Source organism: Fringilla coelebs (genome assembly GCF_963513975.1).
Source record: "Fringilla coelebs genome assembly, chromosome: 1".
NCBI classification, from domain to species: Eukaryota; Metazoa; Chordata; class Aves; order Passeriformes; family Fringillidae; genus Fringilla; species Fringilla coelebs.
In genome coordinates, this window is record NC_140028.1 from 124231308 (window position 1) to 124303396 (window position 72089).

The following is a 72089-nucleotide window of genomic DNA, read 5'->3' on the forward strand; positions in this document are numbered from 1 at the left end:
AATGATAAAGCTGGTTGTGTGATGTAAGTCTTAGAGAAATTGATGAGCCTCTAGAACCAAAAGCTGTGTCCAGCTGGGCATTTATCCTTCCAGATGAATTCATCAGACAGAAACAAAGGAATGCAAACAAAGTCTGGACTTGCCTGTTCAAGTATTTTAAATAAAATATTCAGGATTTTCCTAGATTGTAAAGTGTTTTTATGAATTTTGCCTCTTTACTCAGGAGCAGTTCATCCTTGAGAAGTTATTGCTACAATGGCTAGACATCATCTTTCAGTTTCCAGGCTCAATTAATTTCTGATCAGTGCCTGCTGTCTTATTATTGTGCTAGTCCTGTCTGTTGGTTTATATAATTATTCTGCTTTTCTGATATTTACTTGACAGCCCCAAATGAGTTTTATAAAGCTGCTCCAGTGGTAGATTATTAAGTCCTCTGGCTATCCTAGTAAGTTATTTCATATCTGTGCTAGTGATAAATTCATTTTCCGTGAAGAAAAGCTTTATGTAGTTTTGCAGATGAGGCCTCCTAAACCTTGCACAATTAGACACCAAGAATTTGCTACTTTTCCTCTAGTGTCATCTTAAAAAACATTGCTCTTGTAGACCCCTGCAGTTTTCTGGTGATTCCAGAGCAACATTACTGAATCTTTTCCAAATGAAAATTTTAGTTCTTAGCCTTCAATGCAAGTCTTGATATTTTCACTGCTGTGTGTGTCATTTAAATTCACAAATATTCAGTTCTTTCAGTGGGTTTTCTTGTCCTCTTGTGTGTTTATGTATGCCTCTTTGGGTTGCCATCAGTACACTCCCATATTCTGGACCCAGTGCAAAAATCAAAATAGTAAACAAAATCAACCCCTTGTGAAATTGTTCATAGTGCTAATTCCCTCCTGGCCCTTTGTTTCAGTTTTGCAAGCTACATTCTCCTTTTTTACCTTAACTCCATTTTTCTGCATTTTTCTGCATTCATGCTAACATATGCTTTATCTAGACATTGCACTGTTTGCTAGACCCCACAACAGAATCAGGATAAGCATCTTTCTCCCTAGCAGAAATCTAGCAAAATAATTGAAAAATCCACTAGCATACATCTTATGTTCTTAATTATGCCTAGCTTAACTAGTGCCTCAGTTTTCCTATTAGTTGCAGCAGCAGAGGTGAGGTCAGCATTCATGGCTGGGGTAGTTGTGGTTTTGGAATGGGAATTTCATTGGTTTGCCCATAAATAATTTGGGGTTTGTGTTTTTAAAGTGTCTGGTTTATTTAGCAGTGAGAAAACATTCAAAACACATCTTCTAATTAAAAATTACACTGAGGCTCTCAACAATATACAGATGTTCCATATTTTGGTCACATATCATCCCGGATTTTGATGGATAGCATAACACTTGACTAAACTGCAAGACTGAGACTATCTTGTCCTATACTGTCTGAGTAGCCAAGTCCAGGGTAAATTGGGTTTTCCTTAACCTGAATAGAATTTTTTGTTGCTGTTTGTTGACCGTTGAGAGTTCTTTCAAGGCAGGAGTGCATCACTGAATGACAGCTTAATAGAAAACCTCCAGAATTTGGGATATTGGCTCAGTCCCACCCGTAATGAGTCTGCTTTGTTTTATGGTCATGTCTTTCAGAGTGTACAAACAGCTAGTTGGCTACAGCTTTAGGTCTCTTACCCAAAATCACACATGGAAAAGCACCAAAATTAGGTCTAGCATCTGAAAACAAAAAATTCTTATTACATCATTCTTCACCTCTGGAATCCAGCACAGTGTCTATTTGCTTTCTTTATTAATACCTCAGGCATCCCAAGTAATACAAACAGCACTATTCTTGGTCTCATCTAAAAATGGTCATAATATCAGGGAGAGCTTCACAGTAGAATCCTGTCTGCAAGGAAGATATACCTCGTTTTGGCCAATGTTCTTAATCCTTCAATCACATAAACCAGCCAGCAGCTCCTCTCACTGGCACAAAGAGCATTTCCCACCAGGGCAATGAGTCTTTCAGACTCTGAGTTTTCCTGCTTACAGTTCAGCATTAGCATTTGGATTGAGGCAGCTGGATCTGAGCAGGTTCCAGGGCCCATTAAACTTCATCATTTTGAAGTTCACTGGCATCACTGTTATTTAAAAAAATGAAGCACACATTCCACATGTGCTAAGTATAACTTTCATCACTACAAGTATTTCCATATTAAAAAAATGTGAATTTATATTTGATTTGTGCTTTATGAAAGAAACTACTATACGAAGTTTCCATTTTGGCTGAGTAAGTGCTGTTTAATTTGTAACTTCTCAGAGGATTAATTGCAGAAAGAGAAACAATAATGACAAATGGAAGGATTTGTTTATCCAGATTGATTTAAAAATAAACAGGATAATAGGGTTTGCCATTAATCTGAACTGGTACTAAAGGACACAAACCCCTTTTTCTGGGTGGATAGGTGGGTCGGGTTAAAGCTAGCATGTCAAAGAAACTGTATGTAAGATCAATAAATAAACTCGAAGAATTAAAGAATTCATTTATGTTTTAGAGTATCTGTGACTTGTATACAAGACCCAGATACTCTAAAGGTGAAGGTGAAGGTGACTCATTGTGTACACAAAATTTGGAGCTCTTCAAAGATATTCTGCCCTTGCACAACCACTTTGGTATTTAAAAACAAGATAAGACCATGTTGCTATCCACGAAAGGTGTGGTTTTGAATGAAAATAGGATTTATGTTGGATGTTACTAGCTGAATCCCTAAAGGACTTTTTGGAGTGACATTTCCATGGATTAAGTGGCAGAAAGCTTAGGTCAGCTTTATTTATATTGGTAATGATAATGAAACACAATAATGTTTTTATTCGCATCTTTACATTCTACACCATCACCCACCCCAACTTTCCCATCCCCAACCTGGCAAACTGGTTTCAGTTCTGGTCACCTTCCTCTTAACCCTTCCCCTGAAAACTAATTATTAATTCTGACTCTGTTTTTGATTTCTTAGCCTGTTCTAATTCATGGCAGTATTTTACCTCTCACTCCAATTCAGTTGCTGTAAGGTTTTTTATGCAGTAAAGCAAATGCAACTTGTGAATTCTGAACTGGAATTGTGAAAGATTCCTAAAGGGAACTTAACAAATACTTTTTTTTTTTTTTTTTTTAGAAAAGAAGTAGTATAAAAACATATTTGCAGTATAAATTTAGAAAATAATGATACAATGAAAATGCTAAAATTTCTGTGCTGTACTGGAAAGGTATCCATAATAGCTCTGAAGTAGCACATGAAACCCTGAAGGTGAAATAGAAAATGAGACCGACTAACTCTGGGAGCCCAGCCAACCCCTGATTGCAGGGAGTTTTTATCTAAAGGGGAGTTAGCTGCTGAGTAGACATACTAAACACAGTGATTAGAAAAGGAAAGAATTAATAATTACAGAATGTTCATAAAATGAATCTCTAAGGCGATGGGTAGTGCAAAAAGGAAAGTTCTTGGGCCATCAGAATTCTTAGTCATTTACACAATCCAGTAAGTGAAAAGGTATCATATGGAAAAATGTATCATGACTTCTAAAGCATCATAGATATTTGCAATATTCACAATATCCCTACTTATAAATGAAGAGGATGAAAGACACGTATTGAATGCAGTTTGACATGTGACCAAAGATATGGCACATAAAGATTGTGCACATCAACTGATATTCTTGGATGCAAAAAAAGGAATTTTGAATTGGACTTCCTGTGGCACAGGAACTTGGAACAACATGAAAGTAAAAGTTTTGGAGCAGCAGTCAATCTAGAGATAGAAAGTGACATCAGTGAACATGAAGTGGCACACATAAAGGAAAAGGAAAGGTAGGAGGGAGCCATTTTGTGTTCTTACTCCCAACAGGTACAACTGACAAGATGAAGGAGAATGAGACAAAGCAGAGACTGGCTGAAGTTGCCAGCACAAGTATTGACAATGAGCCAAATTGTGAAGGTGACTCATTATGAAGACGTAAACAATCCTGGTCGGTGACTCAGTGGTGAGGAAGCTTGGCTAAGACATCTGTAGCCCATATAAAGAAAACAGGATGATGAGATTTCTCTAGGGTATGGTAAGATAAACTATGGGACAATAATACTGCACGTGCCTATGATAGCCTGAAGAAAGTTGGGACATACTTACCCTTTATAGCTCATGAAGGAATGCACATATCACCAACAAAGGAAGCTTTGATTGGCATTTGCCTGGGGAATCTGAGAGCAGTGCTGGAAATGGATATAGTGTGAATCTTCTGAGAGTCTGTGGAGGAAGGAAGAGGGTGGGTGATGAATATCATCATGTAGGGAATGAGCTCTGCAATGCAGAGAATATTACACAGTTTGATCTGTTAATTTCTTATGGCTTGGAAACCAGCATCTGTCAAGAAGGTCTATCTCCTTTCCAATTTTAAATATTACAGTGTGTGCCTGGGTCAGTCTCAACACAGCAAAAAGAACACACATTTTCTAGGAGTTATGCTCCATAGATGATGGGGACGATTTTCAGTGAAAGGTGAATATTATGCATCTGTATACCACTTAAAGAAGCACTCTGAACAAGACAAAAACACTATCACTGATAAAAAATTGTGTGGTGTCTAAAGCAAAAAACTTTACAGAATATTAGAAAAACTAGAAAGCAAACACATTGCACATTGTTTCAGTCTGCATGAGAAGAGAAAGCTGTAAGTAAATATTTACTTACAGTCTTTATGAATTATATGGATGTGAAACCCTTCTGTTTGTGGTGTGCTAATGAAAAACTAGGAATCAGTGACCACAGGCAAAGCTATAGATTGGTTCTTGCCATTATTTTTAGACCCAGGTTTGAAGCAAGACTCCATATTGATAGATGCTGTGGAAATACTACTTTTTTAGTAGTTTGAGAATTATCAGGCAGCATTCTTTGATTCTGAAGGCTTTTACTTATTTTCTTTGCCTAGACATCTCTTAGAGAAATATTGCTTCACCTTCCACTACTCCCATTTTTCAAAATGGCTCCTCACACTGTTGCCATTCTTTCAAAAAACTAATTGGCTTCATGTCAAAGACATTGCTTCTGCAGGAGTGGATTTAGCTGTTGTGTCTGAATTCTGTGGCCACTGTTGAGGGAAGTGTGTGCGTGGCTCATTCCCACACCTGTTTCCTCTCTGTGTTTCATTGCCAGGGAGGTTCACCGAGGTCTATGGAGGAGCCTGGGTCAAATGATTCTTCTGTAAAATGTTTCTCTTTATGTCTATCTTCCTCTTTATACACGAGAGAAAAAGAAAGAAAATACTGTTAGGAAGACTTTAATGAAGGAAAACAGAATTACAAGAGGAATTTCTCTGCTGAGAGGAGAGCTAGTGTTCAGTTATCCCCTTGTCATAACTCTATTTTTTTTCTGTTCATTTAAATTGGAATATTTTACAGTTTCTAGGGTACTATTAGGTAAAAAGCTAAAGCTACAAATGATGCCAAGAATTCCTCTCAAGAGATCAGGAAATGTTACCTTCTTGGCTACTGCAATGAAACCCGAAACTTTTGTTTTGGAGTTGCATTTTACAGAGTCCAATCCTGTTTGATATTTGATAAATGTATCAATTTGTCAACTAAGCACTGGCCTTGTGCAGCATTTTCTCCCCATGAATTCGCATTAAAACTAATGCAGGGTGGGTAAGTTTCTGCCCATCATGAATAAGTGTATCAGAGTTTGGTCCTAAATGAGCTGATAGCTATGCATTTGCAATCCTTCCCAGCTGCTGACAGAGACCTGACTGAGCTGGCTAAGCCAGCAAAGAAGCAAAAAACTTAAATTCTCAAGAGCTTGAATCATGTAACATAATTTTAAAGGAAAACATTCATTGGGGGTTTTGAAGGAACTGGGGAGATTTTGATCACTGTTTCTTAACAAACATGCCATTGTCTGTACTCTTTCTGCTTTTATAGAACATATGGATTTCTAAACTATTTTTAAAAATACCTATATAAAGAGCTACTTTTGGAATTGTAATGCATGCTGCAGAATACTGATATAATTCTCTCTACCTTGACTCAGATATGGATTTCAGAGGTAGGGTTATTTTTTTGTCAGTTAAACATTTGGAACAAAATTAATTGACAAATTTGGCACAGCCTTAAGTTCTCAGCATCTGAGAATAAAATTATTTGGGTAATTTGAGCACAGCCCTAAGTTCTGGAAGACCATCCTGCACTGTCTATTTAGTCAAAAGCATCACCTGGAATGTTATTGCTCTAAGCTACATGGAACCAAAAAAGCAAAACATCTGGCAGGATACCTTAGGAAGACTTTCTACTTGCATTCATCCAGCTGGCAGTCAATGCAGTACCACCTGTAAGACAGAAAAAAAAAACAACAATGAATGCCCTCATTCATTTTTCCCAAAATAAGATTCCAACAATCTGAGAAGATATATTCAGAACAAACTAGGATCATTGGCATTTTCTCTCAAATAAAGTGGTAACTGAAAAGAGATGCTGGAATAGCACTGAAAAAAAAAAGGTGTCTCAATAAAAATAAGAAGAAACTACCTTAATTCTAGATGTACCCTTTGTGGTTTTAACTGGTCCCAAACACTGTTTTGGTTGCTTTCTTAATCATGGGAAGAAAACAATTGTTCATCTGCTGAACAGATTCACACTTATAATTAAGAGCAATTATATTTTGAAATTCAGGCCCAGGATCTCCAAAGCATCTCAATGACTTTACTTTTTGATAGGCTCCCCAGTATGTTAATAACAAATGAGAGAAAATGTCCAAATCCCTTAATCCCTCCTGAAAACCCCACATCCAATGCACATCTGCTTATCTGTAGAGCAAGAGATGTTCTATTCCCATACACAGTAGCATCATGATGGCAACCACACCGGATATGGGGCTGTCATGAGTCACCATGACTGCTTCTCAGGGGGCCCAGACCATGAATAACCCTCAATAAGCTAAATTAGGTAGCAGGACCCTTTAACCCAGTCTGTTGCTATGTTTCAAACAACCCAGTGTGTTTCTATGCTTCATGCACATACTCATTGTTAATGTGCTGGGCCAGCTACATATTTCACAGTTAGCATCACAGAGGAAGCACGTTTACTAATCAGATGTTACTCTCTCTGTCTCTCTTGGGTAGCTGGAAAAAAAGAAAGAAAAAATTATATTGTTAACCCCTCAAAAATTTGAATGCCTGCTTTTAGCAGAGCTTTAGTGGCAATGCACTAAAACTACTAAAAACTATAAAATCATTAACAAATTATGATAAATGAGACATCCTGGGATTTCAGCTATGGTCCTTTTGTCTGCAGTGTGTTGAAAGGCAGGATCTTGTATGTAGTTAACTTGTAATTTGTTTTTAGTATCAGTTCTGTAATGCCTCCAATATTTCTGTCACTCACTATGTTTTCATTTGGACTAACTGGAGAACTCTATCCAGTTTTCAGGATTGTACCAGAGATCTATCAGTTTAAAGACTTTTGCATATCTACAGCACTTATGACCAGGAAAATTAATATTTTGAGAGCAGATCTTTCCCAGATCATGCAATCTCTATCAGTGTTTAGCTGATCATCCATTTTGCATTGTTTTCATCAATCGTCAACATTTACAAGGCTGTATTTTAAAACATTAGTATCTGTTTCTCTCTTTCCTGGCCCTGAATGCTTGGTTTCTTAACCTCAGTTTTGTTCCAACCTATTTTTGAATCCCTTTGCATATTTCAATGATATATTACTTATGAGATAATATGAACATGTAGAGTTTTAAAAATATCCCCTCTGACTTGTGGGTCACAAGGGGCTTTTTTTGTCTTTTTCAAGGGAAGTTTGGGTTGTGTGTTCCATTAACAGCAATTGCCTGAATTGCTGTGCTTGTGCCACATATTGGACTTCACATCTCGAGGCTGACACCTGTTATTTTTTGCAATAGCCACTTCTCACGTTCTTTGAAGTTGTGACAGGTGTTGCAAAACATAGAGGGTTTTTATATCATGTTGGCTTAGTTCTTATTAAAACCAGAAAATATCTTTTTTCAATTACTTTTTGTGCTTGAAAAGGCCTCCTCTTCCCATGGTACAAAGGAAATGGATATTTGTTTCAGGGTTCATATGTTAAAATTAAGAAGAAGCCAGGTCTAATACAAACAGAGGAGTAATGACCCCTACCTTTCTTGTGGTTTATTCCATAAATGAGTTTTTATCACACTGAAACGTGAGAGGGGAGACATTGTGTCTTGGTTGAGAGTACTAGTGGACAACAGTCTTTGGGTTAGTAAATACTTTCCATTTCTTTTGCCCTGTACAGTTCTGTCACATCTGTCACAGCTCTTGAAAATTCTCCTTGATTAGTTCTGAGCCAATGAGATTCAGCTCAGAAGCCTTTCAGTGTTTTTTTCCCTTCGCTTATCTCATTTTCTTTCAAAATCAGATTGGCAAACAAAGGGGAATGAAGATGTTTTGACTCTATTTCTTCCTCCTCATGATTAATAAAGACTGTTTTTCGCTCTCTTTTTTTAAAATCATTATTTTCTTTGCTATACATTTGATAGAAAGAACAGAGTACTAGTTTATGAAGAGGATTGTTATCTGTGGTGTGGAAGAGTTAATAAGGAAAAGTTTCTTACAGATCTGAAGCAAAAGTAACCTAGATGTTCACATCCTTGGCTGTAAATTCATAAGCAGATCCTTGGGGACTGAAAGACATATGACTTTTTTCTTTGTGATTTCCTCAGAGTTCTACCCTTAAATCCAGCCTTCTCAGAAGCATGGCCTAATGCTCCCTGGGTGCATTCCCTGGTGCATTTCCCTTGCTTGTAAGTTTTTGAAAAATCATGCCAGATCATGTTGCTATAACATTTTAACCTTGCTCCACTTGGGAATCAATAGCTTGCTCCAAACACCAGTTGACAGATATTGGTCTTCCTGTTGACTTTCTATTATGAGTTACTCAAATTATTCTAAAAGAATAATTTCAGAATAATTTGTAGAAAAATTGCATACCTTGCAACTGCAATTTATGTGAACACTTATGTTCCCATTTAGCACAGGACTTAAGCATATGCTTTAATTTAAGATTTTGCTTTATTCAACAAATTCAGAAAATGTTTAAATGCATGTTTAGGTACTTTACTGAACTAGGGTCACTGGGTGCTATATCAACTGGTAAATTCCCAGTATATATTAGAAAAAGGGCAGGATAGTATGTTTAGGTAGTACAAAAACTGTCAGTAAAGCTGTTAAATGTTCTCTGCTTTATTTACTTCTTCCACTTTATTTTATGGCACATATTACAAATGAGGAAGGATATTAGAATTTAAAAAATACTGATCACTTGACCTAATTTCTTTTACAAATTCATATTTTTAGAACTCTAGCATAATGCTCAATGAACAGTTTTGCTCTTTCCTCCCCCATGGTCAGGGACAGGACCCAAGAGAGTGGCATGAAGCCGTGTCAGGGAAGTTTTACACTAGATATGAGGAAAATGTTTATTACCCAGACAGTGGTTGGGCTCCCAGGAGCTGGTCACAGCACCAAGCCTGACAGAGTTCGGGAAGGGTTTAGACAATGCTCTCAGGCACATGGTGTGATTCTTGGGTTGTCCTGTGCAGGGCCAGGAGTTGGACTTCCATGACCCTTGTGGATTACCTATGATTCTGCAATATATTTTTAAGGCCATTTGTATTCCTATACTTGTTTTTATGTTTGCTTTTTTAATGTTTGAAGCAATTAAGAAATATGTCATTACTTTCTTCAATTTTATTTCTAAGCGTTCTGCATAGTTAACAGCTTTTACTAAAATCCCCCTTCAGGAGCTATTTGCTAGATTCTCAGCCAGCCTCTTTGAAGGCTGACAGTGCCCAAGCCAATAACTGTTCCTCTCAGAGAACGTGCTTGTGTAGCTTTTGGGCTGGAGCTGGGCTGCAGCATCTGGGACCAGGGACACAGAGGAATTGAGGGAACTGCTTGCACCTGTCTGCACAGGCATATCTGTAGTTTCACTAGGTATAATTCACCTCACAAGGCTGGAAAAAAGCCCACACATTTTTAAATTCTCACCGGAGCCTTACTTTGAGGACTTAAGTGATAAAGAGGTCTCCTGAGACCCATATATTCAGTGATAAATTTTACTCATTTATGAATGCATATACTGTGCCTGCAAGTTTTTCTGAGGTGCTACACGTAGGTACTGCATTTCCCTGATAGCTAAAGCTATTGAACTCTTAACCAACTGAAAAACCCTAGATGCCATTTAAACAGATGTCGTACCTTTCATCAATAATGCCTACTGTGCTTTCAATCCACTGAAACTTAAGGTGTTTCCTGCAACAGGTGATATAAAGCAATCACAGATGAAGCTTTTATAAACGTGTGCAGGAAAAAAAAAATCAACATTTTGACATTAAATATCTTAAATTCTGTGACTATTTACAGAAAGAAAACTTCTCCAGATATGGGTTAGCAGCTTTGGGAGCAAAAATTAGGAAAACCATCTTCTTTCAAAATAATCATGTTGGCTGTGAGAACTTTAAAGAAGCAAGGTTATTAAGGCAAAGTTGTATGTAGCTGTTTGGGGTTATTTGAGGGGTTTTGCGTTTTTATTGTAAAATGGTGTAACACTGATGCTGCTTTAGCAGTTTTGTTTCTGCTTTGGGAAACTGGTTTACGTCTGCAGCCTCATCAGAGGAAAACAATGTTTTATAATTTAAAGATAGAAACAAATTCTTGTATTTTTCTTGAGAGTGTACATACCTCATGGTCTAAATTGGTTGTGTTAAAAGTAGACAAATATTTTTAAAGTTGATTTTTGTGTGTTTGGATCCCAAAGTTTCTTTAGAAAGATTAGTAATTGTGAAGGAAAAACTGTGTTTCAAGTTCCCCTTGAACTTAATCCTGTGAGGTGTTGAGCATTTGTAATACCTATTAAAATAAGGAGGATTTTCAGGGTTAGGCTGCCATTCATTATGTCAGCTTTCACATTGCACTAAGGTTTTAGTCAGATATCATTTGTAACTGGAGTTTCTCATGAGTGAATTTCTCCTGCGCTGCAACCTGTCATTGCAGCCAGGCTGGGATATTCAGCCAGGAGCTGGAGCAATTTCACCTGTGCCTGGAGGCACTTTCATGCATCCAGACAGAAAACCTACTCAGAAAAGTACCTTTAGCTTTGCATGGAAACCAAAATTATTCCAGTGCAGGAGTCCTTTACTGACACAGGGCATGTATGCTGAGAACCATCTTCTGTTTAGGTGTGTAGTGATCTCCTCTGGCTTTTGCTGTCACAAGCAATGGCCCAGCAATTACAGGCACCTGTTTTTAACCACCACCCATCTACTTCTCATTACTGGCAGGAGCAACAGTCTTTGCTCACATGTAGCCTCTACACGGGGAAAACTGCTAAAATAATTATGTGCCACTGAAAGCAGAAGCCTCCTTTTGGAGAGTCGAAAGAAGAAAGGCAGGAACTATTTCAACAGTCTTATCTGTTGTTTCCTTAAAAAAAACCTAAAAATTAAAAAAAGCAGAAATCTCTATATCCCAAAACATTAGCTAGAAATGAGCAGCTTCTACTACACCCATCCCGTAATGTTTGTGAAACAAAGCTAGACCTTGAATTTTGCAAAGTGTTAGAAGTATAAGCTACCCTTTCATTTAAAACCCAAAATTTTCTAGGGCAATACTTGTTAAGAACAGAAAAGGAGAGGGTCTGCAGGGACAGGGAAGTATTTTCATGCTGTTTTCATTTTCTAATACAATGCACTAGGAAAAAAAAGGCAGAGGATGACATAATAAATTTGGAATTCCAAGGTCACAAACAGGAATTCAGACAACAAATGGGAGGGTTTAGGAATGTACATTGTAAAATAAATCTATCAAATTTAAAAAGTTAGTATTGAAATGTGGTATTTCCAGGCAGATATTTTTATGGTAAATTCAGCTCTTTCCCAAAAGAATTATTTGATATATTTTCTGATTTATTTTGTTATATTCAAAGTTGTGAATGCAAATATTAAGAGGTTTTATAGCTGATTTTTTTTTCCTCAAAAAATGACCACTGGTCTCTTAATCTTGCTATTTATCTCTCTGCAGGAATTCTTCATTCAGTTTTCAAGTTACATATGATACAGTAGAATTTTCTGCATCTGGGTAGGTAGCAGCCAGGGACATATATGTAGTAGTGATAAAACTTTATAGAAAACTACATAACAGGAAACTTTTGAGATGAAATTTTGAAAGTCTTTTCTGGAAGGGATATTAGTAGTTTTGGTTTTTTTTTTATCTCCCTTTGTACCTGGAGTTTTGGCATTAGGATGACCTAAACAAGAGCTGGAACTGCTGCTTCTTTAATGAAATTTTTCAACCTTATTTTTTGTATTAGCTTGCCCAGACTAAAATCATAAAAATCTACTGTACTGTAAAAACTATTTACTGTTGTTAAAAAGTGGACTTTTGCTTTGTAGGCTACCGTACCTATTTGTTCCTGTTTCCTTAATATTGTTTTCTCCAGATGTTGGAAGTTAAAACACCCTTGTTATTTTTTCCAGTGTCACTCTTTGTTACTTTCCATAGGCAATGTTCACCAAAGCCAGGCAGTAGAGGAAATAACAGATGTGTTACCCTCAAATTATGGGCATAAAAATAACCTTAATAAAATAGGTATTAAGTGACAGCACTTTGCAAAAATCCAGGTCTAATTTACTCTAGCCTAGAAAGCAATAACTTAAGAGACCTCAGACATGCATCCATGGACTTCAGATAGTTTGTAGCAGAGCGACAGTAGCTGGGATGATGACAATCCCAGCTTGCTGTTGATGGCACATTCCAGGAGAGGCTGACAGGGTGTGTTTGTGCTAGACACTTTTCTGCCTGTAACCCTATTGTTTGCCTGTAATTAATATTCCATTATAGGCCTTCTAATTCTGCCAGAGAAACCCTCCCTTCTCCTTAATAATAATAGTAGTAACAACATGACTAATAATAAAAAAATCAGCCACATTCTGACTTTGACTGCAGACAAAATTGTCACCCTGGGTTTACTCTCCTTTTACCAGGCCTTTGGTTCCTGCTGTTCACAGAAAGCTGCAGATGGCTGCCTCAGCAGGAAGCCCTTCCCCCTTCCTTAATGGAACTCGTGGGAATGCGGGGATCCTGGAACCAAACCCCTCCTTCCCTTCCAAACCTCCTCTCCAAACCCCTACTGAGTAAAAGGAAAAAAATCCCCACATCCCTGGAAACATTTTTGCCAGCCTGTTTTTCAGTAAAAACTTAAATTAACCACTTCACTCCTGATTATAATAAAGATTTGTTATTGAAACAGCTTCTCTTTAATGTACTGAATCATTTCCACCCGCTTATTGAAGTCATCCATTTGGGTTGAATTACAGCGTCCCACTTCCATTATGTAATAATTTCAAATAAATGAAAACAGGTTTGAATTCTCCAACAATTAGCAAAGTTTTAGCACATTCCCCCTCCCCCCACTCCTTCCCAGACACCCCTCCAAAAGTGAGATTAAAAACCTCAAAATTCTGGTGAAGTCACATCTTAAGTTTTCTTCTCTTGTTAAAATCTTCTCTCAGATTTCCTCAAAGACATCATATGGGTTAAGTTACGACTTCCCTTAATATTTATTTTCAAGTGAAAAATAAAAACAGCTTAAGCATCGTGATTTGATATTAGAAATGAAAGAGTTAAATGCCTGAACAAAGCACTACATTTATAATTTTTGTTAGGAGTTCCACACTGAGCATTAGAGCGAGGTGTGTCTTATAAAGAGGGTGTTTATATTGGATTTGATATAGTTAAGAGATTCAGCTTACATATAATAGTCTCCTCTAAGAAGAAGCATAAACCAGAATGAGTTCAGTGGGATTTGCTGAAGTATAAAACATAGTATAAAAGTCTAATCTTATAGACTAGTATCAAGCACCAAGGAATTCATCCACTACAGAAAGGGAATGAAAAAAATGGGGCGAAATCTGTAGCTTTTATATTTTGGAGGTCTTAAAGCCTCCAGCAAGGTCCACACTCGCTCTTTTGACTACAAGTTACAGGAGTGACTCAAGGCTGTTGAAAGGGGTCCACAGTTCAAAGGATTTGAGATACGTTTCTTATTTAAAAAAAAAAAAAATTAAAAATCACCCATCACATATGCGGTACTCTCACTAATTCAAATGGTTGGCTCAGGCCTGAAGAAAATGTAGAAAAATTACAATGCAGAATGAGAAATAATAGAAATTTCACACAAATTAATCTGCTGTAAAGAAGGTTGCTAGTGTCTATTGCAGAGCCTTAATAACCTTCAATTCAGTATTTGGAACTTTATAGTAGCTGTGTTGTCTAATTAAACAATCACTGGAATACAAGAAGGGTTTTGGATTAGAATGATGAGCAGCCCAACCTAGAAATGTCAGACAAGCCTGTTAATGAGTGCCGTCCTGCACAGCTCCACTAATTGAGAAGTTGCTGGGCAAATGGGGGAGGATGGAGGAAGAACTGTTCAGCATCTGACTTAGGCAGTTTGGCTTCAGTTCCACCTTCAGCGTGATACTGGACGTTTTAGTTTCCCGACGTCCATAGAAAAAGCAAAACCTCTTAAACTGGGATGTTATAAATACTGCAGAAGTAAGGAAATAAAAAGCACACAAAAAAGAATTCTTAAATAGTAAGGACCATATGATGTACCCTGAAGGCCAGCGGGGATTAAAGCAATGGTTTCATTAGCTTTGCAGTAAGAAAAGTTCAGGGAGGACTGTCGAGTGGAAAAATAAATATACATCTGCACTTGAATGCTAGTCTAAAAAGAGGAACATATGGTAACCTCTGGGTGCCAGCTTATCTTAATGAAGGTTGCAAAGCCTGTTACATTTGATATAAAGTCTGAATGAAGACATATAAATATTGCACAGCTTCCTAGAGCTGATGGTATCACACTCCAGGGTTGTTACTTTTGAGTTCATTTGCTGCCAATAGGGCTGTGATTCAAAATACCGTCAAAGGTTGAAAGTTTCCAAAACTGCATCTGTGTATGTAATTGTTAAGGAATCTTTAGAAGTACATATTAGGAATGAGAGGGCTTAACAGGAGGAATGGACAACTTTTGAAAGCAGTTGACACTGCATGTGTCAGCTTGGAAAAAACAAAACCGACATTCCTGCAAAGCTAGTGAGTTCTGTTTGATGACATATATTAGGGCAATGCCAGTAGGAAAACAGGAGTGAATAGAAACATCATTAAAAATAGAAGCACTGAAAGGGCAAACAGCAGATTATTTTTTTTATTTGCCAAATAGGAACGCTATTATCTACCCAATAATAAGAACTGAGTGTCAAGTGATCTTGTCATACTGTATTCTTGTCAAATGGTCAGCATTTGGGCTTCGTGGTTTTCAGAGACAGATTTATTGCCCAAGATGAGGGGAAAGTTCTAGAAAATCCACTCCATAAAAAATGCTTTTGTGCATGATCTCATTCATTATGACTTTCACTATACAGCAGAATGAGAAGTGATCATAGTAGAGATACTTGAAAAGTGAAATGTGACCAAATGTTCCTTAAATATAATAGATAAAACATGAACTGCATTTCAGGAAAGAAAAGTAGTTATCCTGGAAATACTTTAAATGTTTGCATGTGTAATGGTTCTCCAAGACCCAGCACACTAATGATGGGCCATTGCTCTGAGCTGAAAAGGAAATCCATTCCCGTACACTGCCCCTATCCAAGTCCATTAAGAAATAATGGTTAAAAGATGAAAGTCGTGTTAGGGTTTCAGAGAAAATGTTTGGCACACCAGGATGAAAAGTCAACAATCTGCTTTTAACGAGAGACACTGGAAAATCTTTGGTTAACATACCACTGAAAATATTAATTCTCCTTAATGGCAGGATGCAACATAGCTTTTTATAGTTTTTGATCCATGTCATAAATTTGGCCATGACAAAGGGATACTCCAGCTTTAGCTCACTGGCAGAAACATTTGCTGTTTCCCAACACTAAAAGGTTAGTCCTTTGGATTCTCTCTAAAGTGCCAAAGGGCCAAATTCTTTGCATGGAAATAAAATAGGAAATAAAATGATTGGCCAAAGAATGAGAGTAAAAAGAATCATAGTCAGTGTGTAAGCTGTAGCAGATTTAATTCTGGACTTTCTTTTTGCATCCACTGCCTTACTAAGGTGTGTAAATAAGATACAAATAGGAACATGTATTTTAAGATGAAATGTAGAGGGATGGTGACAGTATAAATGTAGATGTTCCAGCAGTTTCCCAACTATTTCTGGTCAATAATCTAGTGGAAATATCTAGGTCTGTGTGCTTTTTCCCTGTGTAATTGGTTATTATCATGTAGTAAAAGGGGAAGTGTTTCCTTTATCAGTTCTGTGCAATGAAGTTTGGAATCCTTTCTGAATCAGAATTTCTCCTCTGAAACAATGTTTCATTTGTTCAGCTTATGGATTTAGAGATGCTTGTTTAGTAAAGCTGATGTAAAAACCTGATAATTTATTACTTCAATAGCAAAGACACCTACAAGCTAATACCACCTTTGGTCCTGGTACAACAGGATCTATTTCCTTTACAATAAATAGGAGAGAACAATAGAAATTACACTCCACAGAAAAAGTTCTTGTTCTGCCACCTTACAAACACAGCATTGTTCCATAAACAGTAAATTTCAAATAGAAAAACCTCAAAGTTTGGCAAAGTGTGACTGATTTATGCAGAGACTAAATTTCCTGTCTAATGGCTTTCTCTATAACAGGAGTAAGTCTTTATGCTGAATATTACTTTAAAATCTCAAAACACTTTACAGAAATACTCTGTTATGTGATCTAGTTTTTAGATCAGGAAGCTTAGGCAATCAAAACAGTTGTTTGGCAGATAAGTGGCTAGAATCAAATGGGGGTTCCCTGAATCCCAGCATTATGCCACAGTAACTTCTCTTTCCTAGTTTTAAGTGTCTGCTAAAATGCCCTTTTCTATATTCTTCCTAAATCACCATCTTGTTTCTTGTCTTGTTTTTTACCCATAGAATTTTATATACTCCAATTATTTCCAATCAGTGAACTAAATTATCAGCTTTGTTGGTGCCAATCTTCCCTGCAATCTGCTGAAAAGTAAAATACATATTTCAGAAATTAAACTAGAAAGTGACTTGGTAGTAGTCAATGGATTCTGTCCGCCACAGGTCTCCAGCAGGAGCATTGTTTGAGACTCCTGAGAATGTGGTTGTTGCTGGAAACCACAAGGATAATCCATGGAAAATCTTACATAATCCTAGAATTTTAATATCTGTGGGTAACTGTCGTGATAGCAAAAGACATGAATACTACTGTCATTGATTAAATCATTCTTTAATTTTTTTCTTTTTCTGCCCTGGGGCTTGGTAGCACCATGTAAGTCAGCCATTTGTGAAGAGACTGTCGTCTCCACGCATTAGAACTCTGGGAATAAAGCAAGTTATCATTTAATGTTTGGTCCTGCAGTCTAATCTTGATTGTACCCACTGTTTTTTGGAAAAGGCTAACACTGGGAGGCTTTGTGGTTCTGTACTTAGTATAGAACCCCTCTGTTATTTCTCAAAGTATTGGTTCTTAACAATAAAAAAAATCCCTGTATTGTACAGAAGTGTGAAAGGTAATATCTTGGGTCACTGGTCTTATCTGTCACTGTGAAACTTCTCCTCCATATTTCAACTTAGACACAAAATTATTAGAAATTTTCTGCCCATATTAATTTTCCCCCATTATTTTCATTATGAAGTAGCACAACATCGAAATCTTGAGTATGGATAAAAGAAATTAAGATTTCCCTATTAAATAAAGGGAAAAGGAATAACTTTACTTAATTTCTATGAAACATTGAGTTTTGTACCTTTTTCTTTTCAAATCTTCCCTTGTGAGTCTATGAAATTGATTTTACAAAGCAACAATCTTGGTTTGAGTGGCATTCTCCAAAATTTTCCCTGTGCTTTAAAAAAAACAAAGGGAGTGCAAAAGGAAGGGAAGGAAAGAGGAAGGAAAAACTTGAAAGATTGAGATGAACGTAGGATCATTAAACTATTCCATAGTCATAATGTTTATTAATGAAAATGCTATCCTGTGCTTTGAACAGAGCAGGGAATTGACATGTCTTGTGACCTCCTTGCTGGCTCTCAGCTGACATTTTCTGGAAGCTATGCTGATGATGCTTGTAAGAGTGAGGGAAGTGCTCCAAGGAGTGAGAATATTATGCAGTAATTAATAAAAGAAGTTGAAAGGTAAGTTGGAGCCTAAGGAGATATCTCCTGTCATGTGCTGTTATTTATATGTATCTTTACAGTTATCAGCATTTCCAATCTTCCTGTGACTCCCTGTGATTGCTTTCAAAAAGTTATCAGTTATGAGTCCCTCTCACACTTCAGCTGTGACCTTTTTTTCTTTGTCTTCTTAGACTATTAAAGAAACAAAGAAAATTAGATGAAGAAAAAAACTAAAGTAAAATAACTTCAGTGTTTCCACTGCGAAATCTGTCACATTTCACCAAGTAAATTGCTTTATATGGTACAGTATTTGACTTTTCAAAGAGATTATGAACTTGAATGATGCCTAACAGTAATCTGGAAAAACTTTTCAATGAAAGGAGTTAAATCTAGTTTATTTTATTAGTTGTTACTTCCTCATGTATGTTTTATTTTGACAAATCCCTTTAACAAAGATAGCTAAGGAAGCATAAGCACTGTTGTTCTCTCAGAGTACTGCCAGGCTCATTGGTCTGTATCCTTGGGCTGGAAAGAGAGGGACACTACTGAGACTTCAGGTCCTCTTTGAAATATCAAAACAGGTCCTGGAAAACTGCAGATGTCTGAGGGGTTTGGAAATTTTCCTCAGTGGATGGGGCCTGTGTGGGATTTCCATTGGCAGCTTCAACTCCCTGAGGCCAAAGGTAAAGCTGAGATTTCAAAGAGAGGAAGATTTTTTAAAATGTATTTATTTATCTATTTATTTATTTTTAAAATTAATTTCTTTTTAGTTTAAACAGCGAAATCGGCCCCTGGAGTCAACGATCAGCAGGCATGCTTTGGACCTGCCTGGGCATTTTAAACTAGGACAGAGTTTGCCAAAGAAATGATGAACCATCACTGGTTTCACAATCAAATAATTTACACCTTACTGTTTCAACATCCTTTCAATAACTGTTGAATTATTGCCTCCTGTTCACAAACACAAGACTGGCTGACTCAAGTGAGATTTGCCATGTCCAGGTTCTCTGGTTTAGAGGAAGCAAAGTGAGGCCTAAACCTGCATGATTTCAGAGCTGAGAGAGAAGATGTGTGCTCAGAAGTTTTGTTGTTAATGGTACAGGGACTCTGGCAGAGTGTGTTTCACAGCAAGTAGGTTGCATCACCCAAAAAATGGAGGAAAGAAAACAACTATTTTTGACAGCCAGGATCTGTTCTTTAGAGGGGCTTAGTATCCTGTTTCTTTACTTGGGTCTCCATAAACATCTGGCAGGGATGCCTATGTTTTCACTCACTAAATTTCTTATTTCTTTACTTGGTTTGAATACAGTTGCATTGCAAAGTTTGCCTGATGAGTTCTGCAATCAAGCAAGTCAGTCACTAATCACTGCTACTCTGCAACAGCTACAAATGGACACTCAGCTTTATAAAATGGCAGAATCACCTTGGATTCAACCTATGCTAAAAATACCCATGGAGGAATGGCTACCAGCCCTACTGCACTTCACCCGTTTAGGTGGACATGCTCTGACTAATCCAGTGAGAAAAATTCTGTGTTTAGCTCAATTATGTCATTGCTCAAAATGTATCTTGCATTGTGTGGGACATAAAATATGTGTGTAAAGAGACAGGGAGTAGAGCAGGGTAAGGAATTCTTTGACCTTGCCCTGCCAGTGCTGTCATCGACCTCACACCAGTGGCACAACATGTTTTGAGTCTCAGGAGCAAAGCTGCGTGAAAGAGGAACTGAAAAAACAGCAAATCATAGAATCATGGAACAGTTTGGGCTGGAAAAGACTTCAAAAATCATCTAGTTCCAAACTGGTGTGGGCTGGAACATCTTCCACAGATTGCTCAGAGACCCATCCAGCCCTTGAACACTTCCAGGGCTGGAGCATTTGTAGCTCCTCTGGTCAACCCATTCCAGTGCCTCACCACCCTCACAGTAAAGAATTACTTCCTAATAGCTAACCTAAACCTACTGTCATTCAGCATGAAGCCATTATTATCCATTGCCTTGTCACTGTATGTTCCTGCAATGAGTCTGTCTCCAGCTCTCTTGTAGGCTTTCTTAGGTGCAGTAGGGCTGCTGAGTGCCCTGAAATGATATAGAATTGATTGGATTGAAACAGCTGGATGGTTTGGATTGAGCAGCCACCTGCCACATAAGGGTCCATGTTGGAGTGCCACAGGATGCTCCTGCTGGACCCTGTGTTGGGGCCCTGAGGGCACTGCCAGGCTAATCAGGAGTCCCTGATTAGCCACCCCCAGAGCTCACCCACCCTGCCCATCCCTGCTGTCTTAGCCCCGAGCTACCAGTCTATCCCTGCTGTGTAGGAGAAAGTTGACAACTTGGACAAATTAGCAGCGTAATATAAAATATGCTATGCAAAGCAGAAATTAGAGAAATCTTCCTGTATTTAATGTGAAGGGTTGAAACCTCTGAGCATGGAGGTGCAACATCTACACCTGTACCCAAGGTGAGGGGATGTAAGAGATGAAGGTCCTACCAATGCAGGTCAAACAGATGCAGTTTGGACATCTAAAAGAACTGCAGCTTCCATTTGGCTTAATTTCCTCTCACTACCTCTTCATCTGTATGAGCATCAACTTGTGGAATATGCCAAAGAAACATCAACATCAACCTGTGGAATAACATGCCAAAGAAATTTTCCTTAAAGCTCAATGAGAACAAAAATTTTATTAGAAAGAGTTGCTTCAGCCTTGGAAATTCAATACCATAGTCCCTGCCTTTCTCTATGTTTAATCATCTTCTTAAACTAATTGCCATGTTTAAGAACTGAATTTTGCTGTTAGTGTTGGAAAACTGAGTCCTGCAAAGTTCCTGCCAAAAGGGCTGAAAGGATTCTTATTTTCCAGAATTTCTCCCTGTGTGTGCCTTTAATCTGTGCTCGAGCTTATCTGATAAGCAGCTCTCCTTAAGCCTTGATTGAGAAGACTTGTTTTCCAGGCCCTGTATCATTTCTGTGACCCTCCTTTGAACTCCAGGATTTGATATCCTCCCCAAAGTACAGACACAAGGATGGCCAAGTTCCCGCCTTAGGAGTGTTGAGAATAACAGCAGCTGGATTACTCCCTTCTCATTGCTTAATAGTCTCAGGTTTGCACATCCAAAGAGTTGGGTTTTTTTTTTGTCATTGCATAGCACTGACATTAAGCTTTTCAGAATATCTTTTGTGGTAACAAAAATTCCTAATGATCTCATTAAGGCACAGGCTTTATCCTCAGTATTTATATGTTAGCAAGTCTGCAGTTTTCCAGGTTTACAGTCCCACTTTCACCTGGGGAATGTTGGAGCTTCTGTTACTTTGAACAGACAATCTCATTAACTATATTTTGAAATCTCTTCAAAATGGATTGAATTGAGAAGTTCCAGAATACCTCTCCCAAATCTTCCAAAGGTGCACTCTACTCATAGAAGTACCCTATTTTTCAGTCATTGCCCCACGGCTGGAAGAAAATGGGGTCCTTCATATGCAGGGCTTCAGCAAAATGATAACACATCTGGTGATGTAAACCAGAAAGGTAACTTGATATGTTTGGAGTTTCCCTGCTTTTTTTTTTTTCTTTATTAATTTCTTGCTTTCTTTTCTCCCACTCCAAGAAGAGAGGCCTGAAACCCAGTAGATGCAAGAAAAACATAAAACTGAGAGCTAGAAAAATAATCAATATCATGACTCAATTGAGATAATTTGGATGAGCTGCCAGGTCAACCACTGTTATGCTTATGTACAAAGGGAGAAAACAGAAATGGGACTTGATTCCACCTTTGCCAAAACTCTGTTTTATGAGCCTGAGGAAATAGCTGATATATGTCTTAGATTCTCTGTGTGTGAGTGGCAGCTGATAAATTGTTTACTAAATACCAGAAGAATCACTGACAGAACACGCATCAAAATTTTCTTTACACTATTTTGCCACAGCATAAAAGTATTTCTTTATTTTCAATATATCCTTCCAATTTGTTGCAAAAAAGAACATGATTGCAATCTGAACCTCAAGCAAGTCCTAAGTCCCACCAGCAGTTTTGTACTTCTTTGCAGCACGGCTTTCTTTTGGCACCTGTTTTTCCTTTGCTGTCTTTTTTTTTATTCTCCCCTGTGTACAATATGGTTAGTATGGTGGGACTGAAAAGAGCATTTTCAATCAGTGTGCTGTAATGCATAAGCAAGGAATAATTTTATCTATTCATGTAGAAATAGGTGGGTCTGCAGCTTCAGAGCTCCAAATGTCCAGGGGTCAATACAAATTCTCAGGAAGGCTGCAAATTCGCTGCATTATTTCATGTTTAGCTTTGAAATCATGCAAATGTCTGTACTAACATGTTGGTCTTTTGAGAAAGAGGTCTGAATCTGCACTTGCCACTGTTGTAGAATTTTCTCCAAGCTGAGAATCATTTCCCTTCATTTGAACACGTTGCTACTTTACAAGACAAACTATGCTATATATAATATACATTTTGCAAAATATGCTGCAGTTAGAGTTCCCAGATCTTCCAATATGGGGCAGCAGTTGCCAAATCCTGGCACAAGAGAGTCACTTATTTCCATCTGTGAAAATATCGTCCTCTTTCTCTATGTAGGCAGAGAGAAGTTACTAAAATAAGCCACTGGAAATTGGAGGAGATGGAGTTTGTTTTATTATTTTTTCTCTTTAGTTTAATTTGCTGGCAGAGCAGAAGTAATGTGGTCCAGGAATGTTTCCATTTCTTACATTCTTTATTATGGTGAAACCTACACAGTAATCTTTCATGTGATGTAGTTTCTGGTCAGAACTCTGAATCATCCTTTAATTGCTGGAGGTGTTTTTAACTTATCTGAGTTGTTTTTCTAGCTAATTCAGTGCTCAAGACCACATTTGAATTTCTTCCCAATTGAAACTGATGCTTTGCTCACTAGATGCCACTGCGATATTTTAAAAGACTTCTGGAGTGTATAATTTCTCCTCTCTCTTTGTGGAACTTTGCTCCACCCTTGGATCATATTTATCCCACACTTGGAGGTATAACAGATATATATGAGGGTTCTGTATCTGAAAATATTTTTCTTCAGTACAGCAGTTTAGCAAATTTGCTCATACTTATTGACAAAGAAAACCTAATAAAACAAACAAAATTGATGATGATTTTGGCTGAATCTTTCATGGTTTTGACTAGATTGGGTCACTAAGCAAATAGATTGTTGGCTTCAAATTTCTCCTTTTTCCTCCCATCCTCTAACAGTCTTTTCATGTATTCCCTTATATTTAATTTGCTTTGTTTTCCATGTTCAGTTCTATTTCCCTACCTATCCTCATTCTTAACTACTCAGTTCTTCCCAAACCTGAAATGCTGTGTACCCCCAGTGCTGCATTCTGGGCTCTCTCTTCTGCTTTGATTACAGTAAAAATCCTGTCTGATGCTTAATATTCATACATTGCCTATCAGAGTAAAATACAATAATAATAATAATAATAATAATAATAATAATAATAATAATAATAATAATAATAATAATAATAATAATAATAATAATAATATTGCTGACAGAGTGCCTGCTTTTGAACAAAGCACTGTTTTGTCTTTTTTTTTTTCCTTTTTAAGTCTGCAAAACACATTGCCACATTTTCCACAGGCTCATCTTCTGCACCTATCAAACTTCAGCTGTTATACAACCAGTGTCCATTTGGTCAGCCAACAGTAGAAATGTTTTTGCTGAGACCTACGCTGAACTCAGCATAATAGCAAACAGGTGGTCAAATTAGAAGACAAACAAGTTGTTTTTAAAAAAAATCAGTGAGTAAAGCAAAGAAATGTTCAGGATCTTAAGTGTTGATCAAAGAGTAATTAAAAATTAGCATGTATGGATATGTGATCAAGGAAAGAGCCATCAAAACAGTCCATGTCTTGTGGGAAGGGACACTGATGATGTTGAGGGGGAAACTCAGCAGATAATTCAGATGAATATTATTTGGTCATTTCCTGATTTCAGTTTATCGATGGAAATGTCGTGAACTTTGGTAAATGTATGTAAATGTATTCAGCTGATAAAATAAAATACAAGCTGCAGTGTGCTGTTGGAATTTGGAAACTCCTGCTGCATGGTAGTGTTGCTTCTTGTTGAGTGGCAGAAGAATAGCATGAGCTTACATCTATCTTCTACCTGGGTGGGAGTTGGTGCTGAGACAGGATATAATCATGAACAGACTCACTTTTACAAACCTTTTACAAAACACTTTTGCAATACACATTTCATCTGACTGAGCAAGCTTTAAACTTTCTTTTTAATTTCTATGAGTGCTGAATGGAAATTAAATTAGAAAGGAAAACAAATACTGCAAAAATAGTATTATTATAAATATCATATATATATATATCCCAAATAAGTACATTGCAGAAGGATAATAAATGTCCCTATAGCATGTCCAAGATCAAGAAGCAAATCACTTAAAACTGAAAAGAAAATTACAACATTCAGTAATTTCTAATTGCAACTAATAATAAAATATATCCTTTTTACAGTGGAAATAATTATAATTTTGACATACATGTAAGATTATTCAATAATTGTATATGTTTTTACAAAATGAAAAATCATCCCAAAGGGAGGACCTGAGAAAAATCCTCATTTACTCTAGTATGGAACCATATTAAGAAGCTGCCATAAAATTGAACCTTCACAAGGCTTTAGTGATGTTTGTTTACACAAGAAACATGATGAAAAGTGCTTAAACCCAGTGCTTTGGCTGCAGCAAATGGACCTACCCTATGTTCAGGCTGAAAAACTTATTTATAAAGAGCAGTGATAAATGCAGTTAACTATTTATTTAAATGTTAACATTAGAGTGTTTAACAAAAGGAGAGGAATCAGGAAGCTCAGTTAAAGTTGCAGATCTGTTCTAAGTCTCAGCATTGTTCCTTTTATTTTTCTCAGCAGCATGGGTTCAGGATGGAGTTGTTAGGTTTAAGTTAGAATTTCCTGGCTTTTCTTTTGGTTTGTGTTAAACCACAGTATTTTTAAACATACTTTCACAAGGGATTCCACTGGTCAATTCTTCTCTCTTTTTCCTTTTCCCCCAAGGTTTTTTTATGCATATGTAATCATTTTACAGATGGCATACAACAATTCGAAAGAAACTCTTTCCAAGCTATCCATTCCAAACTGAAATAACTAAATTTAAATATTATTGTCTGTATTACTGTTCCAGTGATCTTTCTGTACTCAAATCATATTGAATATTTTGAGCAAAAATAAAAGAAAGAATGAAAAATAAGTGATTTTTTTTTTCTTGTTCTCTAGGAGATCCAGCTCCAGGCTCATTTCTGCAGCTAAGAAACAGTATCTGGCTTCCCCTCTCTTCTGCTATCTGCCTGCTACTGCTCTAGTATTCCTCACCTTCAGTGGCAGCATAGAGCTGCTGCTTCTCTTTCCTCTGAGATCCACCATTGTGAAAGGTGCTAGCTGAAAATATACAAATTATATTACCACATGAGTTTTTAATTCTATTTTCATTTCAACAGAAAATTTATTCTTAATTGTAAGAAAGTAAATATGAGGAGTCAATACCAAAATGTTACTGTTGAACTTGACTCAAAGTTTTTCTTCCTTTTGTAAGAAGAGGATAACTAATTTGAATATTTTTTCTTTATTAATGGGACTTGTTTGTTTGATTTTCTTATCTGTTTAGTTTTTCTTTCTCCAGCTAGCCAGGACAAGCTATAATGATGAGCTGGAGTTCCCTCACTTTCCTTTTGCCAGCCCATACCATCCTCCTGTGATATGTTGGGTTCTTGTGGCTGAGCGATCTTAAAGGAGTCTTGCAGTAGTTTATGAAATCAAAAGCTGAAGTATGGGAGGGTGACTCTGAAATGAGCCAGTTAAAAACTTCATTTTTCTTGAATAATGTTTCTTTTTTCACTCTGTTTCAGAAATCTTGTCAAAATAACGGAATTTGGCTTTTCTGCATACTCTCACTACAACAGAATAAGCTGTCATTACACATGTATTTCACAGACCCCACTTTGAATTACATGCATGAAGTGTCCAACAGGTGTTGCTTCCTCCATGCTGGTGGAATACTTCTTGATGCTCCCTGGTGCTGTAAGGATAGTTGTCTTCCAAACATCACTGTTCAGGAGAGGGCATCTCTGTTTCCCATTCTGGTTCCAGCATTTGTTCCATTTGTTCTCATCCCCTTTTCAACCGGCTCTACTAAACTGTAAGAATGAGAGAGATCAGTTGTAGTTTCGTGGAAAATCCTGAATATTTTGGACACTACTGGAAAAATAAGATTTTAAAGTGTCAAAATTCTTATGGCATGGGACATTCACACTGCACATTTAGAGTTACTGTGGGAACATTATTTTCAGTGGTGAATTTGGGGATAAACTCCCTTCTTGTCTGGTACAAGTATGAAGCCACCTCCTAGATGTGGTTTTGAAAAAGTTAATTTTCTTTTCATAGACAATAGTAAAAATGAAAATAGACCTATTTTTAATGGCTTCTTGAGGCATAACTTATTCTATTATTCCTGTTTTACTAGTATATTAACCATGAACTCTAAAGCCATGCATTATTTAATGTGCCAGTACTGTGTAACTTTTTCTCAAGAGAAATTTAATGGCATATATTTTTTAGAATTAGAAGTGAGTTCACCATTTTGTTCCAGCAGCAGTTTTCACTTGAGAAGTGTAAACATATTCTGTGGTTACAGTTTCTTGATAAAATAATATAAATATAAAGCATTCCTTTGTGGAGCCCGTTTGTGGAACTTCCTTGCTTTCTATCATTCTGGGGTGTGTTTGCACCATGGGGATCTGTGCTTTGCAAATAGAAATTACCCATCAGCTAGATGGATAAGATTTTCCCCAATTCCTGTTAAAGGGAGCTAAGCATGCAGATCCTTTGGATGTTTTCTGATATTTCAGCCAAAGTGGGTATGTGGTCTAACTTTATTACTGTGGGAAAGCCACAGGCAGCATTCTTAGTTGTGTAAACTGATCTGCAAATTCAGCTTTGCTGATTTATGTTAACTGATGATCTGACCCAATGTTTAAAGGATATTAAACATATCAGACCTACAATAAAAAAATAATTGTTGATGGACTGTTTCTTACAGAATACAAACATAGAGAATGGGCATTTCAGATTTTTGGAGTCATTCAATATTTTAAATGATGGTTGAACGCAATGGAGCTATTCTAATCTGCGCCGGCTCAGCATCTGAGAAGGAGTTCTGAATGCTGCTAAGATCATTTGGCTGTTTCTGGTTACTGCAGTTTAACACAAGAGCAGTGGGACAGTTGGCAAACTTAAACGGCAACAAGATTACTATAAAAAAAAAAACAAACAAAACAAAAAACATTTTCAGAGCACATAATAATTATTGGAGATTATCCTTCCCCCCAGTATTTTCAGGCAAGTAGGATTAGAAAACTGCTTTGTCCAGGATAAAAATAAAAAGCAGTCCTGAATTCTTCTGTTCCACTTCCTGAGCTGACCGCAAGTTTCTGCGTGCTAGGTACATGCTTTTTGTTAGGCATAGTGTCGCTTTGTTTTCATTATGGATGAGCACAATGGTGGTCAGAGGAAGAAGATTCTGTTTTTCTTTGAAACATTTGACACTTTTCCCTGTCAGAGGAAATGATCTTGGCTCAAAGGACTCATCAGTCCGACCAGAATTAGCAATTTCCAAACTATTAGGTCAATGAAGGGATTTGCTGGATATCAGTTCCTTAGCCTTTTAGGCGGTTCAAAAAGAACTCTTTTCTGGCATTTCTCCAAATTTTGTATTGTGCCTGGAATTTCAGCCTCCAGCCTTTCACTCCAGTTCACTGGAGTTTACCCAGTGATCATTTGATGTTGATGTTTTGCTTTGACACGGTGCTAACATGATGTGCTGAGGATGGAGAAAATATCAAAGAGCACAAAAAACTCTTTTGCTGTTTAAAAATATTTGAAACCAAATCTAAACTTTGCTGATAGCTGAATCCTTTCTTTTTGTGATTTTTGGAACAGATAGGCTTTTTATCCAAACTATTTATCCTAATCAGCAGTTGGAGGAGAGGAATGTTAAATAAACTATTTTATTCTGATTCTTTCTCTGGATGTTTACCAGGCTGTTGACAAAGGCCAGGGAATGTTTAATGACTTGGTGGGGAGACTTGAAACAGAAGTGGGTATCACACTGGATGCTCCTTATTTGCTTTCTTTCACAGAGCAACGAAAGGGAAATGATGACAGACCACCTCTTGATACCCAGTTTGATTAAGAAAATTTATCATGTTCCTTGTCATGAGTTCAAGTCTCCCACATTGAATAATATAAACATTCTCAAACAGAGCCAGAAATAGGCAGATAAGACTCAGATGTCTCTACCAGAGAATCATATTCGGTCTGGAAACGTGAACATGACCTCAAAATAACTCTCATGTAGAACTAGGGAGTATTTAAAAATACTTGAAAGCCTTCTCCCTGTGCAATCAACACAGGACTCCCAGTTTGGTGAAAGGAAAAGTGGTCTCTTCCATTTCTGAAGTCTGTACATTCCTTGAGCTGACAGTAATCAGACACATAATCGGGAACTCATTATTTCCTGGAACTCTGAATTTATTTTCATTCTGTCAGTTCTCATATAGGAAATTATCCCCCAAATTAGAACAGCATTCTGGCAGTCACGTTAGAGAATGTTACAAAGGAGATAAAAGTGGCACAGAACAAAAATATATTTCAAGACTGTGTCATCAGATTTATCTCACAAAAGCAAGAAGATTGTTTTTTTACATGAAGAGCTACATATAAACAAAAAATGTACACATTTATTATTTACAGAATTTACTCTCTTTGTGATTTTGCACACTTCTGAGCTTGCACTGCAGGACATAACCAGAAAAAGATTTCTTTAGTGGCATACTCACAGAAGTCATGCGTTTTAGTAGCACATTCTGAATGCATTTACGATAAGCAATAAACACCTTTAAGGAAAAAATGCTCAAAATTTTTACTCATACATGTATTTATACAGAGTATTGAACTCCAAGTTTGTATGAATTTTCCATGGAAAGAATGAAGAGGAAATCTGACATCAGGGTAGTGTTGATTTTGTGTCATCTGAACTTGGGTTGCTGTAGTAACACTGCAGAATAAGGACATCCACTGTTTCAAGTCATGACAATAGCCACAAGTTTGACATAAGGTTGATTTTTTTCAGATGAAGCCAAAAGTTTTTAGACCTTTGGTATAGCCCAACTTTGTGTTGAATTTTGGATAACCAAAAAACAGAGAATGGATAAAATTCAGTGAACAATGTGGAGAGGCAAATGGTTTTTCCAGTCCTAGAATTAAAGCTTAGTGTCTTAGCCCTTCATCTCCTGAGACCTGATTCTCATTCCAGGGTAGGCAATAAATAATGTGCTTGTTTGGTCAAGTGGTTATCTTCATTTGGCAACTTTGAGGATTCTTATTGTGTATTGTAGACTGGCTTTTCACAGGTTGATTATATTATGTTTAGAGTAAATTCCCAAGAAGAATTTCCAGCACATTTTGATAGCAGGATAATCTTTATAGGTGGGTGGTAGAAAAATAACCTTTATTTCTATACAATACATGTGGTAGACATGTGGCAGAAAACAAAAAATGACAGGGGATTTAAAACACTATCAGAACAAATCAAAGGCATAAATTCAAATGAAGCAGATGGACCTATGGTGCTAGTGAGAGTTGGTATGAATCTTTAGATAAAAATGACATCATAATTTTGCTTACTACATGTCTTCTATTTTATATGTAGGGTTTTTACAATAAAAGGTATATCTGGTTCCTGAAAATTTCAGGTGCAGTAAAAAAAGTCACACAATGCTTCTTTAGATGAAGAAAGCTCTGAAGGATGGGTCGTAGCTGAAATCTAGGGCATATGATTTGCTCAGTAAAATGACTGATAGTCCATTCATACAAAAGTGTGTAAGAGTATTTGAAAAGGTTTTTTTACACATAATATAGAATTGTTTGGTTTGGAAACTTTTTAAATCTGTAACTGTTCAGAACTTTGACCTAAAGGTGAGAGGTCAAACAATAAATATGGTTAAATGGTGGGCTTTTCTGGTCTATGGATATTTCACCTTGAGCTGCTTTTCTCGTATGAGTGCCTCTGTATGTGTATCCTTTCAGATGTAGTTCTTATATTCCTTAATTTAGTATCTCAGCACCCTCCATAAAACCATGAGCGATAGCATGAGGTACTTTTTTTTCAGATCTCATTCCCATAGGGAAAACTGTGTTTAGATTAGTTTTAGCAGAGCTTCTTTTGGTTTGCTCTTTTGTGTTTATAGATACAGTTATGGTTTTACAAGTCCATCTGAAAGAAATGTTCTTTGACCTTGGAGCAAAAGGTGGTGGGATTTCTAAAGTTTATTACTTGGTGAGTGGGCCCATTTCACAGTTTTGAAAGGTCTGTGAGAAAATCATGTCTTTTGCCTAGATAAACACTTTTGTTACTGTAGAGTGCTGCACTGTTCCAGACAGCTTTTAAATACAGTCTTCACTCCAGACTCGAAGCAGTTTTATAAATGCCCTGAGACATGGACATTGGAACAGCAAGTCTGTGATTGATGTAATGATTTGAGATAACGAGTTTCCCCATGGTGACTTCATATTCTGTGCCTGAAATTTACCTTAAGCTGATGCTCTGACTGAGGCAGGATTTTTATTGCATATTTAGATTTAAACTGAACTGTATCATCTTTGAGACACTGTATTGACATTTGAGAAAATGAAAGAATTTTTGTCTTTCTTTTGAGCCTGCTCCAATCATCTATATTCCATTTTTTTAGTCAAAGTGATTTAGATTTTTAAAGTGTTTCCAAATATCAATGATATAGCCGTAGTGAAAAATCTCATTCCCGAAGAAAAAGGTTGTTTTCTGCTAACAAGTATTTCATGACTTCAGCATTTCTTTTTTTTCCTGGAAAGGACAGGAGGTAAAAGTTTGGAGTCTGGATTCTTATTTATAATCTTAGAATTTATTGACAGCTCTTGGTATTTCAAAAATGTAATGTAGGGGAAAGAGTGCAGTATCATCATGAGTTCAGCAGGAAGAATCCATCTCTCTTATTTTACATCATAAAAAGTCAAGGCCTACTTGGTATTATACATTGTGTTGGTCCAAAAAATGGGTTAAGGTCAAACCAGTGTTTTTGCAAGAAATGGAAACACAGGGGCATAATGGAAGAAAATTCCTGCTTGTCAAAGAAAATTCACATTGGACTGAAGATAGATTGAGGTCCTTAGGCATACAGAAATATTGGTGCTTGTGACAAAAAGAATTTAGGAAGGTTACATTTAAAAAAATCAGATAAACTTTGGAATAATAGCATTACTGAAAGTGTTGAACAGATTGTTATCTCATAGTAATTAGCCCAGAACCTGTGGATAATCAAAAAATTATTATCCACGTTAAGTCAGGACCAAACTGATCGACAGGGCTAGATTTATAGGTTGCATGAAAAATTTGGAAGCACCATATGTGGATTGGGCATCTGTATTGCAAGTCAATTGCAAGGGGAATAGAAAACCAACAATAAACTAAACTGTAGAAGACTTCTCCAGCTAAAGATTTATTCAATTGTCAATACACTGTATCTACAAAAGTAAACAAACATGTAAGCTTTTAGAGCAGGTAGCAGTGTTGTGTAAGACAGAAATTACGTGCCAAGTAATTCATTTAAGGTTATTTTGTGCAGTAATTTCACTGGAGGTATGAATATTTCTGACATGATAGTGGTCTGATGACAATGTGAGTAAGTGCATGATCCCATATTCTGTTGACATGCACTTTAAAGACATAAGGCAAACATTTAAATCAGAGATGGAAGTGTGTATGGGAACAATTTTCAGCTGTATAACTCCATGCAGATTTGGTAATAGTGTTCCTTGTTATCCATCTGCATGTGAAGCTACAAGATCTGATACACAACTGCAGCATCAACAGAGCGTGGCATAAGCAATTCCATTTGGAACTTAAGGCTGCCATTTTGACTTAAGTTTTGGGAGGGATTAATGAATCTAAGAAACATAAAAATGAGCTAAAGCAAAGTGATTTTGATCTATAACAGGGAGTATACATCAAACACTGAAAACTTGGGTGGTGTTAATCATCAGAAAACTTTGGGGGCTAGAAGGCCAGCTGTGCAGCTACACCAAAGTTAATGGGATATGAATATGCATAAGTGTCCTTTGCACCTTGGCGTGCCTTTTGCACTACCGTTTGTTTGTATGATGTTTTCATTCCTATTTTTCCTAGTTGGGGACAGAAGATTTAAAAGGGCATTACAGCAATATTGGCATAGACTATAAAACTTATCAGATGTTCACTGCTTATAAACACAATACACTCCCTCTCTCACTCTTTGATCTTTTAATTAGCAAAAGAAAAAAAGGGAAATGACACTTAGAACCTTTTGTTTAAGGCCTTTAATTTAGCTTTGTAACACACTCAGATTGCATACTGCTGTGTCTAAGTAGATCAAGAAACTGTGGGACAGCAATATTAAGTGACTTATCCAAGTTGCTACAGAGCCTCAGTGGCAGAGCTGGAAACAGAAGCCAAATGTCTTACTTCTCAAATCTTTGGTCCAAGACATCAGATTCAAGACTGAAATCTCACAAATCTCAGGAGCTTGGCTTCTTAGGAAATGGGTAATTTTATTCAGAGATCCTAAGGCTCACAAGTGAGTTTGTTTGTAATTCAGGTGCCAAGATAATAAATGACATATAAATTAGAATGCAAGTCATACTTTTGTATGATTATTTTTATAAGAAAGTGCAAAAACCAAATCATACTTTACAGGGAAGCATGCTAGTTTCAATCAATTTTTTTCTCAAGAGAGGCTTTGCAGGTTCCAGATGGAATTTTTAGTTACAGAAACCGAACACAAAAACACTGGGCGTGATGATGGCTAAGTGGTTGGGGTACCCTCAGTTTAGGGAAAAAAGGCTCAATCTCCATCGATTCAGGATGGTGATTTGGGTCTGGTTCTTTTCCACCCTTTTCTGGGGGACACTGGTTATTCTGATGACACTCTCTTGCTGTCTTCTCTCAAAACTGTAAGAGATGTCTGTTTCATTCAAACACCACATGCAAAAATCTTCAGGACTTTGTTTTGGGTTTTTTTTGCCATGAAACTTTCCTTTCTCACGCAGCCTCTAATTTAGATGCTTGAGTAGTCTGGTAGTAACATGTTCAAAGCTCAAAGCCAGTAGTGATCTAAATCATCATTCTACAGCCTATACAAAATATCTGAACCATCAAGACCAGGTGTTTACAACACGAAAACCATTACAGTAAATGCAACACATTTCCATTAGTTTTTGACAGTTTTACTAAAGCAGCCAAAGCCAGAATGGAGTTTGAGCCAGAATATCCTGCTTGATTGTTGAGATTGCCTGTCTTTTCAGGGCAGAGGTATGTTGCAGCAGAAGGCAGAGGCTAAGCTAAGCTGTGATGTGGAGAGAGGAAGGAGGAGTGGAGCTCTGCAAACCATATGACTGTGTGTGACCCAGGGTTCACGGTGTGCTAAGTGATGCTCACTGGAGGGGAAAAGGAACGAGACAGCATTATATCCCTCCTGAGTTTCCACTGCAGTCTGCCACTAGGAAGAAGACTGCTTTGTGTGTTTAACAAAGACTTTTAGCCTTCACTACTGGTGATCATGCTAATTAAAAAAAAATTTTTTTTTTTTTTTAATAAATTAATTGTGCTGCATTCACAAATCCAACTTTGTAGTTAACATATTGGGATGCTTGGACTGGGGCCAACTCTGTATTTTACTTTCTGATTTTTGGAGCATTATGTCATGGTGAAACCAGAGAAAGTGTGTAATAGATCCATCCCCTTGTTATCTGTGATCTTACTAGTTCCACAGCTTGCAAATCCTCCAAATTAGGTTCACATATCAGCACTTCAGTAGTCTTCAGCAGCATCAGCTTGACACAACATAACAAGCTTTCTGATACTGAAATAAATGGCCACCCTTCAGCAGAAGTAGTATAAACTGGATTTTGCTTTCTTTAATGGCTGAGTAACATCTGTTCAAGTATTACAGGAGTTTATTTCAAATCCTCCCTCAATTTTTGTGTATGTTTGTGTATGTGTATTAAAGTGCCTGTGAATTGCATTTGTCAGTGAATGCTCTCTTTTGCTGCAGAAAGCTTGGGGCAGCTGAAGTCTAATATCAAGTGCAGAAGTCCTACAGATCTGTACATGAAAGAACATAGCAAATGCTCCTATTGAAAAGCACAGAAAATTATCATGATGCTTTTTTAGATAATGTGGACTTGGGTCTCCCCACGTGTGAGAACTGCGAGCAGCATGTTTAATGGCAGGATTGCAGACAGCACTTTGGGGAGGCACAGTGAGCACAGGATGAACAATCCTCTTCCTGCAGCCTTTGCCTCATTTACTGGACACCTTCTAAGTCGTGCAGCGAGCCAGGCCAGGCGAGGGACTGAGGGACAATGGGCTCATTCAGTGCAGAACACTGATTCATTTCTGCATCACCTTTCACTCTGCACTGCGGATGAAACGGGGGGGGAGAGGGGGGACAGGAGGTGGGGGGAGTCTCTGGAAAAAATAGTGTGCATTTTGTGTAATTAAAGATTGTATAATAATGTACAAGCACAAGAGAACCTAGTACAGTGGAAAAAGCACTCTTGATTTGAGGATTTCTTAATGGTTGCATGTGAAATGTCAAAAATACCAGAATAGGTGTTTTCCAGTAGTTGTTTTTTTTTTCATGTTTTTTTTGGTAAGGTATATGCATACACATTTGGAAATAGCTGTTCTTTACATTCATATAGAGTTGACAGTAATTTTAATGTCTGAGATGATTAAACTTGAACAGGATTTTCTATGTCACTAAATGTGGCTTTCTCAAAAGAGAAATTTTAATAAGAAAGGATTATCTTTTTTTCTCTTCCCCTTTTCTGAAGATTTCACAGGAGATGGAAATATTTCAGGTCTGCCAGTGTTTAATTTCTGTTTAAGCATAAGCTTAGAAATGACATATAAAATTTGTTGCTTTGGATCCTTTCTTCCTTATAGAAAAGATGCTGTGCATATGGACTATGTTTTCCATACTGCATGGCAGTTAGTCCCCAGGGATGCATGCTAGCAGAGAGAATAGATCCTTTTATTTCAGTTTGGATTTGGCAGATCAGATAAAATACATTGATTCAAGGATATTAAAATAATTCAACTTAAAAGCTAGAAATGAAAAAGGAAAGTTTTTAAACTTTTGTCTCAGTTAATTATAAAAATCAGTATCGGAATATCTGACTTTCCCCTAGGGTGGAAAGTTTTATCATCTATGCCCCTTACAGATTAGGCAAAGCAGATGATTATATTGCAAATCCTGATTAAGACATAGCATCTTATTTTCATGTTTTGGGGTTTTTTTTAATGATTTATATTCTATTTCAGGCTCTGTGTGTGGTCTGGACAGGGCCTCAGTAGAGCAGAGACTTCAAGACTTGTGCCAAGCTGTGCAATGTTATGGTGGTCTGATGATATGGGTTGTTGCTATTTTCTATTTTAATAACAACTGTTTTCTTTTAACATTATAAAGCTGGCAGTTGTTAGTGCTTTTAATTGAACTATCCATGAAGTGTGAATGATAGGTGGAGCTGGCACAAAGGATGATCCAGAAAAAAATGAATAACATTAATAACAGGGCTGGGGTTTATTTTGCCTGCAGAAAATCCCTTCTCTGTGACCAGCCAATAGACTCAGCATTTGTGTATATGTGTCTCCTTCACCACCACAGGCCTTAATACTTTGCATAGTCTGTTTCCCTTTAAATGCTGCTTTAGGCTTGAGTTCACATGTCTTTCCTTAGCTCATACTATTTTTGTAGCAGAGCCAACAGCCTGACAGCACTTTTAAAAAAGAATGAATGGGGTTAAAGTACCCAAGTAGTGATACGTTGTTTTGATGACTGTTCCCCGTAGTTTTGACTGCCGAGCAGTCAGCTATTGGTGATTCACACAGAAAAAACAATTGAAATTCAGATTGTAGGCTTCTCGTCATTGCTGTAGTCTGACAGTGAAACACTTCCTTTAGAGGAGTCCCTCCTCATAATGTCACTGTCACAAAGATTACTCCAGTCTGTGTTGTTTTAGACTTACCTGCTCTAGATGAAGTATTTTACAGAGCAGGCACTTGTTTCAAACATCTATGGATCTAGCCCGCACCGTGGTGTGCCTACTGGTACAGCAGCTGCAGCTCCCTGAGTCAACATGTGTGGGAAGAGACTTGGGAACCTTCTCCAGGACAGGCCAGTGAGCTCTCATTATCCAGCCATCTGGACCCCAGATTATTCCAGATGTGACATGTGCAGTAAAGGCTGCCACACAAATACGTGTTATGAATTCAGCTCATTTTATTTTGAGTTATAGAGTTTTGAATTCGCTCTGTTCCTTCATCTACAATAAACAAACACATGTGTATGTGTACACACACACATCACTGCCTTTGTATGCTGCACCTACCTCCTCATCCACTCACACCCCAAAAAGCTTCGCTGAACTTGCTCCTACAGAAGTCCATCGTTCAGCTTCTGCATGCTTCACCCCTGGGAGATTATTATTCCCACTCTTATCTCATCCTGGTCCTTCTGGCTTGCTTGACTTGCTTCAGTGACATTTACAGTGTTCCAGGAAGATGACTTCTCTCTTTATCATGAGTGCCATGACTCTGTGTGGGGGGGGGGAGAAACCTGGCAGCTCAAGAATGGGAAGCAATTATACATCATGCACCCTGTATCCTTTAAATTTTATATTAATGATTGCTGTGGAATGAGAAGCCAAGTCTTTGAACAAAGAAACATATAACAAGCTGGGACAAGTGTGGTGAAGCAAATGTTCATGTGGAACAAATATTTCTATAAACCAATTCAAGAGCACAGGAGAATTTTTAAGGGACTCATTTGCAGGACATAAATGCTGACCTTATGTAGTCTCTATGTATAGAAACCTTTGTGAAAGCAATATTACAAAGTACAGACCAGAGTTAAGAAATTAATTTATACAGAGGGAGAGTTGACCCCTGAAGTCTTTTTTTACCTTAATGTATGAGGTAGTGGAATAAGGGACAGTTTGGGGTTAGCCACAGTCTGACTTTGGACACACAACTGAAGCATCCAGCCTGGAAGACAAACCTTTCCAGACTCCTTACAAGTACTCAATGGAGGATAAAGAAACATCTTGGGACCATTTCTGAAAAACTGCCTGAAAACTGCCTGTCCTCCTCTGCTCACTGTAGAAGTATCAGGGAGACAGAGAGGATCCTAAGTCAATAGACAAAGGTATGTGGTGTGAAATGCTTCTGTGATCCCACAGTCTTCTGTCAGTTCCTTTTCTTCTTTACCGACAAATTAAATTATATGAAGATGGAGATTGGATTTTTTTCAGCTTGGAAATAACTGACATATATGGCATTGAATGTATTTCAGATGAGCCCCTCTATAATGCCTGTTGTACAGTTGTCTGAAACTGTGAAGGAACAGATACCTTAACCCATGCATCAGTGCAGGAAGAACCTGGTGCAGTGCCCTTTACGTGTCTGGATCACCACATGAAAACAATCTGTTATGCTAAGGAAGATGCTAAATTTATTTAATTATGTTAATTATTTACAAATTCATACACCTTCAGACTCTTTATGTCCTAAAATAGTAACTGGAGTTGTTACTGGATCTCCAGATCCTGGCTCCTTGCTTTTTCTCTAAAATAAACACCTTTTGGGTTCTTGCAACAACAATTCTTTTTCCATGTGGGCTTTTTATTCACTTCCAGCTCCTATTCTTTCCTAACCTGGCTTTCATACTTCCTTTTGACTGTAGCACAGTGCTTTGTCAGTTAACCACATTTCCTTAGCATTTGGCCCCCTTTCCAGTTAAGTTGAATATAAATAAGTACAGACTGCCGTTCCAGTAACTTGTCTGTGTAGTCATCGCTTCTGGTGTCATGCTATAGTAAGGTCAGATGCTCTTTGAACTGGTATTGTTTCTTCACTTGATAGGTAACCTGGCCTGTTTTCTCACACTAGAAAAATAACAAGGTTGGTTTGCAGAAATTCCTTTAAAACATTCCTTGAGCATCCTGTCTGGTAGTAGAGATGAACCTCTTTCTCTACGTTTTGATAGTCATCCAAATCTCTTTTGTCTCAGCCCTCTTGTGCATTGTTCTGGGAGTTTTCTTCCTGTGGACAGCTAAGCAGATTCATGTGGATCATCTCCAGATCAGTCCCTAGGTTTTGTTGCTTTACAGCTCCTAGCTGAGAAAGATTATAAAAAACAGGGTCATTGTTGTCTCTGTTCCCTCTTGTTCAATTTGGAGAATGTTCTGGCACACAGTAAGCTTCAGTGAATCCCAGCGATCTGGCACTGGGTCTGGGCTTTGCTTACTTCCTAACTTAGGCTTATAGGCCAGGAAAATGTTGTAATGCAGTTTCTCCTCTCCAGTTAGTCCTTGGAGATTCCCCCTCTTCAGATTCAACTGTAGACCTTCATATATTATTTTCTCTGGTGTTTTTTAGCTCAGCAGATTTCTTATAACTTCCTGCCTAACGGATCCATCTCCTCCTCTTCACTCCTTATATGAGCATGAGGTCACAGTGAGGTTGTTTACTCGTAAGTCTGCTTCCAAAAACCTTTGTCCTTTCAGTTTGTAACCTTTTAAACCCTTGCAGGACTTTAAACATTTTCAGCTCAGTTGATTCTTTTCTTCCGAGTTTTCAGTTTATGTGATTAATCTTTATTTTTCAGTGTGTGCACTTGAGTGCTACAAGATTCTTATACAAACACAAAAGACAAGAAATAAATATATTGTACACCAGGCAACTGGATAGGAATGAGAAACAGTAACTTCAGTTTTAGCCTAACAAAGAACAGAAAGAAAAAGGGAAGATGTGATCAGGTTAGGAAGGCTCCAAACTCCAGAAACTAAGCACCTGTCCTTCTGGTGTTTCACAGCTGGTATTGGTTGATTGATTGATTGATTGATTGATTGATTGATTGATTCCCAAAGGACATTCCTGCAAGATTGTCACAGTGAAGTTTGACAGTTCTGCTCTTTTCCCACATCTTTACATTTCCCTCTCCTGTGTTCAAGGAGATCTGGACACCTAGTGTGAAGTAGAGACAGCAAGATTCTAGACATCAATGGGAAAATGTTCCCTGATCTTAAAAATAACTAAGTGCTTTAGCAGTGGTTGGAAAGCTGAAAGATAACACAAAGAGAGACTGAGTGTGACTATTTACCTCTGGGCATATGAAAAGTAAGCACATGTGGAAGGCTGACCCCTCTGGTACTGGGAGAGAGGAGCCAGAACACAGCACCCTAGTCTATCAAATTATGTTCCCAGATCAAAGGTAGCTAACAGCTGCTGGAAAGGGAAATAGGATAAGGAAACATGCAGGCCTTTGGAATTATATGAATCAGTGCAATAAAAAAGATGTCTTGAGAGAAATCGTGAAGCAGCTGATCTTGAAAACCTGGAAAGTGTACAGTTTGTGTTTATTTAAAGCCTAATTACCTTTCAAGGTAATACAGATGGGCATTTGGGGGCTTGTCTTCTGTGGGAATTCTAGGTGAGCAGCAAATTTTTGGAACTCAGGAGTTAATTAAGCATCCTGTCCACGACAGGGTAACGCTGATTTTGCTACTCACACAGCAGACTCACTGCAAGGGATTTAGGCAGATTTAAATGAAGAATGCATCTCCTTTCTGAAACAGACAATGTATCTGAGAGCCAAAATATAGATAATTTGATGGGTCATATGAAAAAAAGAGGTTTGGAAGTGTTTGCTAATTGTTTTTTTTTCCTATTTAAAGGAAATTGTATTTGAAAAGGTCTTCTTCCACTTGTACAGAATTAGGTGGAGAACACAGAGTAACAAAAAAACCCCCCACAAAAACTCACAATCTCCACCCTTTAATGCTTATAAAGGTTTGGAGAATGGGTCTGCAGCCTGATAAATATGTTGTCTTCTGCACCAAAGTATGTTTTAATGAAAATATTTATCAAATAGTTTCCTTCTCACTGAAAGTGACTTTAATTTTTAAGACTTTTAAAGTGTTTCAAGAAATATTTTGAGCTTTATAGTTACACCCTCCAACTGAAAAACTCCTCTTAGAAAACCAGGATGTTTCCAACTAAGCATTGACAATTGCCAGTTCTCATAGAACCAAATATGCTGTTTTAGTAATGCCTTGTGAACACGGCATGATTTCATAAAGCAGGTTTTCACTGGAACTGTTCTTCCTTTCTTTTCAGAAAGTTATAGAGAGAGTTATTTCATTTAGTTGTAGTCTTTTCATGAACAGTGCAGTAGGTTCTGTGCTGTAACCTCTCCCGGAAAAAATCTACTGTGCAGACTGCTAAAAAATATAACAATGTGTTTGAAGTGTGTGTGCATAGCACTCTTCCTCCACTGTATTAGATCAAGTGGTAGTATTTAATCTCTTTGCATACTTTGGATTGTGCAAAAAGAATGGGGATTGGTTTGTACATTGTCAGCATCGGACTTTATAGACCACACTGAATTCTGGAAGATCTAGCCAGAGCTTCAGTGTCTGGTCGTGATTCTCCTAAACACAGCCACCATTGAGCAACACCCTCCCATGTGGTACAAGGTAAAGAAAAAAAAATTGAGGGATGGTAGCAATCGTTCTTAAGAGAAATGTGACATGGTGCTGCAAGTAGGATTTTAATAATGGGAAGGTTTTGCCAATAGAGACCATAGAATGATAGAAAATGCTAGGTTGGAAGGGACCCATCCAGGTTCATCGAGTCCAACATCTGGTGCTGTGCAGGACACCCCATGAATCACACCATGTGCCTTGGAGCATTGTCCAAACACTTCTTGAACTCAGACAGGTTTAATGCTCTGACCACTTCCCAGGGGAGCCTGTTCCTGCTCTTGAGGGAGTTGACAGTTCCTCCACATATAGTGCTGTCAGCAAACTTACTTAGTATTCCTTCAAGTCCTGAGTCCTGGTTGTTGATGAAGATGTTGAAGAGAACTGAGGATGATGCTTTCTGTTGAGATAGCCTCTCTTAAAGGAATTTTTAGGGAGGGGGTACTGTGAATAATTTATTCATCTTTTCTTTGAGGACAGTGGCCAGCAGACGTGATTTCTGACAATAGAATGAGAGATAATTTGGGGCATTATATAGTAGTGAGAAAAAGACTGAATGATTTGTCATTGGAGGACTTTCTAAAATTCTAGGACTTGATGTACCTACTAATAGGAAAATAGTAAGAAATATGGATGAGTCTAGCAGTAGTAATTTTTTACTATTATTCTCATATATAGTCAGTCCACATGTCATTTGTTTTTTATTGATTTATGAGAACTCAGACTTCTCTTTGTTCCCATGAAGTATAACAAGCACAAAATGAACATCAATGGATTGAGTTACTTTAACTCTATGAACTGCCTCTTTTTCCTTGATTTTTTAAAGCAATATTATTGAAGACAGAACTACTCTGAAATGGCTTTTTCAATGACAGGTAAGATTAACTGAGACACATTTACTACAGTCCCTGCATTTGCATTTATTGGTCTTCTAGACGTGAACAAGGAAAACCTTACAAAAAAAACCAGTTATAAAAGGGATGACTTTAGGGATACTGACCACACACACAATCAGTTAAAGCAGATGAGGTTCATCTCTTACAGAGCCTTAAACATAAATCTTCACAAGATCTTTCTCTTAGGAATTCTTACATGATAAAAAACCCAAAATCCCCAATGTTTTACTTAACTATTATCAAACTGTGGCCTAGATTGTAAATAAAAAATGTAAAATAGGACCTTCTGTTCCCATGTTTCCTACTTTAATCAACATGAATTTGAGGATATTCAGGGCTTTCCAGCATCAGATATGTTATATGGCATTCATTCTTTTCCCACAGGACTCTGAATAAATACTAATTAAAATTAAGCTAAAATGTTCAGCTTTTTAAATATGTATCTTTTTTTTTAAATCTACTTTTCTTCTGGGCAACAAATGTGAATACAGACTTGTTTCCTGCCTAACTTGCTTTCCCATGCTTCTGTGTTTTCTTCTTTTTTGTCCTTTTTTGTATGAGGGAAAGAAATAGTTTTGAAGAAAGCTGAACTCTCAAAATCCACTGGGTATTGTTCTGTGTTAGAGATTGCTTGCTAAGCATAGTAAGCTAACAATGGGCCAAACACTGTACTGATTTCTCTGGGATAACTTTTGGATTGGAGATTTGGAGTCATTGAAGGAGAGAACCTTGCCACAGAGCAGAACACTCAGAATACTTTCCTGAGCCCATTTGTCCATCCTACAGCAGGGTGCCACTGGCCTTTCACCTGGCAAGGTAACGTAGTAAGACCAGATATCTTACAAGATTACAAAACTTCTAATTCTCTAAGCTCTTCTCTTAGGACCCAAGTATCTGGCCAATGTCTAACATTGTTATCTGGAATGCAAGGAAGGAATTTTGCTGATTATGCTCAATTTTGGCTCACCCTAAATTCTTTAAACTGGCTGCTAACATGTCTCAAATACTTACTTCAAAGTTTATGCTCTTTGTTGTGGGATGTATTAATTGAAATTAAACTTTCCAATGCAGTGAACTGGTGGTCAAACATTGAAATATGAGTGGAGGATAAAATTTGTGTCTAGTAAGAGTATTTACATGACAGTAGTGCCTACAGAGCTTGGGTCCTGGTGAAGGGACAAGTTTGAACCAGATGACAGAGAAGAATGATGAGATACTATTTGGGCATCAGGAATAATCTTGGACATGAGGAGGAACTTTTTTTTTTGAAAAGGATTTTAAACACTGGAAATGTCTACCCAGGGAGGTGATGGAATCACCATTTTGGAGGTGTTCAAAAATCGACTGGATGTGGCCCTTAGTGTCATGGTCTAGTTGGCAAGATGATCATTAGTCAAATGTTGGAATTGATGGTGTTGGAGGTAAATGATTTTTCCAATGTAAATGATCCTGTGATTCTGTGATAATGTAGTGCATGGTAGAGGTTAGGTGTGGTTTTAAAAATGGTCTCAAACTTCTGGCTAGCTCACATTGTAAAGAGAATTTTGTGTAAGGCTTCCGTGTCCTCTGCATGGCTGTGGGGATGGGGGTGATGTGGAGTGCAGAAAGCCCTGAAGTTTCTCACAGAACACTTCTGTGCTACTCAGCATAACTCTTCCTTGAAGCCCAGGCCAGAGTTCTCACTTTGCAATTTCTTGGAAAGTACAGCATGGAGTCAGATAGGGGTTATGGAATTTATAACCCTAAATGTTGTTATTAGTAACAATTTCCAGTTGCTGACAAAGGCAAAGCACCACACAGTTGCTCCATAAACAAATATTTATGTATAATACATGGAAAGAGTAAACAGCTCTTGCAGTGTTTCTTAAATAATTTCTCAATGCGATCAAGAAGTTAACCTACAAGTGTTTCTTCCTGAACAGGCTGTTACAATCTGTTATTATCAGATGCACTCACAGAATTAAAGTTTGTCTTGTAACATTGACTTATAATGTAAAGAATCAGTACTGCATTTGGATTTCAGCGCTTCAACAAATGTATAGAAGGACATTCCTTCCTGCGCAATCTCCATTTCAGAAATTATTTCAGCCTGTGTGGCCTGGAATACAGAGGTGCAACACAGATTTTTTTTCTTTTTTTTTTTTAAGCTGACAAAAAGATTTTCAGCGTTTCTTGTGACTTTCAAAAATGCTTCTCTTGTCAGCAAACAGAGGTTTGGCAGAGCCTTATAACTAGACATGTTCAGCCCTTTTTAATGACTTTCTTGCATCAGCTTGTGTGGGAGGCAGAAAAATCAATTATGCCAAACCTGAGCGCTCAAACATTATGAAATTGGCTCCAGAAATTCAGAAATCTTCTTAAAATTAATGAACTTAAAAGGAATATAGTGAAGAGAAGGGTCTTTCTGCCTACTCTGTAATGGCTGAGCATTTTGATTCATGATATTAAACTTTTCTCTGTGGCCAATACGAACCTGAATCTATTTAAAACAGGGAAATTGCGCTTAAATTTATGTGTCTTTGCAAGTGTCCAGAAGCTGGGCCTTTAGAAACACCACCACATAACAACAGACTTCCAGTAAAATTATAGTAAATGCTGACATAGAAAGTGTGTACTCTGTAACAAGAGCATTACAGGTTTTGTGATGAGACCTGACAGTAACATTATTCTTTCTCTATCATTCCCCTCATCCTCTAGCCAAGACCAAGTAACACCTCTGTGTGTAACCAGAACTGGGCAGAAAGCAGCAATCCCACTCCACAGGATATTTTGATATTTCTAAGTTTAGTTTCTTTCACACAAAATGAAATTTAGACATTCCCTTTGAAATAAAGCTGTCTTCAGACTGCTTTGCTTGAAGTCCATAGTCAGAGGAAAAACCTTGGAAAATTGCACTGGCCACATGGCATTCTTCAATCTCTCAAAAATTTTTTGAGTACAGGAGTTAAAAAAAACTATACTTCACTGGAGTTTCCAAATAATATGGTGTTCTGTCCAAATGGAAACTTTTAGCAATATATCCGATTTGTTTGGTTTCTTTTGGGAAGCAGCACATAAGAGAAAAATATTTGTGGTCCAGGTTGGAAAAAAAGGAGGTAGGCCCCACTCAGCTTTTTCTTCTTGTTGTATGCATGAAGAACTATTCTTTTAAGAATTTGAATCTCTGATGTTCCAGGCTTTTGTAACAACCACCATCTGAGAGACAGTTGAATTCCTCCAGCATAAATCTGCCACACACACATACAAATTTGAGCAGCTTTGTTTTCATTCCAGTATAGAAAACTTTCATGTTTCATTAAAAAAAAAAGAAAGAAAGAAAAAAAAAGTTTTCTGGGGTCGTAGTAGTCTGAAAGCCTTGGGAAGCTCCAGCTCATAGGGAAGTCAGCCTGCCCTGGACCCTATGGGACAGGAAGTGGGGTAAGTGAAGATCCTTCAGCTACTCCTTCTGGCTCCTGATTCACCCAGGGGAACTTCTGCTGGACTGATGAACAGGAGCTTCTCTACCATTACCTGACACAATATATTGAGAGATGGGAATTTTATCTCTGTAAGTATTGATGCCTTGAGAGGCAGAACTTGGAAGAGAGACTAGACAGAGCTAAGAGAATAAAGTAGGTATTTATTAAAAGGCCTTAAAGGACACACCTTGGGCAGTACAAGAGCCTGGCCAGGGCTACACTCAAGGTGGACCTAAAATGGTCACAGAACAGATGACCAGTCACCAGGTTTCACTTTTAAAGGTTTTGGTCCATTTGCATACTGGAGTTAATTGTTCGGTTATGGCGTTGGGTTATGAAGTCCCATCCTCCTTGTTTGCTCCTCTCAGTTCTTCATTGTTTGTACTTTTGGACCTGAAGCTTGTAAGGGTTGTCCTTGGTCTCAAGCTGGAAAAGGATTGTTTTGTCTACCTACCCTGTGAAGAGAGCTTACAAACATTTAATATGAATCTCAGAGCTACACCCCTAGGCAGCACAGAATCTGAGAAATATGAAAGCTAAAACTTAAGGCATCAGCATACCTATACAGATTTTTCCAAATTTCTCTCTCTGCATATGTACTTATAGGTATTTATGCATGTAAACTTCAACAATTTAATTTTGAAAAATTCCAATAGAAATAAAAATTGCTGCTGAATTTTTGTGACTAACTTTCTTGCTGACCAGTTTCTGACCTAATTCAGCTCTGAGCCTTTGAGAGTGTAAAAAGTGCTAAACAGCCTGCCTGCCTGGGTAACTTATTCAGGAAAGACCCCAAAATGTGTCTGTCTAATTATCTTACACACTTCCAGCTGAAGTCTTCACTTATTCTGTCTGCATGTAGGCAGTCATAGGGTTCAAACAAAACATATTTCTCCTCTCCTTTTTAGAAATAACAAAATGTTGACATTTGACACATCAGTTGTACAAGTAACAAGGAAGCTGAATGAGTGTGTTTTTGAAAAGCATCAGTTTTTATTTTCCCTCTCTTTGGGAACCTCCCTGAAAATTTGACTTCGTTCCAATTTGTTCAACAATTGGCCAAGACATAATTCCCAAATTTCCCTTTCCATCTCTCCCCACTGAACAATATTCTACTTCCCCTGACATGCCTGCTAACTTTTCTGGGAATCTTTATACAGACCACAATAAGCTCAATATTTTCAAGATGAAAACCCACAGCAGCTTTTCTTTTGCCAGCCTCTAACCATCAGCCCTTTTTTCTTTTCCTGCTTAATGCCAATGTTAATGTCAGCCTTTCTCTTCCTCCATCTGCAGCTGAGCTGTTATATACATCCCACACATCCAGACCCTTGTGTATTATTTCCCTCTGCTCAGTCTTCAGCCTGCATCTCTTTTCTTTCACCCTCCATTGCCAGGATTATACTCCATACAGTGCTTATCTCATGTCCCAACTACACTTTTCCAGTTTATTCCTCCCTGCCATGCCTTAAAACCATCACATAAAGCTCCCAAAAAATCCTTCCTCTACTTTTTCTCTGACCACTCAGCGGGAGGAGAAATCAGATGATATGAAATTCAAAATATTCTACATTTCTCCTACTCAGGTGTCTTCTCCTTTGCCATGTCTCAAATCCTCTTCAGAGCAGTTGTACAGAGGTTCCCTGTTATTTCATTCCCATTTTAAAGTATCCTGCTTCACAAAACCTTCAATTATACTGCTGTAAAGGATTCGTGATTTTTCTGCTTATCTTTTAGATATGTATAGACACTGCTAATAACTAAATGCAGAGAGATATTTTTATTATATTTTGGCACAGCCAATGATGTGTATAGAAACATCTGTATATAAAGAGCTCAAGTGTTTGGCTCTTTATTACAGAACTGCAACCACCATTCATCCATCCAAAGAATTTCTGTAGTAAAGTCTCTTATCAATAAGAAACACTCATTGGCCCTTTTTTCTTTATGAATGCTCCAAAGGGAATCATAAAATCATTACAGAATGCTTTGTGTTGGAAGGGATGTCAAAGATCCTCTAGTTCCACTCCCTGGCCATGGGCAGAGACATCTTCCACTCGACCAGGTTGCTCAAAGTTCCTTCCAACGTGGCCTTGAACTCTTCCAGGGATCGCGCATCCGCAGCTTCCCTGGGCAACACGTGCTGCTGTCTCACCATCCCCACAGTCAAGAATCTTTCCTTAGTATCTAAACCTACCCTATTTCAGTTTGCAACCATTACCCCTCATTCTATCAGTGCAGTCTCTTGTAAAAGGTCCCTCTCCAGCTCTCCTGTTGGCCTGCTTTAGGTGCTGGAATGCTGCTCTAAGTCTCCCCAGAGGCATTTCTTCTCCAGGCTGAACAGCATCAGCCCTCTCAGCCTGTCTTTATAGGAGTGAATTAGCTATATCAAACACACTTTAAAATCTGGAATTACATTGTCCCTTAGCTATTACACCATCCAGTAAAATGACATATGAGACTGTGTAATTTCATCTCCCCAAAGCATTAATGGTTTATGCCTGCTCAACTGTTATGCTTCACGGCCTTGATTTCTAGTAGAACTTCTGAAATCTGCTTTCTGAGATTAGCAGTGCCCTCTTGCCTGATTTGAAACAAAAATAATTGGAAAGGCACATGTACCAGCTTCCAGTTTATAAAAGTTCATTATTTGAAATCCCCTGAGCTCCTCCAATTAGAAAACAACTTTTTGACTTAATATCCTTCAATTGTTAAAAACTTGCGTCACTGAGAGATCACAGTGAAACGTAAAGGTCCCAGCACATTGGCACTTGATTGTGAGGGGATGTGATTGTTCCACATTTAGACTGGAAAGGGTTAGGAACTCCACTTCCCAATGTGCTTAATGAATGAAAGGAAAATTGGACCCTTGAGCCAGAGGCAATGACCTAACTGAGTGAAAAATGTTTGCAGGTTAACAAGGGCAACTGTTCCTTGCTATAATTCCCACTGGAGGTGAATGACAAAAAAGGCCAATAAACCTCAGACTGGATTATTTATTAACCTGTTTTCTTTCTAGAAGAAAAGACCTTACTGTAGATCTTGAGAGACAGAACTGAAAAAGTGTCCTTTCACAAGGAGCAAATTAATGACCATGTGTGCTTCTTAAAAGGATTAAAGTGTAATATTCGGTATCATTGTATTCTCTGTGATCAATCACAACTTCACTGGGAAGGATGTTCAAGGAGAGCAAAAAATAAAATTGTGATTAAATGCCACTAATGCAAGCCATATTAGAATAAAATGTAACTGGAAATGACATATAAGCATTGTTGACACTGAATCACAGAAACATATTTTATGTCTTGTCTTTACAAGCACTGCTGCCTAACATGCTGACACAGCACATCCATAGCTTTCCTACAAGTACTCAGAAACCAGGGTGTGGTGGGATAGCCAAGTGTCCTGATGGAGAGTGGAGTCTCTCTAGCTGGAAGTCACGCAATTCACTTCTCACCCTGGAGAGCAGACTTGGTTTCCAATCTAAACCGTTTGTAATGAAGTAATGGAAAGATTACTGTTGTCTACACTGAGATCAGGTCTGGAGCCTAGCACGGAGGCGATGGAAAAAAATTGCAGGGTAAGTGCAGAACAATGCAGGAAAAGACTAGTAATAACCAGTAGAGCAGCTGTCAAACTACCTTTGCAAAAAATTCTGTGATGCCTTTTCAGGAAACAGTGTAGACTAGTCAGGAGAGAATTGAAGGGTATGATCCAAAGTTGAGCTGTTTCAGTGGGCTTTGTATTGTATTAGTCCCTAACAGAATATACAAATAACATATTGCTTCCTGTATTTGAAGTGCCAAAAAATGAGACAGTTGCAAGCATTCTGCAAACCATATGTCTGAATCAGTCTGGGACTGAAGCAAAAGGAAGGAATATGAATTTACATAATGCAACTCTCTCTGCAACATAGATATGATAACCATAATGCACAGATGTATTTTCAGTAACGGGAACTGCATTTGACTTTCTTGTTAAAACAACCCTGCATTTTTCAAAATGCTCTTTCCTTACCCCGCTGTGTACCTGCACGTGGAAAGGTGAACACCATGTGTATGCATTGCTTTCTTCTCTGAATGATAGAACAGCCTTCCTGCTCAGACCTCTTCCTGAAAATGTATGATTAAATTTGTATGGTCTTTGGCTGTGAGCTTATATTGACTTCAAAATGGTTAAAAAATTTACATTTAATTATCAATTCTTAGGTAAAGAAAGTATCTCAGAGAAGATAAGCTATGCTTTTAATCCCAATGACTTTTAAAGAGTGCAGATTGAGCATCACCTTTTTTTCAGCTTTCCAGCCACTTTGCCTGTAGCCCTGCCTGGGGTTGTGGTCAGCCAAGTGCAGTACCTGGCCGCTGGCTTTGTTGAACCTCACCCAAGTGACCTCAGCCCATTGATCAAGCCTGTCCAGATCCTCTGCAGAACCTTCCCACCCTCAAACAGATCAAAATTCCTGCTCACGGGGTGTTGTCTTCAGACCAACTGAGTGGGCACTCAATCCCCTCCTCCAGACCATTGATAAGGATATCAAAAGTGCTGGCCCAGTGGTCCTGGGGAGCACCACCAGTGATCAGCTGCCAGCTGGATGTAGCTCCATGCACCACCACTCTCTGGGGCCAGCTGTCCAGTTCTCTACCCAGCAAAATGTTCCCATCTAAAACATGAGCAGCCTGTTTCTCCAGGAGAATGCTGTGAGAGATGGTGACAAGGGCTTAATAAACTTCAGGTAGACACATCCACAGACCCACCTCATCCACTAGGTGGGTCTTGTTGTCACAGAAAGGGATCAGATTCATAAGGCAGGACCTGTCTTTCCTAAACCCGTGTCTGAGCAGGTGCCCTCAAGAAGGCATGCCAGGAGCAGATGGCAGCGCTTCTCATGGAGATTCCCAGTTCTTATCAGAATTATCTCTAACACCACTGAATATTACAGGTTTTACAACTGTTTCTCACAGCTTGAAGCCTGGTTCAGTTGTTGGGAAGTCTTCTCACCACGAAGCTGCAGGTACCTGGAACCTGTCCTTCCTCTATTCTCTCTTTAAGAGATCTAGTGCTCCTAAGCTGGGTGCCTGAAATGTTAATCCATGCCTTTGTCTAGACAGGCCAGACGGTATTTCAGATTTTTAAAGGAAATTAAGTGAAAACGTGCCCGTTGCTGCTGGATATTGGCTGCAAAGTTTTATATCTTGTCTCTTTATTGCACATTACGGGGAACTGTAAAAGTCTGCGCAGAGGATCTTTTTATTAAAAAAAAAAAGAGGGAAGAAGAAATCAAAACAAATAAAATGAGAAAATAACAAAGAAGGAGAAAAATAATCTGGTATGTAATATCTATTGGTTAGAAAAATGTTTCTTTGAGTAAGTAGCTAAATTACTAACTATAAAAGGGTAGAAACAAAAACTTTTGGTAATATGAAAAATTTGAGAGTGAGTAGGAGGTCAGGACTACAGCGACTTGTAATTCAGCTCTGCTTGTATTAAACCTGGATATGAACTGCTGAACTAGGTTTTCCACAACCTTTATAGTTTGAGTTACAGCTTAAGAAATTATTAATCATGAAATATATCAGTTTCTTTCTGGGTTACATGTGATATTGATGGCTCAGATGTACTGTTCAGAGATTTGAAAAGCTTGCTGCTCTCACTCATCTTTTATAGTTCTTTATAAATATATACTTCTGTTTGTAATTTATGTTCTTCTATATGTATTGTTTCAGCGTTTAAAAATATAATTTTCTTGTTTAGAGTCCTTAAAAATGATTTTTTTCTCTGTTAAATTCTAAAAAAGATTAAATTAAATTTAGTAAAAAAGGTAAGGTTTTTGATACAAAAATATTGTTTAATTCTGCATGAACTCTATTTTACTCCTTAGTTTTGGTAGGCAGCTTGACTGTTGCTTTTGGGTGTGCTGGAGGAGAAAAAAAATTGGGCAAGTACTAGAGCTTCAAAACATAGTCCATGTGTAGTAAATAAAGCTTTTGTATTATTTCCAACAAAAAATGAAATCTTGCTTTATTTGCTAGGTACTTTTCCCAGTCACATAGAATGTAAACTGAATAAGCCACGAAAGTTCAGTGACACAGAACTCCATAAAGGTGTTATAATGATCCTAAAATCCTACTTATACACCAGTTGTCTCATGCAATATTTGTAAACCACATACAACTGACCTTTTTTTGCAATCCTTTTACAATTGCAAGTGTGTATAGTAGCCTACAAATGTTACTATACACACTTGCACTCACATCATCACCGGCTATGATCTTGTCTCATAAATTAAGTAAGGTTGGGTCTTGTCAGTTCTTGGATGCAAGGCCTCCAAGGAAAACCCAGATGGTGCAGGCATTGATAGCAATTCAGTGGGAAGACCACCTACTGTGTTAGTACTCATTTTTCTTTTGGATTGAGAGCATTGCGTTTGGAAGGATGTTGCTGGAGTTTTTTTTCTGAGGTTAAAAATTAAGACACTGAGCAAAATAAAGTATTTCAAATCATCATAATAATCTTATAACCTGTTGCATAAGAAGTTGTTTAAATATTGCCAGCTGAAATTAGAAAAATATTGGAGTTAATTGAAAATAACTTTTCCCCTTTTTTTAGTCTCTTTTCATTCAGCATCTATCCACCCCCTCTGTGAAATATTCACTGATAACGGAAAACTAAAAGCAATTTTTATCTTCATCAGCATTTCCTGTAACCTTTTGTAAAACATTCAAAACTCAAAAAAGCATGACTGCAAAAGAAATGGGAATTTTCTCAGCTGGGAATTTGTAATTTGGTCTTTATCTCATTATTTATTTTTGCAGCATAGAAAAAGTAAAAAGTTAAAATGTAATCTGTTTTGCATTATTTCATTGGCAGATGCCATCATGTGCCCATTAATTACCCTCTCTGGGCAGGATCCCTGGTTACACCATAGGTTTTTGGTAGAGCAGGAATGGGAGCAGGTAATAAACAATGCTCCTTGAAAACCTTGGGCCAGGGGCAGTGTGGCAAGTGGAGCAGTTAATTTCTTTCCATTCATTGTCTTAGTAGTGTGTGTACTCTCCTTATTGCCTCCCAAAGTTCTGAGTTACCATTGCAGTGCAGCAAAAAATTCTCATTTAAGAGAGATTTTTGTCATGTTCCCCCTAAGATGTTTCATAAAAAAATAAGATTATCCACCAAACACTGACATTTATCATGAAAGTGAGTCTCAAAGCCATAACTGGATGAGAAGCAGATATTTTAATAAGTCTGGACAAGCAATATAGATATAGCCTTCTTCACAGCTAAAATATGAATAATATTGTTGTGAAGCAGATTGAGAAGATTAGAATTGTTTTCTAATGTTTACCACCTAGAGTTTTAACACGTAAAGACATATTTCAAAGCCTAGAGGCTTTCATAGCATTAGAAGAAAAAAAAAAATCTATTGGGTAAGATATTCATAGCTATAAGTAATGGATCTTTTTTCACAGAGGATGTAAAAGGCACATTTGCCCTTCACTCTTGGAGCCCAGTCGCTGTCAGCTATGTCAGAGAGGGTACGGTGGAGGAAAACTGCACAAATGCTCAGTCCACAGTGCATTCATTGAACTTGATGTTGGTTCTTCATAAACACAAAATAGTTCTCAAGTCAAGTAACATTTTAAGGGAAAGTCACAAGGAAATAACATGTTCTGGAGACATCAGCAAGAAATCCCAACCAAGTGAAGTAACTGTAGATTCTCATAATGTGAAAGTCCCTGAGCTTCCGAAGGTTTCACACTGACTGGAGTAGATGAAAGAGGAGGAAACAGAGGATAATTAATGATTTTTGCTCATAGTTTCTAAAAGAGATAGAGCTTGTGAAAATATATTTTGACCTTTTCCAGATGTTATGCAAACTTTGCTGCTTGGAACTTGACTTATAGGATGGTATAATCCCTAAGTTCCAAGAATTCATGTTGGTCAAAACTAACTTGGGCTCCCGGAAAGTAAAATAGAAAACCTCACTTATTTTGCTAAGGTTTTGATTTTAGTAACTGTTGTGACAGGGATGATAAGAATATTCTTGGTGTAAACACTACTAACAACATAAAACTTGAATAATTGAACTCTCTGTGTTCACTAAATTCCCTCTGAAAATATATCAGTGTAAATACAGATCCAGCCTTGGCCCAAGACCTGCTTTTGGTGGAGACAAGAGCGGGGTGTGTTGAGGGATACTATTGCATTTCTGCTCACCAGGAAGAACAGCTGTCCCAGCCACTGTGCCCAGGCATAAGACATCGTCCATCTTTCCCTGGGACCTTGTAGGATGCCAGAAGTACTTTAGGGAGACAACTCAGGTGAAGGAACAGAGCAGCATGACAAAGCAGCAAGATGAAGGAATGAAGCATTAAGGGGAAGAAAGCCTTGCGTTAAGGAAGGAAAGGAGGGTCTGATGCTGCTACAAGATTTTGCTTCCCCATCTCCAGGATTCAATATTTTGGTATTTCTTGTCATCTTGTTTCTTATTTTGAATAAAACACAATACTTACAACTGCACTTATAAAATTTGAAATCAAGACAAAAAGATCTTTCAGTGACCTTTCTTTTTGTTGTTTGTTTGGTTTTTTTTATTTGCTTATTTGTTTGGTGCCTTTTTTTTTTTTGCTTTGGGTTTTTTTTTGGTTTTTTTAATACAGATTTGTGTGGCCTGTTTAAAGTTTCCAAACTACAGAATTTTTTATGGGACACGAAGATACAACTTGAATTCTTTTGGCATTTCTAATTATTAAAGGATTTTCTTGCATTTTCATCTATTATTTTAGCAGGAGAAAATTTCAGCGAATAAGGTGGGCTCGTTAAGGGGTAAATCAGGATTTTATAGTGATGGAAGTAATTCTTTGTTGCAGAGGCTGGGAATGCTGAATGAGTCTGGGACTGCAGAAGACAGAAAGATCACCTTGCACAGCAGCCCCATGGCATCCTGATGATCTGGCTTCTCTTCCTACCTCTGCTTCCCGGGAGTTTGTTCCAGATGGCTAAAACTCACTTCTTGATAGCATTCGGAAACTGTGTGCCATTGCTTTCTGGGTGTCTGATGCCTGTGGAGAACCAAGATGCAGAACATCTCAATACTCACAAGTGCAGATTAACTGAATGGGGAACTGTGATTCTAAAAGATACAGAATAGTTTCTGTGATAGAATAATAAAAAAGAAAATCATTCCTGTGTGTGTGAAATTGGTCTGTCAGCTCTACCTATGTCTGTATTTCTATTCCTTCAGAGTAAGAATGTGGATGGCAATTTCCCCTAAATGAGGATGGGTATTATTGGACTTTGTAGCTGATGGAAGCACTATAAAAATTAATGTTGTGAAATCTGGGGGAATCAACATGATTTCTTTCTGTGTACCACAATGTGACATGCCTTCACACTTTGAACTGAACAGATAAAATGGAATTAGTAGATGCTTACTAAGAATATCCCCAGTGAAACACCTAGTGCAAGTCAGTCATTTTTGTTTTCATATGTCTGCAACAGGACTGAATTAACATTGTCCAAGCAGCAGTATTAGAAGTTGTGTATTTTGACTGTTTTGCTATGAAACCTCATTGTGCTTTCACTGTAAGTATGAGTGCTTGTAAGTAATATGCTGACTCATACTTTTCAATAAAAAATAATTGTGTTGGTACCAGGCTTTATTTATATTTCTTAAAAGCTGAATCAAACTGAAATAAACTATGTTGCATCTTTCGCCATTTTCAATGCTGAGTTTTCTTTCATTCTTCAGCTTTATTATCAAACTATGAGGGCATTTAAAGACTGATGAAGGCAGTGTCCAAATGAGGAGTTCTTATTCCATAATACTAGTAAAATGGGAGTAAACCATTTATAATCACACCTGATAGAGTCAGCAGAGTCATCAGCAGAGGGGCTGAGTTATTCAAAAGGCACATTGATGTAACAGGAGCTTGAATGGATTAAACACTCTGAAGGGAGGTTATAAGTAAGGAGACTTCATATGGAATACCCTGTTTGGTGCCTTCTGCTTGGCACAGAGTAAGATGCCCTCTCTGTTCTTACTAGACAGGTCCATATGATGGCAAGACTATTCCGAGTTGATTGAAGACTCTGAATTTCATAAAATTCTGTGTTCAACATGAAACATTGTTGAAACCCTCTATCACTCAGATAGTGACCAACACCTCTCTTTGGAAAAGCTGTTTTCTTTGAGCCAGGCTTGTAAAATACTGATCACCTTAGAACATATTGATCAGTCTCCTTCCTCACTAGCAAAAAAACCCTCATCTGGGCAAAACTAATATTGCTTCTACAGCTTACCATGAATATCAGCTTGGCAGCTGATATTGGCTGAGCTTGGCAGGATTTCACTACCTTCAGTTTCCTCTACCAGCAATTCATAGCAGTGATTTAATGAGTTCTGTCCTCCTTTGGAATATGGCCATGGTTTAAACTGCTCAGAGGCAAGTGAGTCAGATCAGGCTGAGTGCTACCTCCAAGCTAATCCCCTCTTCTCAAACCGGTGTTCCCTTCTGGCCTCTGTGGTTTCCTCTTTGCAAAAAGCACCCCTCCATATTGCATTTGTTAACTGCCTCAGAATTTGTATGCAATATGATGTAAGGTAGCAGATACTCTGGCCCACAGGTCAGGCATTTTACAACCCTAAAAGGTAAATTATTGATAAGTTTCTGGTGCTGCAAAAATAAGCGGAATTTTTACTAAGTAAGATCTGGACATGATCTTTGCTTGAATTTATTTTTCTGCCTGTTGTTCCCCCAAGTTTCCCATGCCTCTAGACAGACTCAGTTTAATATCCATCCCAGATATACTGCCATCTCCAAGTTTCTGGCAGTCGCTGTTATCTGTCACACTGATGTGCTGCACAGGAAAATTGTTCTGCATTTTTTTGGTGGAGAAATAAAAAGTTATTGGCATAGGTAGTTTGGAAGCCAGAGCAGCTTTCTTACCCAGTGAGATATTATTGTGTTTCAGAAGCATCTGAAGGGAGTCAAACCTAGTCCACGCATATGTTCAATTTTACATGGTGTGCTGAGGCCAAAATTCGGGGCCAGCTGCTCCCAAGTCTCTGGCATGTGCTTTTCTTTAACCACATAGAGTGCTGCCTGTCTGTATCTGCTTGCACAGTTGTGGCTTCAGCTTCAGAGCCATATATATGTTTCTTAGCCTCTCAGTGTCTTTAAAAAAAAAAACAGCAAAGACGTCATTTGGAGTTAAGTCCAGAGAAGTGGTTTGCTGTCTTTTTTGGCTTATTAAACTGCAGTAGTACTAGAAAACATAATGTGACAACTACTGCCTGACTTTTGCATCTATACGGAATGGATTTTAATGTTTTTTTAAAACTCAGACAGTATAGGAAATGAAGCCTCAAAATTCATGTATTCTGGCTGTGTGTAAACTGGTACTTTTTTGTCACACATGAGGACAGAGATTAAAAACAACTTTATAAAGTATTTATGAGGTTTTGATTTACCACAATTATTTTCTCTGGCTTTTAGAGTCTCTGAATAGTATCTTAATGCTAGATCATATTTTCTGACAGCAAAACACCAGATACACTGTAATGATTTGGCATTCAGCCTTTTGGAATGAAGGCCAAAACTGGTTAAATAAATCTTTTTCAATAGCAAGGAGCAATGATTGCATTGTAAACTCTGCATAAATCTGTGATATTACAGAAAGCAACTGTTTTGCAATAAGTTGAATTGAAAAAAAAAAAAAAAACATGGAAAAAATTTCCCCTACTGGAAAGATGTCAACATGGCATTTTGCTACCCGAGTCTTCTATACTGTTGCAACTGAACTTTTAATAATGTGACAGAAAGTGTTTTTCTTGATTATTGCGCTCAAGATTGCGTGAGAATCCCAGACTGGAGTAGTATTTCATAAAAATATTAACTTTATTAATAACACATAAAACACATTGGGATTCCTAGTAGTCAGTCAGTTCTACACATGGCTAAGAAAAGGCAGGTGCTTTGTGAAATACCATGAGCTCATGCTCTGCAAGATTTCTATCAGGAGGGGCAAAGCACTGAGTTCCTTTGTATTCAGTGGTGTAAATACATTTACCAGTGTGCATCTCCTGCCAGTGGTGTATGACTGTAGGTCTTACAAGCAATGCAAGACACGGGGGTTGCTGTGCTGAACACTCTGCAAGGGTGTAGACAGACATCATCCTCACCCAGAAGAGCTTATAGTTTAAAATACAGATGTCTCAGACCTGATGGAAAGGGAAGCAGTCGTTTAAGAGAAGCAATTTATGCAAGCCACAAACTGCCAGTGGCAGCAGTGAAAGGAGGAGCGTTCCCAGAGGCTGAGCCCCATGGTGCAAGCTGTGACTTTCAGCCCACAGGAGGGTAGGTTTGTTTATTTTCCCTTCAGACTTTTGCGCGTGGAATGGCCGTCTGGGAGCACAGAGCCACGCAGGGTGTGACAGTGCCTGGCCACACGGGTCCCTGTGCCAGGCAGGAGAGTCCAGAGGGCCCCATGTGCTCCTCAGGTCAGCGCCTGGGAGCGGAGGGGCGGCTGCCCTCTGTGACCCCCTGCTCTGTCTCTTCTTGAGAAACTACCTCGGTCTGGCGTTAAAAAGGGCCAGAACCAGCTGAACAAATGTATGGCTGTTTGGTGTAACATTTCCGTGCAGTTCAGGTTAATAGTTCACTTACAGTGCAAAGCTTAAATCTGCGTTCTCCAGATAGTATAGACTCTACCTCAAAAGAAATAGCAATAATGATAGCCATAACAACAATACTAATAATATTAATACTAATGCTAATAATTGCTCAACTTTTACATTATTAAAAAAAACAATGTCCAGGAAAAGCTTGTCAGCAGAAATGGCGAGGGAAGGACAAGTCAGGATGCAGAAGCATGTACTGATGTGCAGCTCATGGCTCCCAAAGCCCTGCAAGGGCAGGTTTTAGCTTCTTGGGCTTCATGATGAGCCTTCTTGACACCGGATGAAGCTACAATTAAGATGCGTGGAGCGGCGCCGTGCCCGGGCTCCCCGCGCCGCCGCTGCCATGGGGCTGTGCCCGGCGGGGCGCTGCTCCGGGCCGGCGGGGGGGGGCAGAGCTCGGTCCCGGTCCCGGTCCCAGTTCCGGTCCCGGTTCTGACCCCGATCCCGATCCCGATCCCGGTCCCGGCCCGCCGGGACCCCGCGCTGGAAGGGACGAGGCAACATTCCCGGAAGCAGGCGGCGGTCGGGAATCCCGCACGGGGCGGGGGTTAGGGAGAGCCGCAGTGAGTACATGTGTACGGGAGAGGAGCATTGGAATATATCCAGAGCCCAAATCCTTCAGTCTTAGCAGCTGAAAGATGTCAAACGCTCTCCTTAGGCTGAAAAGCGTTTGGCACGCTCCCGGAGTGCGTCAGGACAAGACTGGCACCGTGGTGCTCCGGAGACCACGAGGAAAACCTTCGGATTACAGCTGTAACTTGGCCACTTCCTCACTTAATGCCTTCAGTTCCAAACCTCTCAACCCATGTGAAACGGAGCGATGTCCCAGCATGATGCACTTAGCACATCTGATTGCTTAATTATTATCTGCCTTTCCACACAGCTAGAATCACAGCTTCACCTGCTCATGTGGCACCCACATGTGCCGTCCTGAACATCAGTGTGTGAGCGGCTCGGGATCGCTGCCACTCTGGTATCTTCTTCTTCTGCCTTTGTTAAAGCTCTTCATTCCAAGTGCAGCTTCTGCACACTCCCCTAGGTATGGAAATGTAAATGCACTCACAAAATAACTGGGCAGCTAGCAGAACCCTTGTTATCTGCTTTGAAAGTGAAAAGCAATTTCTAAATAGAATGGTTAAAAAGAATCTCTGTGCAATAGCTAAACGTTTGCCAAGCCAACTACATACAGTTTTTAAATTTTAGAAGTTTATTGTAAGTTTTCCATAATTTAAAGACACATGGACTTTAATTAAGTGTTGTCATGACGGCTAGTAAATGAATGTCAATAAACACAACATCATAACTGTTGTCTCAAAAATGTGTCCAAAATTACATTTTTATTCTGAAAAAAACCACTCCAAGTGTTCTTGCTTTCATTATATAAAGAATACATCCCCTGTCCTCATACTATGGAATTTTTAAAAAGTTATTAGGTTTTTATCTGCATTTCCAATGTAAAAAATATTGAGCCTAAAGAGGCCTCAAGACAGAGTTGGAGACAGGAAGACGTAGGCAAAAAAAGGTTTTGAGAAAAGCTGCCAGTAAATTTATGCCCAGCAAAAGAATGCAGGTAAGAAGAAATGGCAAGCGGGAAACTTCCAGGAATCAGGTACTTGCTGTGAGTACTAATTACATCAACTTGCTCCTGGTCCTGCTCTGTAACAGGGAACATAAGCCATGTTCCTGGGATGCAGCCTCTGTGTTTGATGCTGTGGCTCTGGGTCCGTGCTTTAATTCAGTCATTCAAGGTGAGGGGCCAGAGGGCAGATAAGCTTTTTTGCAAGCAGATGTTAAGAGGGTTTGCAATGTCTGCTTAAGATGCTACCTGAGCAGAGGCAGACTGATTTAATAAACTGAGAGCTGTCCTGGGACTTCGCATCCTTTCCCGTCTCTGCCACTGCTTTCCTGCTGAATCGTGGTTTTAGCCTAATGTCTGTTTCTTATTTTGTTAAATGGACACAGTAAGCATTGCAGAAGCAATCAGTAATGTATTTTTCTTTCTAGACAAAAAATGTGGTGTATAATAACTGGAAATTACTTTTATCTGGGATGTTTTAGAAGGGATGACACATTTTGTATGGTCTCATTGTCTCCTCTCATCCTTGCAATACTATAAGGATGATGTTACTACAGTTTTTTATATAATTTCTGCTTGGTTGTTTCATTCAATTCAGAATAAATGTGCATCTATGTCCTTTTGGGCCAATTTAGAATGCTTCTTTCTTAATCTTCCCTGAAAGAACTTGAAGATATAAATGAAGTCCCAGTCATGGCAGAGGAATCTGGAAGTCAGGCAGCAATTGGTCATGGAACACCAAAATTAGAGGCAGGGATTAGAAAAGAAATCTTAAGAGTCACAGTTTGGGAGAGGTCTAGATATGCAGAAGATGTTTAGAAAGCATTCCAAAACTCAAGGGTACAGCTTTATGTAGGTACTTATTCTAGAAAAATGCATTTTAAAATTAGTAGACTGTTCTCTATTTTCCTATCAATAGTGTATTCAACTTTTCCAAGTGATTGCATGTCAAGAACATCACAAGTGTCTGCCTGCTGTCTAATTGTGCTGACTAGTAATTTCTATCTGATCATAAGCAGTGAATTGGTTAACTGTGTTGGTACTTAAGTGTGCATGTTTTGCTTCAAGGCTGACACCCTGGCAAGATGAATGGGGGAAGTTAACTTGCTTGATGCTATTGTTTTAGCTGGTGAGGATGAGGACTCAACAAGATGAAAGTATGTTGGTTTACATTGTCAAGGCTATCTTCACAACCAGAAGCTAGAAACTTCCTTTATTATGAGAAAACAAACACATAAATTCTGGGAAATAGAATAAAACACTCCATTAATCTTCATGAAAGCCTTAAATCATTCAGATTCATAGATTTGCTACCTGTGGTAATTTTTTTCTTCTGCATTTGGAATAGGAGTTTGTTTGGATCAGACAGCATCATTGCTTGCATCCACTGACAGTCTAAGAAATGACAAGTAAAAACAGATCCAGTAGATATCTTTTCTTAGAAATAGAGCTTTCTGGAAATAGTGCAGAAACAGAAAGAAAATCTAATAGAATGCTACCCTGTTCCATTGAAATCTGTTCAGAAAAATAAATGAGGTTCTATTTCTGGCTTCCTTTGCCTTGTTGAAGGGTATAGGATAACTCATTTGATCTAGCTCTGCACCAGCTTCTCAACTGTGAAACCAGAATGAGTGAGTTGTGCATATTTCCTAAAATGTTGAGGAAATACAGACAAAAAATTATTATGTAATCCCTGAACACCAGATTGGGTGACTTTTATTCATATTTAAATAATGAGAACTATTTACAGAGTAGCCTACTGTTCACTGTGAGTAAGGGTGAGAGAATCCAGGCTGGTTTTGTCTTGGCCCAGAGAGTACTTCTGAACTGCTGTTTTCATTTGGTTTTACAGTTCCATTTTCATAAGATTGAAAGGACCTGAAAATGAGTGAAATTGCAGGTTAGTGAATGATACTGTATGTTTGATGATATCCACACTCTAACAATCTTTGACTATATCTTCAATTACCAGTATCTCAGTTGTAATATCACTGCTGGGATTTTCAGAAAAATAGTATGTAATGTCAACTCTGTACTTAAGCTGTAACCAACAAACCCTGGGGAGCTATCAAGTTATCAGTCTTTAGTACTGAAAGCATAACACCAGTTTTAAGTATAGCTACTCAAAATGGGTCAAGTTACAGCTGGGTTGTGTTTTAGTGAACTAAAATTAATAAGGTGTTTTCAGCCAAGCAGAAAAATCTGTGAGTGCAGATATTTGTAATCAGATTCCTGGTTCTATAATTTAATTTTTATTTAACCTGTGAAAATTAGGTGAACACACACATACACACACAAAAACCACCTGTGAGCTGAAGTTCTCAGTACTTTGTTGCCCATAACCTCAAGCTGGAACAGAAACTCTGGCACTTCAGCATTCAAAATCTGGATCAGCTGCTAAGGTCTAAGATATTTGGGGTTGAACTGGTGTACTTTAGAAGTAGATTATACATGTTCTGATCTGAATTTAAATTGGTAATAATTGGTAGGAAATAATACAAAATCTTTCCTTTCAAAACTGAACTGTTTGTATAACAGATGTATCCATAAATGTTCTCTCTTTGTAAAGGAAAAAATATTAAGAGATCATGATGTAAGACTTTAATGTGAGCAAATTACTTCTATTGCAGTAGTGAAAGAAACATCTTTGCTGGCCTGAGAAAAAACAATTAATCATTATCCGATGTGCTCTTTTGTTAAATGTGTAAAGACCAAATTGTTTGTCAGATCAGCTACCAAACTAAGAAATTGAAGGCTTGTAGCAGCCTTCAGGTTTCACATTTGCAGTAACTATTTTTCTTTAATTCTGTAATTTCTTTAATTTTCTTTCCAGTTCCACTGGTTAATCTCCAAGAGACAGTATCAGTAGGGCCCCAAGTGCTCAGTCTTTTTTGTCAAAGCACATAAATTATTACTGGGCTGTTAATCTAATCCCAGGTCACTATTGCTTTTGAAAGAACTAAGTTCTGTTCTTCAGTCTATTTAGCAAGGCTTTCACCTGCTACCTAAATGAACTCTTTGATAAATGCTTCAGCTAGAGATTCAGACAGCACACACTAAGCTTGCTTTTTGTGCCATTCACTGAAAAGTCAAAAAATCTAAAGATGCCTGAAGGCAACACCATGCTACCAATACAACCTTGAAAAGAGCATAGAAAGTACCAATCAATTTTTTCCTAATTTGTGATTTTTAATACAGAAGGAAAAGAAATAAAAATATATGTATTGCTATTGACTTTAAGTATGTGTATGCAATATTTAATTTCAAAATTAAAAATTAAATTTCAAAATTAAATTTCAAAATTGAAAAAAAACCCAAAAAACAAAACAACAAAATTTCAGAACTTCTGCAGTGGAACAGAGACAAAATTGCCCTTTCCAAATTGCACTTTCCAAAAAGGAAATAGCAAAGGAACACTAGATACAGTTGGAGGATGGTTATACTTAGTCCTATGACGGATTCATTAAGTGGTTTTGTTTTTTAATCAGAGATAATTATATTCTTTTCTCAGCATGCTTTCCTGGACATCACATAATTTTGTGCCTATGTACAAATTATCTATTTTAGAAAAAAATTATTTCAGACTTCCTGATGGGAAACTGAGGCACAGAGAGACAAAGGGACTTTTCTGAGATCTCAGAGGACATGAGTTAGAGCTCCCTTAAAGATCTAGAATTTATGGTTAACTTCTAAAGCACTCTACAGCTTTCCTTTGGATAAATCAGCACCAGCAATGAATTAAATTGCTTAATGTTTATTTGAAAATCAAGCCTAATATTATTAATTTAATTTGGTGAGTAAAAGAAAACCCAGCAACCAAGAGTATGTCTGGAATTAACTTTATTTTGTTGTGTATTTTGTGGAAAGAAAGAGCAAGATTGTTATTTTTTTCCCATCAGAAACATCTGTGTACTTTGCCAATATCTGCCTTGGCAGTACTTTACTAGTAATGTATATATTTTGCCTTTTAGAAAACTGTTTTCCCAAGGCTGGGAAAAACTGTGAGCAAAATTATGTCAGGAAATACTTACACATGAAAATATGAAATATAATTCAGATTTGATAAATTCAGTGTGAAAAGACACACTACTTTGCAATTCTTAACAGACATATTTAACCTAAAAATATTCTATTGGTTGAGCGGGAAAATGAAGGCAGAAATAAAAATTCACACAACTAAAAACAAGACTAATAGCAATGAATTTAAAACTGACTCTGGGGAAATATGGACAATTGATACAGGAAGCTGAAAATATCTTTAAAAAACTCTGCAGAGGATGGAGGGAAATAAGAAACAATACACGAAGTATATAAAGAAAAAGTGAGATCTTGCTAATGGTTTATATCCTGTTCTCAGCAAGGATAGTAAAAACACGGATCACAATGTGCAAAAGGCAGATTTGCTCACTCATATCTGTTTTGTCAGAAAAGGCAGGAAGATCTATTTCTACCTTAAAGTTAATGAGAATTATTTCATATCCCATCAACTAGAATTAATGCTGAACAATTTTTTTTTCAAATGGGCAGGATCAGAGAATAGATTTGATGCAAGCTAAGATAGTTTATTTCAGTGTACTAGTATTTTTTTGATTACAGAATTCTGGGGAAATTGAGGAAAACTTAATTGATGCCAGTATTTTAAAAGAAAAATCTATTAAAAATCATACAAAAGACTGACTAAAATGGAGGTAGTAAAGAAACAATTACAGCTGAGGTATAGTCATGGAGGGGGAAATATTTCTAGCGTGGTCCTGTGAAGATTTGTTCTTTATCCAATGCCATGCAGCATCTTTAGCAAAGTCTGGAAAATGTGAGATTATCAATAGAAAAACTTACAAGTGACAAAATCATTAGATGAACAATTCATGATGATGAAAGAATGAGCTAGTCTGGAGCACTCATTGCAACTAATTCATTAAAACACAAATTTTTTGTGTGGTCAAAACAGGCCAAAGGAAAAAGAATTTACATAGCAATTATTATTGGGAAATCTGAGTCCTCCAGAAAAGACTTAAATACTAATTTGAAGGTAAGCTACCAGAAGAAAGCTGTGATTAAAATGTAAGATGCAATCCTGTTATGTCTAACCGATGGCGTTTGGATAGAGGTGGTGATACTCCATCTGTGGATATCATTAGTGAGAACATTCCTGGAATGCTCTGTCCAGTTCTAGAATTTATGCTTTGTCAAGGACCTTTACAAGCTAGAAGGGGCTCAGAAGAAAACTGTAGGAAGGGTGTGAGGTCTGGGAAATGTGCTTCATCCCGAGACCCTGAAGAAACCCAGTCTGCTCTAGGCTAGAAGGAGACTTCACCATAATCTGTAAGGCCATTCGTGGAAATTATGTTCTTGACCAGTTTTGTTACAAATGAAGTCTAAAAAGGTATTTTCAATCAATTTTTAATTTTTTGGTTATTGTCGTGACTTGATCATAATCCAATTAATGTTGCAGATGGAACTGCTGGAAATTTAATTTTGACAATTCTGAGCTGGAAACAGAAGACAAATATCAAGTGATAGTAGCTAATGTTTGGAATGAATTCTTACACAGCAATGTGCTGAATTTTCCATCTGTAGCAGTTCTTTAATTGAGCTGTAACATATCTCCCAGAAAGACACCCAGGGTAGAACAGATATTACATCTGATGCAGAAATTGCTGTGTCTTGGTCTATAGTTTGTATAGCAGGTCGAGTTAGAAAACCAAAAGTTATCCCATGGGTATAAAATCAACCAGGAAACAGTAACTAGGGTATACTTGGGGCTGAAAAGGAAAACACTCATGTACTATAAATACCAGTATCACAATAAAAAACACAATGGGATGGGGAAACTATGCTAAATAAGAGAAAAAAGTAACACTGGTTTTAATGCTTTTCTAACAATTAAAAGACCATATTTCTGATACCTGGCCTGCCCTTAACTTCCTTACTCTGTACAATTCAAGTAATTTTTGCTAAGTACAGTACTGTCTAATTTGCTGTTCAATTTTTACTGATGAATGAGTTTGAATTAAGTTTAAAGTAAGTAAATCAAACTGTGAACACTGCAAAAATTACGGAGTTTTGTATATGGTTGTATGCACCAAAGAGGCACAGAAAGTTTTTACTTCAGCTATTCTAAAAAGAGCTGGAGTGCAGATGAGTCTGACAGAAAAAAAACTTATACAAATGTATCACATATGTGTTTATGATCTTCTGTCCTTCTTAACACAGGTTCTCCACAGGCACTTCAGTCTACTCCACTGCTGAATGTGTGTATTAACAGCTACAACAGAGCAAGGAACGACTACAGATATTAATACTTTGAGGTTTGCTTTTCTTATTTTGGTTGGTGGGTGCCTTTTAGGTTTTGGTTTTGGATTTTTGGATTTTTTGGTTGGTTTTGTTGGTTGGTTTTGTTGGTTTGGTTTTTCCCAAACAGAAAGCATTTAGGTCTGTAATGAGAAAGTGCCTTATAAAGCAGTAATGGCACATGTATTAATTTAAGAAACATAAATCCTCTAGTGTCATCTAGCAATCTTTGGGAAGGCCCATGGATGAAATGTGCATTATATTTTGTGCTGCACACATATGGGCCAAAATACAACTGTTGGCTCAAGTCTGTATATAATGTTATCTGATGCATTGTCTTCTCTACTGAAACAGGCAAGCTTCTGTCCAGTGACCTAAACCATATATGGTTTTATGCTCTGCTTCATTTTGAGAAAACGCCCCTGTTTATATTTCAAGACCACTTATTAAAACACATATGTGCTTCTTGGACTGATTACAAAAATGACTGCTTGACAATCTTCATTACAGACACTTTATTACTTCAACAATGACAAATTGAAGGCTTCTTCAAGTAGGCAGTCATTTCACAATACTTTACCTGAGAGTTTTGACCATTTATATTGCTTGGCTTTTCTCTGTTTCCTCTTATGCTTCTTCTGACAGTGTTTGGTATTTGTTAAACTTTCTCTTCTAGTCAGAATATTTTTGAGCTTGGAAACTTTCCAGATGGAAAAAAAGGCTTTCTGTGAGCTTTGATAAATTATTTCATTAATCTTGAAAATTTACCAATTTCAGTTCTAAATACTGGGATTATCTGATTTTGTTTATTTGTTTACTTGCTCGGGTTTTACATCCTTATAAATTATTCTGCACAGGTTTTGTTCATTTTTTACACAGTTTTAGCCTCATGCAGGAAGTCTTTATGGATTTCATCTATATCATTAGAAAATACTGGGGGTGAGAACATCTGGAAATAAACTGTATGACCCACTTTAGCATACTTTGCACTATGAAAGCTTGTATATTATTTCAGTGGCCCCTGGAGCTGCTGTTCTGGACAGTTTTGCTCAGCCTGCACCTCAAAACTACTCACCTTTTCCATCCCTTGCTCCCCCAAAATAAATTCGAAACATCGAAGATTTAAGGGAGGATTGTGAGCATATTAATGAGCGGATTGCATTTGGTTAAAGACTATTTTTTGCAGTATAGCTTGTATTCTTTCATTTCAAGGTTCCCAGTGCAACTACTAAGAAATTGCTTCCTTGTCTCCCCAGGACAGTCACGATGTATCTTGCTTGTTGCTGCTGCGTGGCGCTTTAAAGGCGTCTGTGTTGAATCATTCATTGGTGCAGCCGTTTGCACAGGGCTGAGTGAATGGAGCAGTGAGCTAATGAATGAACATTCCTCCTTGAAACAGACATATATATCTTTCAAGTTGGATTCCTTCATCTTGGTGGCACACCTCAGCCCATTGGTTGAGTCCAAAGTAAATCCATAACATGTCATAGCTGGACAGACCTCTGATGAGATTCTTTTCAACAAGTTAGCATACTGTTAAGCCATTATTTTCAAGGTCTCTAACACAGAAGTCCCTTGTTGAACAACTTTGCTTTATTTGGCCAACTGTGTGAAGGCACGTTTGAGTGGTGTTTTAAATTCCCAATTCATGAATAATATTCCAACACAAATGTAAATCTTTGTAAGCATTGAACTACTGCCGTGCATTCTAATAACATATGGAAGATAATATTGTGCCCGTTCTTAATCACTTAATTAATATAATTTCTGCAACAACTTTATGTAGCAATATATAGTTGTTTGGGGTGGCTTTTTTTATAAATTTCTGTTTTTAGAATAAGTCATGGGCAGGGATTTTTACTGACTTGTCAATAGTGGTGAGTCTTAAAGCAATAACTTCAGTAACAAGACACCATATTCATTCCCAGCTGGACAGAGTCTTGAAGAGGACAGGGAGGCAGTGGTGTGAGCTGCTGGCGGGACATGTCTGGGGATCTCCTGGCTCTGCTCTGGAGAGGAAACCAAGGAGAGTGTTGGTTGGCTCACTGAGCCTCCTGGCTGAATCTAACCTGTCACATTTTTAAAACACCCAAGCAACTGTGGGTGTCTTTTAGAGGAAGTAATTTCTGTTAGCATTCTTTTCCTATTGCTTTCTGACCATCTCAATACTCTCTTAAGGTGTTGCCTTAACAGGAATGTGAACTGTACGTAGGCCTGAAGAAAATTAACAGTGACTCAGAAAATGAAATTTATCTGGAAAAACCACATTCCTCAGGAATACAGTATCATGGAGACTTGATTATTTCTTCTTGTGGAAGGGGCCAAGGTGTTTTATGATACCATACAGTTGTAGCTGAGATTGGCCTGTAGCCCAATCAACTAGTCATTCCTTTCTGGTATATTTCTGTATTGGACTTGTGCTGAAATGCCCACAGGAGATTTGGGTAACTCTCTACAAATGCTTTTGCAGGTAGTGAGTGTTAATATAATTTAAAAAATCTGTTGTTTTCCCACCCCTCTCCTTCTCTTCACCTCTCTTTGTGAAAAAGGTAAATCATTCAGGGGTTGCTTTCAGCATCAACCAGTTTGTTGAATTTACAGGAAGGGCTGCAGTTCCTCTGTGCACATGATGCTTTCTAATACATGACAGACTTCTAAAAAAACTATAAAAAACATACACAAAACAAACAAACAAAATTTACTTTCAAAATATCTACACAAAAAATGCTATGTAGCTAAGTATGTTAGTACAACTCTACAAGAAACTTGTGGACCAGATTATGCTCACTGAATTGTGGAGATTCTTTTAAAATAATGAGGGCATAAGACTCCTTCTTTCTTCTACCAGCACAAGCTGGAAAACCCAGACATATTTAGCCGTCAGCTGCCTAAGGAAATGTCACTTACCAATGTTTAGGATGATAGATTGCATCCTTTAGATGTGCCATTCTCTCTCCTTCCTCTCTAAGGAGATCCATTCTCAATTTTTTTACCCTTAAAACCTAAAAGAATCATAACAAAAGCTTCTCACTTAATTAATCACTTCCACTTCCTCCATTTTGGGAGCATTTACATTGCATAAAATGTGGTGCTTGTGGCACTCTGCTATTTCCCCTCATGTGAGCTTAGAATCAGCTATGCTGCTCAGACAAGCAGGACTGCTTTTTAAAAAAAAATTAAAGTAAAATCCTGTCTCAGCTGTTCTTAGAAGAAATACCTATGTGAAAAGAGTTTGTCCCAGTCTCCCACATATAAAATTACTTCTAAAATGTTGAAACAACTTTTGGATTATCAGCATTCAAAGGTAAATGGGACTAGGAAAAATGAGAAGTCTAAGTCACCAACTTCCTATAATCTCGCATCAAAAGGTCTGAAATATTCAAGATTATTCACAAATACATGAATGAATACTGGGAATCATGTAATGCCCAAGATTGACAGGGTAGTGATGAAAACAGCTCAAACCCATCTTGACCAGCTCTCAGTCACAGAAATCAAGCCTGAGGTTGAGGTTCCTCCTGGGAAGCTTTTCCCAGTGTCCTGTACTGCTGGGGACAGTCCCTAGTCTGGGTTAGAGCACCAGCCCTGGGGCATTCCTTCCTATGTGCAATGTCAGTTTTGGAAGTTGAGCCTTTCAAGGCCTTCAGTCCTACAGCACTGCTCTCTCCTCTGCAATGGCAGCTAGACTCAGTGTGGACTAGACTAGCACAGACACTCTTCTTTTTAATAGTTTATGAGTATCATCCAGAATAAGAAATATGCCTTTGAGCCATCTGAGCTGGGTCAGAGTAGCTCTGGAGGTGCTGCATTTATGGAAATGAGCTCACATTCCCCCTGGATTTAAAGCAGCCATACAAGTGATACAGATCACAGGATATTCTGAGTTAGAAAGGACTCACAAGGATCACCAAATCCAGCTCTTCACTGAAGAGCCCCTACAGGGATCAAATTTACAACCTTGGCTTTATAATCACCACGCTTTAAAAAATTGAGCTAATCCCTACTCTACCACATCAGTGTTCACCTGTGATGTACCTGGACTAGTAACTTAACTCTTCCTGAGAGGTATCCAGTAGCATTTCTGTCCTGAGAGAAACAGTACTGCAGAGGTTCTGCAGGTTGGTAACACACCGCTGCAAATGGACAGCAAAAGACATAAGTTCAAGAAGAAGGGAAGAAAAAAGACAAAATAAGCAGAGTTGGTATTTCAAAATAACTGCTCAGACTCCAACATTGTGGCTCAGGGACTCTCATTCACATTGTTGTCTCATGTTTAATTGTCACTGCTTATAGACATGAGTTCAACTGGTGACCTTGGCCAACTTCTAGCATCCAACAACTTCTGTTGTTCCATTTGTATGAAGAGCTACCACTCTCAGTTCATTTGGAAGCTGGTACCTACTCCCTTTATTTGATTCTCACTAAACTGGAGGAGAAAATGTCATTCCTTATTCACCCTTATCACACCACCCATCATTCCATAGGCAGTTATTATACTGCTTTGTTCTGGGACCTCCTTTTAGTTTTAGAACTAGCCATTTAACTGTCCTGTCTCTTCAGCTAATTAAGATCTGAAGACCTTGTTTCCTGTCACAAGCTGTTTAGGGTTTTTTAAAGAGGTTTCATGAAAGATCGTGTAAAGAAACAAGGTCTACCTTTTTACTTATATTTAAGGAATCCCCTCTGTCATTTCAGTTTTCTTATCCACTAACTTTAGTGTTTATTGTTTATTTTAGCTTTTACTCATTTTCTGCAGAACCAATGTATTGACATGCATAGATCTACAGATCTCTTACTTCTAGGTATTTGCTATCAGATTATCTGCCTTGTTGTCCATCAGTACAAAAGAATTTTTAAGAGGAAGCATTTAACTGGGCTAATACAGGTTTATGTCCTATTAACATGAAGAAAAGGGAATTGAACACATTTCTCACCCAGCATGAATTGCACCCCTGATTCTGTATAAGACTGTGGGTCTACCTTCAGTTTTGTGAATCATACCCCTTGTTTCTTTAGCTTTCTTTTCATATCCATGGAAGCCTGCTATTTTGCTTTAATGCTATGTACATCACTTTGCATTAAAAAAAATAGTATTTTGATTAAAATAGAATAAATATTGTTTTTCAGGTGTGGGGGAATTTTTTGCTTTGTCTTGAAAAAAAAAATCTCTATTTGCACAGAGTGGACACTTTTCAGGAAACAGCTTATGATATTTTATTTTGTTCTGAATATGTATTTGACTTTTTTTCCTGTAAACTCAATACAATGTCTCAGTTCATACATCTGTGAGATCAAAAATGCACTGTTCCGAAGCACTTGGTAGGAAATGTATAAAAAAATGCAGGTGTCTGAGTACAGTTTGACAAGCAGAGAGACAAAAGGAACACAGGGAAAGGAACAGTGTCAGAGAAGTGTGAAGACAAAGGGTCTGGAGGCAAGGTTCGTGCTCGGTGTCATAGGGGAAATAGAAACTCCGCCAGTGTCAGCTTTCTCTCTATAATGCATCTCTGTCTCTGTTCATGCTAAATAGATTGGCATGTACTGCTGACAGCCTATTATTTTACAAGCCATGTGTTTTTTAAATACATATATAGATAATAGTACAGTTTAGTCCCTTAGCTAGATTATCAATAGGCCATAATGACAATCCACATATTTATAGATTTGGTTTATTTTAGTGTAACAGTGAGAGAAGAGATTTTCTTTCTGGGGGCTCTGGTGACCCCTCTAACAGAGCAGAGAGAACTGGTGTCTTAGTTGTGTATTTCAGCTCCCAAGAGCTGTTTGGAGGTTGAGGCACAGGAGCTTAGAGAATGGCTTAATCTTATGCAAAGCAGGCATCTGCAATAATGCAGATGAGCTGTGCTGGAAGTACCTGCTTCTTCCAACTATAAGTTTTCATTTTGTCTTTAGGTTTTCATTTTGTCTTTAGGTTTAAGTTACACAGGTGAATCTCAGTTCAGGATGCTGAATCTTTTTACCACTAATGCTGCTGTATTACTTAGCCAGCACAACATTATCCAGTTCTGCTCCTGGAAAGAGAAATATTTCAGGGTAAAATTAATAAATATTTTTTTGCAGTTTGTCTAGCTTCTTTAATATTGTTTTAATTAGTTTTAAGACAGAGGAAGTTGGCAAACTTTGTATCTAGCCCCTGTAAGAAGAGAAGAGACAACAGCAAAACTGGTCCATGCAACTTGTCATGTGAATGTCTCACTTTGAAACACCATTGTACACCACTCCCTCAGCATATCAAGAGTGGCACATCAGGAATATCCACACG